Source organism: Procambarus clarkii, chromosome 57 (assembly GCF_040958095.1).
Source record: "Procambarus clarkii isolate CNS0578487 chromosome 57, FALCON_Pclarkii_2.0, whole genome shotgun sequence".
Classification (NCBI taxonomy): Eukaryota; Metazoa; Arthropoda; class Malacostraca; order Decapoda; family Cambaridae; genus Procambarus; species Procambarus clarkii.
The window spans coordinates 2,882,591-2,954,679 of record NC_091206.1 but is presented as its reverse complement, the minus strand read 5'-3'; positions in this window follow the sequence as shown (position 1 = coordinate 2,954,679).

Genomic DNA, 72,089 nt, shown 5'->3' with positions numbered 1-72,089 from the left:
GCTGAAACGTCGATATATACAATAAAAACCGAACTTCTCCCCTTTTCAATATCTTACTCAGTATTTTAACGAGAAACAAATAGATGATTGAAAATGAAGTATTTAAGGTTATTATCTAATCAATTATGTGTTTGCATCATTTTTATCGTATATTTAATGAATTAATAACAATAAACTGAAAATTCACAAAAACGTGGAAAAACGGCAAAATATTGCCTAATTCGATTATATTTTGTTTAAATCACATAAAGGAAAAGGAGATAATAAACGTCAAAATATTGCTATATTCGATGATTTTTCGTACGAAACAAAATGCAAGAAAACTTGCTTAAAATGCAATATTATGCGACATTCTGAGATTTGAAGGCCAATTCACATATTGTGATACTACATGAAATAGTATCGAAATACTGGTAAAAATGAATATATTTACGTAATATCAAACTAAATGATTAACGAGAAAATTCACTATTTTACCATATTTGAGGATTTTAACTTCAAATCATAGAGCGAGGTTTCGTATTATTTAGATATAAGAAAAGACATGACAATGTTGTTTCCAATAAAAATGATAAAAATCAATGTGTTTTCATTAGAAATAACTAAAATGTTCCTGATTTTCCGTTTATATTACCGATGGAAGATGTACACGTAAAACCGCTCTAATCCTGCTGAAACGTCGATATATGCAATAAAAACCGAACTTCTCCCCTTTTCAATATCCTACTCAGTATTTTAACGAGAAACAAATGGTTGATTGAAAATAAAGTATTTAAGGTTAATTTCTAATCAATTATGTGTTTGCATCATTTTTATCGTATATTTAATGAATTAATAACAATAAACTGAAAATTCACAAAAACGTGGAAAAACGGCAAAATATTGCCTAATTCGATGATATTTTGTTTAAATCACATAAAGGAAAAGAAGATAATAAACGTCAAAATATTGCTATATTCGATGATTTTTCGTACGAAACAAAATGCAAGAAAACTTGCTAAAAATGCAATATTATGCGACATTCTGAGATTTGAAGGCCAATTCACATATTGTGATACTACATGAAATAGTATCGAAATATTGGTAAAAATGAATATATTTACGTAATATCAAACTAAATGATTAACGTGAAAATTCACTATTTTACCATATTTGAGGATTTTAACTTCAAATCATAGAGCGAGGTTTCGTATTATTTAGATCCAAGAAAAGACATGACAATGTTGTTTCCAATAAAAATGATAAAAATCAATGTGTTTTCATTAGAAATAACTAAAATGTTCCTGATTTTCCGTTTATATTACCGATGGAAGATGTACACGTAAAACCGCTCTAATCCTGCTGAAACGTCGATATATGCAATAAAAACCGAACTTCTCCCCTTTTCAATATCCTACTCAGTATTTTAACGAGAAACAAATGGTTGATTGAAAATAAAGTATTTAAGGTTAATTTCTAATCAATTATGTGTTTGCATCATTTTTATCGTATATTTAATGAATTATCAACAATAAACTGAAAATTCACAAAAACGTGGAAAAACGGCAAAATATTGCCTAATTCGATGATATTTTGTTTAAAGTCACATAAAGGAAAAGGGGATGATAAACGTAATAATATTGCTAAATTCGATGATTTTTCGTACGAAACAAAATGCAAGAAAACTTGCTTAAAATGCAATATTATGCGAAATTCTAAGATTTGAAGGCCAAATCACATATCGTGATACTACTTGAAATAGTATCGAAATATTGGTAAAAATGAATATATTTACGTAATATCAAACTACATTTAAAACGTGAAAAAAGTCACTATTATACCATATTTGAGGATTTTAACTTCAAATCATAGAGCGAGGTTTCGTATTAGTTAGATCCAAGAAAAGACATATGACAATGTTGTTTCCAATACAAATGATAAAAACCTATGGAATTAACTAAAATGTTCCTGATTTTCCGTTTATATTAAGGATGAAAGATATACACGTAAAACCGCTCTAATCCGGCTGAAACGTCGATATATGCAATAAAAACCGAACTTCTCCCATTTTCAATATCTTACTCAGTATTTTAACGAGAAACAAATAGATGATTGAAAATGAAGTATTTAAGGTTATTATCTAATCAATTATGTGTTTCCATCATTTTTATCGTATATTTAATGAATTAATAACAATAAACTGAAAATTCACAAAAACGTGGAAAAACGGCAAAATATTGCCTAATTCGATGATATTTTGTTTAAATCACATAAAGGAAAAGGAGATAATAAATGTCAAAATATTGCTATATTCGATGATTTTTCGTACGAAACAAAATGCAAGAAAACTTGCTTAAAATGCAATATTATGCGACATTCTGAGATTGGAAGGCCAATTCACATATTGTGATACTACATGAAATAGTATCGAAATATTGGTAAAAATGAATATATTTACGTAATATCAAACTAAATGATTAACGTGAAAATTCACTATTTTACCATATTTGAGGATTTTAACTTCAAATCATAGAGCTATGTTTCGTATTATTTAGATCCAAGAAATGACATATGACAATGTTGTTTCCAATACAAATGATAAAAACCAATGGAATTAACTAAAATGTTCCTGATTTTCCGTTTAAATTACCGATGGAAGATATACACGTAAAACCGCTCTAATCCGGCTGAAACGTCGATATATGCAATAAAAACCGAACTTCTCCCCTTTTCAATATCTTACTCAGTATTTTAACGAGAAACAAATAGATGATTGAAAATGAAGTATTTAAGGTTATTATCTAATCAATTATGTGTTTGCATCATTTTTATCGTATATTTAATGAATTAATAACAATAAACTGAAAATTCACAAAAACGTGAAAAAACGGCAAAATATTGCCTAATTCGATGATATTTTGTTTAAATCACATAAAGGAAAAGGAGATAATAAACGTCAAAATATTGCTAAATTCGATGATTTTTCGTATGAAACAAAATGCAAGAAAACTTGCTTAAAATGCAATATTATGCGACATTCTGAGATTTGAAGGCCAATTCACATATTGTGATACTACATGAAATAGTATCGAAATATTGGTAAAAATGAATATATTTACGTAATATCAAACTAGATGATTAACGTGAAAATTCACTATTTTACCATATTTGAGGATTTTTACTTCAAATCATAGAGCGAGGTTTCGTATTATTTAGAACCAAGAATAGACATATGACAATGTTGTTTCCAATAAAAATGATAAAAATCAATGTGTTTTCATTAGAAATAACTAAAATGTTCCTGATTTTCCGTTTATATTACCGATGGAAGATGTACACGTAAAACCGCTCTAATCCTGCTGAAACGTCGATATATGCAATAAAAACCGAACTTCTCCCCTTTTCAATATCTTACTCAGTATTTTAACGAGAAACAAATAGATGATTGAAAATGAAGTATTTAAGGTTATTATCTAATCAATTATGTGTTTGCATCATTTTTATCGTATATTTAATGAATTAATAACAATAAACTGAAAATTCACAAAAACGTGGAAAAACGGCAAAATATTGCCTAATTCGATGATATTTTGTTTAAATCACATAAAGGAAAAGGAGATAATAAACGTCAAAATATTGCTATATTCGATGATTTTTCGTTCGAAACAAAATGCAAGAAAACTTGCTAAAAATGCAATATTATGCGACATTCTGAGATTTGAAGGCCAATTCACATATTGTGATACTACATGAAATAGTATCGAAATATTGGTAAAAATGAATATATTTACGTAATAACAAACTACATTAAAAACGTGAAAAAAGTCACTATTATACCATATTTGAGGATTTTAACTTCAAATCATAGAGCGAGGTTTCGTATTATTTAGATCCAAGAAAAGACATATGACAATGTTGTTTCCAATACAAATGATAAAAACCAATGTGTTTTCATTAGAATTAACTAAAATGTTCCTGATTTTCCGTTCATATTACCGATGGAAGATGTACACGTAAAACCGCTCTAATCCGGCTGAAACGTCGATATATGCAATAAAAACCGAACTTCTCCCTTTTCAATATCTTACTCAGTATTTTAACGAGAAACAAATAGATGATTGAAAATGAAGTATTTAAGGTTATTATCTAATCAATTATGTGTTTGCATCATTTTTATCGTATATTTAATGAATTAATAACAATAAACTGAAAATTCACAAAAACGTGAAAAAACGGCAAAATATTGCCTAATTCGATGATATTTTGTTTAAATCACATAAAGGAAAAGGAGATAATAAACGTCAAAATATTGCTAAATTCGATGATTTTTCGCATGAAACAAAATGTAAGAAAACTTGCTTAAAATGCAATATTATGCGACATTCTGAGATTTGAAGGCCAATTCACATATTGTGATACTACATGAAATAGTATCGAAATATTGGTTAAGATGAATATATTTACGTAATATCAAACTACATGAAAAACGTGAAAAAAGTCACAATTTTACCATATTTGAGGATTTTAACTTCAAATCATAGAGCGAGGTTTCGTATTATTTAGATCCAAGAAAAGACATATGACAATGTTGTTTCCAATACAAATGATAAAAACCAATGTGTTTTCATTAGAATTAACTAAAATGTTCCTGATTTTCCGTTCATATTACCGATGGAAGATGTACACGTAAAACCGCTCTAATCCGGCTGAAACGTCGATATATGCAATAAAAACCGAACTTCTCCTCTTTTCAATATCTTACTCAGTATTTTAACGAGAAACAAATAGATGATTGAAAATGAAGTATTTAAGGTTATTATCTAATCAATTATGTGTTTGCATCATTTTTATCGTATATTTAATGAATTAATAACAATAAACTGAAAATTCACAAAAACGTGAAAAAACGGCAAAATATTGCCTAATTCGATGATATTTTGTTTAAATCACATAAAGGAAAAGGAGATAATAAACGTCAAAATATTGCTAAATTCGATGAATTTTCGTATGAAACAAAATGCAAGAAAACTTGCTTAAAATGCAATATTATGCGACATTCTGAGATTTGAAGGCCAATTCACATATTGTGATACTACATGAAATAGTATCGAAATATTGGTAAATATGAATATATTTACGTAATATCAAACTAAATGATTAACGTGAAAATTCACTGTTTTACCATATTAGAGGATTTTAACTTCAAATCATAGAGCGAGGTTTCGTAATATTTAGATCCAAGAAAAGACATGACAATGTTGTTTCCAATAAAAATGATAAAAATCAATGTGTTTTCATTAGAAATAACTAAAATGTTCCTGATTTTCCGTTTATATTACCGATGGAAGATGTACACGTAAAACCGTTCTAATCCTGCTGAAACGTCGATATATGCAATAAAAACCGAACTTCTCCCCTTTTCAATATCCTACTCAGTATTTTAACGAGAAACAAATGGTTGATTGAAAATAAAGTATTTAGGGTTAATTTCTAATCAATTATGTGTTTGCATCATTTGTATCGTATATTTAATGAATTATTAACAATAAACTGAAAATTCACAAAAACGTAGAAAAACGGCAAAATATTGCCTAATTCGATGATATTTTGTTTAAATCACATAAAGGAAAAGGGGATGATAAACGTAAAAATATTGCTAAATTCGATGATTTATCGTACGAAACAAAATGCAAGAAAACTTGCTTAAAATGCAATATTATGCGAAATTCTAAGATTTGAAGGCCAAATCACATATCGTGATACTACATGAAATAGTATCGAAATATTGGTAAAAATGAATATATTTACGTAATATCAAACTACATTAAAAACGTGAAAAAAGTCACTATTATACCATATTTGAGGATTTTAACTTCAAATCATAGAGCGAGGTTTCGTATTATTTAAATCCAAGAAAAGACATATGACAATGTTGTTTCCAATACAAATGATAAAAACCAATGTGTTTTCATTAGAATTAACTAAAATGTTCCTGATTTTCCGTTCATATTACCGATGGAAGATGTACACGTAAAACCGCTCTAATCCGGCTGAAACGTCGATATATGCAATAAAAACCGAACTTCTCCCTTTTCAATATCTTACTCAGTATTTTAACGAGAAACAAATAGATGATTGAAAATGAAGTATTTAAGGTTATTATCTAATCAATTATGTGTTTGCATCATTTTTATCGTATATTTAATGAATTAATAACAATAAACTGAAAATTCACAAAAACGTGAAAAAACTGCAAAATATTGCCTAATTCGATATATATTTTGTTTAAATCACATAAAGGAAAAGGAGATAATAAACGTCAAAATATTGCTAAATTCGATTATTTTTCGTATGAAACAAAATGTAAGAAAACTTGCTTAAAATGCAATATTATGCGACATTCTGAGATTTGAAGGCCAATTCACATATTGTGATACTACATGAAATAGTATCGAAATATTGGTAAAGATGAATATATTTACGTAATATCAAACTACATGAAAAACGTGAAAAAAGTCACAATTTTACCATATTTGAGGATTTTAACTTCAAATCATAGAGCGAGGTTTCGTATTATTTAGATCCAAGAAAAGACATATGACAATGTTGTTTCCAATACAAATGATAAAAACCAATGTGTTTTCATTAGAATTAACTAAAATGTTCCTGATTTTCCGTTCATATTACCGATGGAAGATGTACACGTAAAACCGCTCTAATCCTGCTGAAACGTCGATATCTGGGAGCCGGTCGGCCGAGCGGACAGCACGCAAGACTTGTGATCCTGTGGTCCTGGGTTCGATCCCAGGCGCCGGCGAGAAACACTGGGCAAAGTTTCTTTCACCCTATGCCCCTGTTACCTAGCAGTAAAATAGGTACCTGGGTGTTAGTCAGCTGTCACGGGCTGCTTCCTGGGGGTGGAGGCCTGGTCGAGGACCGGGCCGCGGGGACACTAAAGCCCCGAAATCATCTCAAGATAACCTCAAGATATGCAATAAAAACCGAACTTCTCCCCTTTTCAATATCCTACTCAGTATTTTAACGAGAAACAAACGGTTGATTGAAAATAAAGTATTTAAGGTTAATTTCTAATCAATTATGTGTTTGCATCATTTTTATCGTATATTTAATGAATTATTAACAATAAACTGAAAATTCACAAAAACGTGGAAAAACGGCAAAATATTGCCTAATTCGATGATATTTTGTTTAAAATCACATAAAGAAAAAGGGGATGATAAACGTAAAAATATTGCTAAATTCGATGATTTTTCGTACGAAACAAAATGCAAGAAAACTTGCTTAAAATGCAATATTATGCGAAATTCTAAGATTTGAAACCCAAATCACATATCGTGATACTACATGAAATAGTATCGAAATATTGGTAAAAGTGAATATATTTACGTAATATCAAACTACATTTAAAACGTGAAAAAAGTCACTATTATAACATATTTGAGGATTTTAACTTCAAATCATAGAGCGAGGTTTCGTATTATTTAGATCCAAGAAAAGACATATGAAAATGTTGTTTCCAATACAAATGATAAAAACCAATGGAATTAACTAAAATGTTCCTGATTTTCCGTTTATATTACCGATGGAAGATATACACGTAAAACCGTTCTAATCCGGCTGAAACGTCGATATATGCAATAAAAACCGAACTTCTCCCCTTTTCAATATCTTACTCAGTATTTTAACGAGAAACAAATAGATGATTGAAAATTAAGTATTTAAGGTTATTATCTAATCAATTATGTGTTTGCATCATTTTTATCGTATATTTAATGAATTAATAACAATAAACTGAAAATTCACAAAAACGTGGAAAAACGGCAAAATATTGCCAAATTCGATGATATTTTGTTTAAATCACATAAAGGAAAAGGAGATAATAAACGTCAAAATATTGCTATATTCGATGATTTTTCGTACGAAACAAAATGCAAGAAAACTTGCTTAAAATGCAATATTATGCGACATTCTGAAATTTGAAGGCCAATTCACATATTGTGATACTACATGAAATAGTATCGAAATATTGGTAAAAATGAATATATTTACGTAATATCAAACTAAATGATTAACGTGAAAATTCACTATTTTACCATATTTGAGGATTTTAACTTCAAATCATAGAGCGAGGTTTCGTATTATTTAGATCCAAGAAATGACATATGACAATGTTGTTTCCAATACAAATGATAAAAACCAATGGAATTAACTAAAATGTTCCTGATTTTCCGTTTAAATTACCGATGGAAGATATACACGTAAAACCGCTCTAATCCGGCTGAAACGTCGATATATGCAATAAAAACCGAACTTCTCCCCTTTTCAATATCTTACTCAGTATTTTAACGAGAAACAAATAGATGATTGAAAATGAAGTATTTAGGGTTATTATCTAATCAATTATGTGTTTGCATCATTTTTATCGTATATTTAATGAATTAATAACAATAAACTGAAAATTCACAAAAACGTGGAAAAACGGCAAAATATTGCCAAATTCGATGATATTTTGTTTAAATCACATAAAGGAAAAGGAGATAATAAACGTCAAAATATTGCTATATTCGATGATTTTTCGTACGAAACAAAATGCAAGAAAACTTGCTTAAAATGCAATATTATGCGACATTCTGAGATTTGAAGGCCAATTCACATATTGTGATACTACATGAAATAGTATCGAAATATTGGTAAAAATGAATATATTTACGTAATATCAAACTAAATGATTAACGTGAAAATTCACTATTTTACCATATTTGAGGATTTTAACTTCAAATCATAGAGCGAGGTTTCGTATTATTTAGATCCAAGAAAAGACATGACAATGTTGTTTCCAATAAAAATCAATGTGTTTTCATTAGAAATAACTAAAATGTTCCTGATTTTCCGTTTATATTACCCATGGAAGATGTACACGTAAAACCGCTCTAATCCGGCTGAAACGTCGATATATGCAATAAAAACCGAACTTCTCCCCTTTTCAATATCTTACTCAGTATTTTAACGAGAAACAAATAGATGATTGAAAATGAAGTATTTAAGGTTATTATCTAATCAATTATGTGTTTGCATCATTTTTATCGTATATTTAATGAATTAAATACAATAAACTGAAAATTCACAAAAACGTGAAAAAACGGCAAAATATTGCCTAATTCGATGATATTTTGTTTAAATCACATAAAGGAAAAGGAGATAATAAACGTCAAAATATTGCTAAATTCGATGATTTTTCGTATGAAACAAAATGCAAGAAAACTTGCTTAAAATGCAATATTATGCGACATTCTGAGATTTGAAGGCCAATTCACATATTGTGATACTACATGAAATAGTATCGAAATATTGGTAAAAATGAATATATTTACGTAATATCAAACTAGATGATTAACGTGAAAATTCACTATTTTACCATATTTGAGGATTTTTACTTCAAATCATAGAGCGAGGTTTCGTATTATTTAGATCCAAGAATAGACATATGACAATGTTGTTTCCAATAAAAATGATAAAAATCAATGTGTTTTCATTAGAAATAACTAAAATGTTCCTGATTTTCCGTTTATATTACCGATGGAAGATGTACACGTAAAACCGCTCTAATCCTGCTGAAACGTCGATATATGCAATAAAAACCGAACTTCTCCCCTTTTCAATATCCTACTCAGTATTTTAACGAGAAACAAATGGTTGATTGAAAATAAAGTATTTAAGGTTAATTTCTAATCAATTATGTGTTTGCATCATTTTTATCGTATATTTAATGAATTATTAACAATAAACTGAAAATTCACAAAAACGTGGAAAAACGGCAAAATATTGCCTAATTCGATGATATTTTGTTTAAAATCACATAAAGGAAAAGGGGATGATAAACGTAAAAATATTGCTAAATTCGATGATTTTTCGTACGAAACAAAATGCAAGAAAACTTGCTTAAAATGCAATATTATGCGAAATTCTAAGATTTGAAGGCCAAATCACATATCGTGATACTACATGAAATAGTATCGAAATATTGGTAAACATGAATATATTTACGTAATATCATACTACTTTTAAACGTGAAAAAAGTCACTATTATACAATATTTGAGGATTTTAACTTCAAATCATAGAGCGAGGTTTCGTATTATTTAGATCCAAGAAAAGACATATGACAATGTTGTTTCCAATACAAATGATAAAAACCAATGGAATTAACTAAAATGTTCCTGATTTTCCGTTTACATTACCGATGGAAGATATACACGTAAAACCGCTCTAATCCGGCTGAAACGTCGATATATGCAATAAAAACCGAACTTCTCCCCTTTTCAATATCTTACTCAGTATTTTAACGAGAAACAAATAGATGATTGAAAATGAAGTATTTAAGGTCTAATCAATTATGTGTTTGCATCATTTTTATCGTATATTTAATGAATTAATAACAATAAACTGAAAATTCACAAAAACGTGGAAAAACGGCAAAATATTGCCTAATTCGATGATATTTTGTTTAAATCACATAAAGGAAAAGGAGATAATAAACGTCAAAATATTGCTATATACGATGATTTTTCGTACGAAACAAAATGCAAAAAAACTTGCTTAAAATGCAATATTATGCGAAATTCTGAGATTTGAAGGCCAACTCACATATCGTGATACTACATGAAATATTATCGAAATATTGGTAAAAATGAATATATTTACGTAATATCAAACAACATGAAAAACGTGAAAAAAGTCACAATTTAACCATATTTGAGGATTTTAACTTCAAATCATAGAGCGAGGTTTCGTATTATTTAGATCCAAGAAAAGACATATGACAATGTTGTTTCCAATACAAATGATAAAAACCAATGTGTTTTCATTAGAATTAACTAAAATGTTCCTGATTTTCTGTTTATATTACCGATGGAAGATGTACACGTAAAACCGCTCTAATCCGGCTGAAACGTCGATATATGCAATAAAAACCGAACTTCTCCCCTTTTCAATATCTTACTCAGTATTTTAACGAGAAACAAGTAGATGATTGAAAATGAAGTATTTAAGGTTATTATCTAATCAATTATGTGTTTGCATCATTTTTATCGTATATTTAATGAATTAATAACAATAAACTGAAAATTCACAAAAACGTGAAAAATCGGCAAAATATTGCCTAATTCGATGATATTTTGTTTAAATCACATAAAGGAAAAGGAGATAATAAACGTCAAAATATTGCTATATTCGATGATTTTTCGTACGAAACAAAATGCAAGAAAACTTGCTTAAAATGCAATATTATGCGACATTCTGAGATTTGAAGGCCAATTCACATATTGTGATACTACATGAAATAGTATCGAAATATTGGTAAAAATGAATATATTTACGAAATATCAAACTAAATGATTAACGTGAAAATTCACTATTTTACCATATTTGAGGATTTTAACTTCAAATCATAGAGCGAGGTTTCGTATTATTTAGATCCAAGAAAAGACATGACAATGTTGTTTCCAATAAAAATCAATGTGTTTTCATTAGAAATAACTAAAATGTTCCTGATTTTCCGTTTATATTACCCATGGAAGATGTACACGTAAAACCGCTCTAATCCGGCTGAAACGTCGATATATGCAATAAAAACCGAACTTCTCCCCTTTTCAATATCTTACTCAGTATTTTAACGAGAAACAAATAGATGATTGAAAATGAAGTATTTAAGGTTATTATCTAATCAATTATGTGTTTGCATCATTTTTATCGTATATTTAATGAATTAATAACAATAAACTGAAAATTCACAAAAACGTGAAAAAACGGCAAAATATTGCCTAATTCGATGATATTTTGTTTAAATCACATAAAGGAAAAGGAGATAATAAACGTCAAAATATTGCTAAATTCGATGATTTTTCGTATGAAACAAAATGCAAGAAAACTTGCTTAAAATGCAATATTATGCGACATTCTGAGATTTGAAGGCCAATTCACATATTGTGATACTACATGAAATAGTATCGAAATATTGGTAAAAATGAATATATTTACGTAATATCAAACTAGATGATTAACGTGAAAATTCACTATTTTACCATATTTGAGGATTTTTACTTCAAATCATAGAGCGAGGTTTCGTATTATTTAGATCCAAGAATAGACATATGACAATGTTGTTTCCAATAAAAATGATAAAAATCAATGTGTTTTCATTAGAAATAACTAAAATGTTCCTGATTTTCCGTTTATATTACCGATGGAAGATGTACACGTAAAACCGCTCTAATCCTGCTGAAACGTCGATATATGCAATAAAAACCGAACTTCTCCCCTTTTCAATATCCTACTCAGTATTTTAACGAGAAACAAATGGTTGATTGAAAATAAAGTATTTAAGGTTAATTTCTAATCAATTATGTGTTTGCATCATTTTTATCGTATATTTAATGAATTATTAACAATAAACTGAAAATTCACAAAAACGTGGAAAAACGGCAAAATATTGCCTAATTCGATGATATTTTGTTTAAAATCACATAAAGGAAAAGGGGATGATAAACGTAAAAATATTGCTAAATTCGATGATTTTTCGTACGAAACAAAATGCAAGAAAACTTGCTTAAAATGCAATATTATGCGAAATTCTAAGATTTGAAGGCCAAATCACATATCGTGATACTACATGAAATAGTATCGAAATATTGGTAAACATGAATATATTTACGTAATATCAAACTACTTTTAAAACGTGAAAAAAGTCACTATTATACAATATTTGAGGATTTTAACTTCAAATCATAGAGCGAGGTTTCGTATTATTTAGATCCAAGAAAAGACATATGACAATGTTGTTTCCAATACAAATGATAAAAACCAATGGAATTAACTAAAATGTTCCTGATTTTCCGTTTATATTACCGATGGAAGATATACACGTAAAACCGCTCTAATCCGGCTGAAACGTCGATATATGCAATAAAAACCGAACTTCTCCCCTTTTCAATATCTTACTCAGTATTTTAACGAGAAACAAATAGATGATTGAAAATGAAGTATTTAAGGTCTAATCAATTATGTGTTTGCATCATTTTTATCGTATATTTAATGAATTAATAACAATAAACTGAAAATTCACAAAAACGTGGAAAAACGGCAAAATATTGCCTAATTCGATGATATTTTGTTTAAATCACATAAAGGAAAAGGAGATAATAAACGTCAAAATATTGCTATATACGATGATTTTTCGTACGAAACAAAATGCAAAAAAACTTGCTTAAAATGCAATATTATGCGAAATTCTGAGATTTGAAGGCCAACTCACATATCGTGATACTACATGAAATATTATCGAAATATTGGTAAAAATGAATATATTTACGTAATATCAAACTACATGAAAAACGTGAAAAAAGTCACAATTTAACCATATTTGAGGATTTTAACTTCAAATCATAGAGCGAGGTTTCGTATTATTTAGATCCAAGAAAAGACATATGACAATGTTGTTTCCAATACAAATGATAAAAACCAATGTGTTTTCATTAGAATTAACTAAAATGTTCCTGATTTTCCGTTTATATTACCGATGGAAGATGTACACGTAAAACCGCTCTAATCCGGCTGAAACGTCGATATATGCAATAAAAACCGAACTTCTCCCCTTTTCAATATCTTACTCAGTATTTTAACGAGAAACAAGTAGATGATTGAAAATGAAGTATTTAAGGTTATTATCTAATCAATTATGTGTTTGCATCATTTTTATCGTATATTTAATGAATTAATAACAATAAACTGAAAATTCACAAAAACGTGAAAAATCGGCAAAATATTGCCTAATTCGATGATATTTTGTTTAAATCACATAAAGGAAAAGGAGATAATAAACGTCAAAATATTGCTATATTCGATGATTTTTCGTACGAAACAAAATGCAAGAAAACTTGCTTAAAATGCAATATTATGCGACATTCTGAGATTTGAAGGCCAATTCACATATTGTGATACTACATGAAATAGTATCGAAATATTGGTAAAAATGAATATATTTACGAAATATCAAACTAAATGATTAACGTGAAAATTCACTATTTTACCATATTTGAGGATTTTAACTTCAAATCATAGAGCGAGGTTTCGTATTATTTAGATCCAAGAAAAGACATGACAATGTTGTTTCCAATAAAAATCAATGTGTTTTCATTAGAAATAACTAAAATGTTCCTGATTTTCCGTTTATATTACCCATGGAAGATGTACACGTAAAACCGCTCTAATCCGGCTGAAACGTCGATATATGCAATAAAAACCGAACTTCTCCCCTTTTCAATATCTTACTCAGTATTTTAACGAGAAACAAATAGATGATTGAAAATGAAGTATTTAAGGTTATTATCTAATCAATTATGTGTTTGCATCATTTTTATCGTATATTTAATGAATTAATAACAATAAACTGAAAATTCACAAAAACGTGAAAAAACGGCAAAATATTGCCTAATTCGATGATATTTTGTTTAAATCACATAAAGGAAAAGGAGATAATAAACGTCAAAATATTGCTAAATTCGATGATTTTTCGTATGAAACAAAATGCAAGAAAACTTGCTTAAAATGCAATATTATGCGACATTCTGAGATTTGAAGGCCAATTCACATATTGTGATACTACATGAAATAGTATCGAAATATTGGTAAAAATGAATATATTTACGTAATATCAAACTAGATGATTAACGTGAAAATTCACTATTTTACCATATTTGAGGATTTTTACTTCAAATCATAGAGCGAGGTTTCGTATTATTTAGATCCAAGAATAGACATATGACAATGTTGTTTCCAATAAAAATGATAAAAATCAATGTGTTTTCATTAGAAATAACTAAAATGTTCCTGATTTTCCGTTTATATTACCGATGGAAGATGTACACGTAAAACCGCTCTAATCCTGCTGAAACGTCGATATATGCAATAAAAACCGAACTTCTCCCCTTTTCAATATCCTACTCAGTATTTTAACGAGAAACAAATGGTTGATTGAAAATAAAGTATTTAAGGTTAATTTCTAATCAATTATGTGTTTGCATCATTTTTATCGTATATTTAATGAATTATTAACAATAAACTGAAAATTCACAAAAACGTGGAAAAACGGCAAAATATTGCCTAATTCGATGATATTTTGTTTAAAATCACATAAAGGAAAAGGGGATGATAAACGTAAAAATATTGCTAAATTCGATGATTTTTCGTACGAAACAAAATGCAAGAAAACTTGCTTAAAATGCAATATTATGCGAAATTCTAAGATTTGAAGGCCAAATCACATATCGTGATACTACATGAAATAGTATCGAAATATTGGTAAACATGAATATATTTACGTAATATCAAACTACTTTTAAAACGTGAAAAAAGTCACTATTATACAATATTTGAGGATTTTAACTTCAAATCATAGAGCGAGGTTTCGTATTATTTAGATCCAAGAAAAGACATATGACAATGTTGTTTCCAATACAAATGATAAAAACCAATGGAATTAACTAAAATGTTCCTGATTTTCCGTTTATATTACCGATGGAAGATATACACGTAAAACCGCTCTAATCCGGCTGAAACGTCGATATATGCAATAAAAACCGAACTTCTCCCCTTTTCAATATCTTACTCAGTATTTTAACGAGAAACAAATAGATGATTGAAAATGAAGTATTTAAGGTCTAATCAATTATGTGTTTGCATCATTTTTATCGTATATTTAATGAATTAATAACAATAAACTGAAAATTCACAAAAACGTGGAAAAACGGCAAAATATTGCCTAATTCGATGATATTTTGTTTAAATCACATAAAGGAAAAGGAGATAATAAACGTCAAAATATTGCTATATACGATGATTTTTCGTACGAAACAAAATGCAAAAAATCTTGCTTAAAATGCAATATTATGCGAAATTCTGAGATTTGAAGGCCAACTCACATATCGTGATACTACATGAAATATTATCGAAATATTGGTAAAAATGAATATATTTACGTAATATCAAACTACTTGAAAAACGTGAAAAAAGTCACAATTTAACCATATTTGAGGATTTTAACTTCAAATCATAGAGCGAGGTTTCGTATTATTTAGATCCAAGAAAAGACATATGACAATGTTGTTTCCAATACAAATGATAAAAACCAATGTGTTTTCATTAGAATTAACTAAAATGTTCCTGATTTTCCGTTTATATTACCGATGGAAGATGTACACGTAAAACCGCTCTAATCCGGCTGAAACGTCGATATATGCAATAAAAACCGAACTTCTCCCCTTTTCAATATCTTACTCAGTATTTTAACGAGAAACAAGTAGATGATTGAAAATGAAGTATTTAAGGTTATTATCTAATCAATTATGTGTTTGCATCATTTTTATCGTATATTTAATGAATTAATAACAATAAACTGAAAATTCACAAAAACGTGAAAAATCGGCAAAATATTGCCTAATTCGATGATATTTTGTTTAAATCACATAAAGGAAAAGGAGATAATAAACGTCAAAATATTGCTATATTCGATGATTTTTCGTACGAAACAAAATGCAAGAAAACTTGCTTAAAATGCAATATTATGCGACATTCTGAGATTTGAAGGCCAATTCACATATTGTGATACTACATGAAATAGTATCGAAATATTGGTAAAAATGAATATATTTACGAAATATCAAACTAAATGATTAACGTGAAAATTCACTATTTTACCATATTTGAGGATTTTAACTTCAAATCATAGAGCGAGGTTTCGTATTATTTAGATCCAAGAAAAGACATGACGATGTTCTTTCCAATAAAAATGATAAAAATCAATGTCTTTTCAGTAGAAATAACTAAAATGTTCCTGATTTTCCGTTTATATTACCGATGGAAGATGTACACGTAAAACCGCTCTAATCCTGCTGAAACGTCGATATATGCAATAAAAACCGAACTTCTCCCCTTTTCAATATCCTACTCAGTATTTTAACGAGAAACAAATAGATGATTGAAAATGAAGTATTTAAGGTTATTATCTAATGAATTATGTGTTTGCATCATTTTTATCGTATATTTAATGAATTATTAACAATAAACTGAAAATTCACAAAAACGTGGAAAAACGGCAAAATATTGCATAATTTGATGATATTTTGTTTAAAATCACATAAAGGAAAAGGGGATGATAAACGTAAAAATATTGCTAAATTCGATGATTTTTCGTACGAAACAAAATGCAATAAAACTTGCTTAAAATGCAATATTATGCGAAATTCTAAGATTTGAAGGCCAAATCACATATCGTGATACTACATGAAATAGTATCGAAATATTGGTAAAAATGAATATATTTGCGTAATATCAAACTACATTTAAAACGTGAAAAAAGTCACTATTATACCATATTTGAGGATTTTAACTTCAAATCATAGAGCGAGGTTTCGTATTATTTAGATCCAAGAAAAGACATATGACAATGTTGTTTTCAATACAAATGATAAAAACCAATGGAATTAACTAAAATGTTCCTGATTTTCCGTTTATATTACCGATGGAAGATATACACTTAAAACCGCTCTAATCCGGCTGAAACGTCGATATATGCAATAAAAACCGAACTTCTCCCCTTTTCAATATCTTACTCAGTATTTTAACGAGAAACAAATAGATGATTGAAAATGAAGTATTTAAGGTTATTATGTAATCAATTATGTGTTTGCATAATTTTTATCGTATATTTAATGAATTAATAACAATAAACTGAAAATTCACAAAAACGTGGAAAAACGGCAAAATATTGCCTAATTCGATGATATTTTGTTTAAATCACATAAAGGAAAAGGAGATAATAAACGTCAAAATATTGCTATATACGATGATTTTTCGTACGAAACAAAATGCAAAAAAACTTGCTTAAAATGCAATATTATGCGAAATTCTGAGATTTGAAGGCCAACTCACATATCGTGATACTACATGAAATATTATCGAAATATTGGTAAAAATGAATATTTTACGTAATATCAAACTACATGAAAAACGTGAAAAAAGTCACAATTTTACCATATTTGAGGATTTTAACTTCAAATCATAGAGCGAGGTTTCGTATTATTTAGATCCAAGAAAAGACATATGACAATGTTGTTTCCAATACAAATGATAAAAACCAATGGAATTAACTAAAATGTTCCTGATTTTCCGTTTATATTACCCATGGAAGATGTACACGTAAAACCGCTCTAATCCGGCTGAAACGTCGATATATGCAATAAAAACCGAACTTCTCCCCTTTTCAATATCTTACTCAGTATTTTAACGAGAAACAAATAGATGATTGAAAATGAAGTATTTAAGGTTATTATCTAATCAATTATGTGTTTGCATCATTTTTATCGTATATTTAATTAATTAATAACAATAAACTGAAAATTCACAAAAACGTGGAAAAACGGCAAAATATTGCCTAATTCGATGATATTTTGTTTAAATCACATAAAGGAAAAGGAGATAATAAACGTCAAAATATTGCTATATTCGATGATTTTTCGTACGAAACAAAATGCAAGAAAACTTGCTTAAAATACAATATTATGCGACATTCTGAGATTTGAAGGCCAATTCACATATTGTGATACTACATTAAATAGTATCGAAATATTGGTAAAAATGAATATATTTACGTAATATCAAACTAAATGATTAACGTGAAAATTCACTATTTTACCATATTTGAGGATTTTAACTTCAAATCATAGAGCGAGGTTTCGTATTATTTAGATCCAAGAAATGACATATGACAATGTTGTTTCCAATACAAATGATAAAAACCAATGGAATTAACTAAAATGTTCCTGATTTTCCGTTTAATTTACCGATGGAAGATATACACGTAAAACCGCTCTAATCCGGCTGAAACGTCGATATATGCAATAAAAACCGAACTTCTCCCCTTTTCAATATCTTACTCAGTATTTTAACGAGAAACAAATAGATGATTGAAAATGAAGTATTTAAGGTTATTATCTAATCAATTATGTGTTTGCATCATTTTTATCGTATATTTAATGAATTAATAACAATAAACTGAAAATTCACAAAAACGTGGAAAAACGGCAAAATATTGCCTAATTCGATGATATTTTGTTTAAATCACATAAAGGAAAAGGAGATAATAAACGTCAAAATATTGCTATATACGATGATTTTTCGTACGAAACAAAATGCAAAAAAACTTGCTTAAAATGCAATATTATGCGAAATTCTGAGATTTGAAGGCCAACTCACATATCGTGATACTACATGAAATATTATCGAAATATTGGTAAAAATGAATATTTTACGTAATATCAAACTACATGAAAAACGTGAAAAAAGTCACAATTTTACCATATTTGAGGATTTTAACTTCAAATCATAGAGCGAGGTTTCGTATTATTTAGATCCAAGAAAAGACATATGACAATGTTGTTTCCAATACAAATGATAAAAACCAATGGAATTAACTAAAATGTTCCTGATTTTCCGTTTATATTACCCATGGAAGATGTACACGTAAAACCGCTCTAATCCGGCTGAAACGTCGATATATGCAATAAAAACCGAACTTCTCCCCTTTTCAATATCTTACTCAGTATTTTAACGAGAAACAAATAGATGATTGAAAATGAAGTATTTAAGGTTATTATCTAATCAATTATGTGTTTGCATCATTTTTATCGTATATTTAATTAATTAATAACAATAAACTGAAAATTCACAAAAACGTGGAAAAACGGCAAAATATTGCCTAATTCGATGATATTTTGTTTAAATCACATAAAGGAAAAGGAGATAATAAACGTCAAAATATTGCTATATTCGATGATTTTTCGTACGAAACAAAATGCAAGAAAACTTGCTTAAAATACAATATTATGCGACATTCTGAGATTTGAAGGCCAATTCACATATTGTGATACTACATTAAATAGTATCGAAATATTGGTAAAAATGAATATATTTACGTAATATCAAACTAAATGATTAACGTGAAAATTCACTATTTTACCATATTTGAGGATTTTAACTTCAAATCATAGAGCGAGGTTTCGTATTATTTAGATCCAAGAAATGACATATGACAATGTTGTTTCCAATACAAATGATAAAAACCAATGGAATTAACTAAAATGTTCCTGATTTTCCGTTTAATTTACCGATGGAAGATATACACGTAAAACCGCTCTAATCCGGCTGAAACGTCGATATATGCAATAAAAACCGAACTTCTCCCCTTTTCAATATCTTACTCAGTATTTTAACGAGAAACAAATAGATGATTGAAAATGAAGTATTTAAGGTTATTATCTAATCAATTATGTGTTTGCATCATTTTTATCGTATATTTAATGAATTAATAACAATAAACTGAAAATTCACAAAAACGTGGAAAAACGGCAAAATATTGCCTAATTCGATGATATTTTGTTTAAATCACATAAAAGAAAAGGAGATAATAAACGTCAAAATATTGCTATATACGATGATTTTTCGTACGAAACAAAATGCAAAAAAACTTGCTTAAAATGCAATATTATGCGAAATTCTGAGATTTGAAGGCCAACTCACATATCGTGATACTACATGAAATATTATCGAAATATTGGTAAAAATGAATATATTTACGTAATATCAAACTACATGAAAAACGTGAAAAAAGTCACAATTTTACCATATTTGAGGATTTTAACTTCAAATCATAGAGCGAGGTTTCGTATTATTTAGATCCAAGAAAAGACATATGACAATGTTGTTTCCAATGCAAATGATAAAAACCAATGGAATTAACTAAAATGTTCCTGATTTTCCGTTTATATTACCCATGGAAGATGTACACGTAAAACCGCTCTAATCCGGCTGAAACGTCGATATATGCAATAAAAACCGAACTTCTCCCATTTTCAATATCTTACTCAGTATTTTACGAGAAACAAATAGATGATTGAAAATGAAGTATTTAAGGTTATTATCTAATCAATTATGTGTTTGCATAATTTTTATCGTATATTTAATGAATTAATAACAATAAACTGAAAATTCACAAAAATGTGGAAAAACGGCAAAATATTGCCTAATTCGATGATATTTTGTTTAAATCACATAAAGGAAAAGGAGATAATAAACGTCAAAATATTGCTATATTCGATGATTTTTCGTACGAAACAAAATGCAAGAAAACTTGCTTAAAATGCAATATTATGCGATATTCTGCGATTTGAAGGCCAATTCACATATTGTGATACTACATGAAATAGTATCGAAATATTGGTAAAAATGAATATATTTACGTAATATCAAACTAAATGATTAACGTGATAATTCACTATTTTACCATATTTGAGGATTTTAACTTCAAATCATAGAGCGAGGTTTCGTATTATTTAGATCCAAGAAAAGACATGACAATGTTGTTTCCAATAAAAATGATAAAAATCAATGTGTTTTCATTAGAAATAACTAAAATGTTAGTGATTTTCAGTTTATATTACCGATGGAAGATGTACACGTAAAACCGCTCTAATCCTGCTGAAACGTCGATATATGCAATAAAAACCGAACTTCTCCCCTTTTCAATATCCTACTCAGTATTTTAACGAGAAACAAATGGTTGATTGAAAATAAAGTATTTAAGGTTAATTTCTAATCAATTATGTGTTTGCATCATTTTTATCGTATATTAATGAATTATTAACAATAAACTGAAAATTCACAAAAACGTGGAAAAACGGCAAAATATTGCCTAATTCGATGATATTTTGTTTAAAATCACATAAAGGAAAAGGGGATGATAAACGTAAAAATATTGCTAAATTCGATGATTTTTCGTACGAAACAAAATGCAAGAAAACTTGCTTAAAATGCAATATTATGCGAAATTCTAAGATTTGAAGGCCAAATCACATATCGTGATACTACATGAAATAGTATCGAAATATTGGTAAAAATGAATATATTTACGTAATTTCAAACTACATTTAAAACGTGAAAAAAGTCACTATTATACCATATTTGAGGATTTTAACTTCAAATCATAGAGCGAGGTTTCGTATTATTTAGATCCAAGAAAAGACATATGACAATGTTGTTTCCAATACAAATGATAAAAACCAATGGAATTAACTAAAATGTTCCTGATTTTCCGTTTATATTACCGATGGAAGATATACACGTAAAACCGCTGTAATCCGGCTGAAACATCGATATATGCAATAAAAACCGAACTTCTCCCCTTTTCAATATCTTACTCAGTATTTTAACGAGAAACAAATAGATGATTGAAAATGAAGTATTTAAGGTTATTATCTAATCAATTATGTGTTTGCATCATTTTTATCGTATATTTAATGAATTAATAACAATAAACTGAAAATTCACAAAAACGTGGAAAAACGGCAAAATATTGCCTAATTCGATGATATTTAGTTAAAATCACATAAAGGAAAAGGAGATAATAAACGTCAAAATATTGCTAAATTCGATGATTTTTCGTACGAAACAAAATGCAAAAAAACTTGCTTAAAATGCATTATTATGCGAAATTCTGAGATTTGAAGGCCAACTGACATATCGTGATACTACATGAAATAGTATCGAAATATTGGTAAAAATGAATATATTTATGTAATATCAAACTACATGAAAAACGTGAAAAAAGTCACAATTTTACCATATTTGAGGATTTTAACTTCAAATCATAGAGCGAGGTTTCGTATTATTTAGATCCAAGAAAAGACATATGACAATGTTGTTTCCAATACAAATGATAAAAACCAATGTGTTTTCATAAGAATTAACTAAAATGTTCCTGATTTTCCGTTTATATTACCGATAGAAGATGTACACGTAAAACCGCTCTAATCCTGCTGAAACGTCGATATATGCAATAAAAAACGAACTTCTCCCCTTTTAAATATCCTACTCAGTATTTTAACGAGAAACAAATGGTTGATTGAAAATAAAGTATTTAAGGTTAATTTCTAATCAATTATGTGTTTGCATCATTTTTATCGTATATTTAATGAATTATTAACAATAAACTGAAAATTCACAAAAACGTGGAAAAACGGCAAAATATTGCCTAATTCGATGATATTTTGTTTAAAATCACATAAAGGAAAAGGGGATGATAAACGTAAAAATATTGCTAAATTCGATGATTTTTCGTACGAAACAAAATGCAAGAAAACTTGCTTAAAATGCAATATTATGCGAAATTCTAAGATTTGAAGGCCAAATCACATATCGTGATACTACATGAAATAGTATCGAAATATTGGTAAAAATGAATATATTTACGTAATTTCAAACTACATTTAAAACGTGAAAAAAGTCACTATTATACCATATTTGAGGATTTTAACTTCAAATCATAGAGCGAGGTTTCGTATTATTTAGATCCAAGAAAAGACATATGACAATGTTGTTTCCAATACAAATGATAAAAACCAATGGAATTAACTAAAATGTTCCTGATTTTCCGTTTATATTACCGATGGAAGATATACACGTAAAACCGCTGTAATCCGGCTGAAACATCGATATATGCAATAAAAACCGAACTTCTCCCCTTTTCAATATCTTACTCAGTATTTTAACGAGAAACAAATAGATGATTGAAAATGAAGTATTTAAGGTTATTATCTAATCAATTATGTGTTTGCATCATTTTTATCGTATATTTAATGAATTAATAACAATAAACTGAAAATTCACAAAAACGTGGAAAAACGGCAAAATATTGCCTAATTCGATGATATTTAGTTAAAATCACATAAAGGAAAAGGAGATAATAAACGTCAAAATATTGCTAAATTCGATGATTTTTCGTACGAAACAAAATGCAAAAAAACTTGCTTAAAATGCATTATTATGCGAAATTCTGAGATTTGAAGGCCAACTGACATATCGTGATACTACATGAAATAGTATCGAAATATTGGTAAAAATGAATATATTTATGTAATATCAAACTACATGAAAAACGTGAAAAAAGTCACAATTTTACCATATTTGAGGATTTTAACTTCAAATCATAGAGCGAGGTTTCGTATTATTTAGATCCAAGAAAAGACATATGACAATGTTGTTTCCAATACAAATGATAAAAACCAATGTGTTTTCATAAGAATTAACTAAAATGTTCCTGATTTTCCGTTTATATTACCGATAGAAGATGTACACGTAAAACCGCTCTAATCCTGCTGAAACGTCGATATATGCAATAAAAAACGAACTTCTCCCCTTTTAAATATCCTACTCAGTATTTTAACGAGAAACAAATGGTTGATTGAAAATAAAGTATTTAAGGTTAATTTCTAATCAATTATGTGTTTGCATCATTTTTATCGTATATTTAATGAATTATTAACAATAAACTGAAAATTCACAAAAACGTGGAAAAACGGCAAAATATTGCCTAATTCGATGATATTTTGTTTAAAATCACATAAAGGAAAAGGGGATGATAAACGTAAAAATATTGCTAAATTCGATGATTTTTCGTACGAAACAAAATGCAAGAAAACTTGCTTAAAATGCAATATTATGCGACATTCTGAAATTTGAAGGCCAATTCACATATTGTGATACTGCATGAAATAGTATCGAAATATTGGTAAAAATGAATATATTTACGTAATATCAAACTAAATGATTAACGTGAAAATTCACTATTATACCATATTTGAGGATTTTAACTTCAAATCATAGAGCGAGGTTTCGTATTATTTAGATCCAAGAAAAGACATATGACAATGTTGTTTCCAATACAAATGATAAAAACCAATGTGTTTTCATTAGAATTAACTAAAATGTTCCTGATTTTCCGTTTATATTACCGATGGAAGATGTACACGTAAAACCGCTCTAATCCGGCTGAAACGTCGATATATGCAATAAAAACCGAACTTCTCCCCTTTTCAATATCTTACTCAGTATTTTAACGAGAAACAAATAGATGATTGAAAATGAAGTATTTAAGGTTATTATCTAATCAATTATGTGTTTGCATCATTTTTATCGTATATTTAATGAATTAATAACAATAAACTGAAAATTCACAAAAACGTGAAAAAACGGCAAAATATTGCCTAATTCGATGATATTTTGTTTAAATCACATAAAGGAAAAGGAGATAATAAACGTCAAAATATTGCAAAATTCGATGATTTTTCGTATGAAACAAAATGCAAGAAAACTTGCTTAAAAAGCAATATTATGCGACATTCTGAGATTTGAAGGCCAATTCACATATTGTGATACTTCATGAAATAGTATCGAAATATTGGTAAAAATGAATATATTTATGTAATATCAAACTACATGAAAAACGTGAAAAAAGTCACAATTTTACCATATTTGAGGATTTTAACTTCAAATCATAGAGCGAGGTTTCGTATTATTTAGATCCAAGAAAAGACATATGACAATGTTGTTTCCAATACAAATGATAAAAACCAATGTGTTTTCATAAGAATTAACTAAAATGTTCCTGATTTTCCGTTTATATTACCGATGGAAGATGTACACGTAAAACCACTCTAATCCTGCTGAAACGTCGATATATGCAATAAAAACCGAACTTCTCCCCTTTTCAATATCCTACTCAGTATTTTAACGAGGAACAAATGGTTGATTGAAAATAAAGTATTTAAGGTTAATTTCTAATCAATTATGTGTTTGCATCATTTTTATCGTATATTTAATGAATTATTAACAATAAACTGAAAATTCACAAAAACGTGGAAAAACGGCAAAATATTGCCTAATTCGATGATATTTTGTTTAAAATCACATAAAGGAAAAGGGGATGATAAACGTAAAAATATTGCTAAATTCGATGATTTTTCGTACGAAACAAAATGCAAGAAAACTTGCTTAAAATGCAATATTATGCGAAATTCTAAGATTTGAAGGCCAAATAACATATCGTGATACTACATGAAATAGTATCGAAATATTGGTAAAAATGAATATATTTACGTAGTTTCAAACTACATTTAAAACGTGAAAAAGTCACTATTATACCATATTTGAGGATTTTAACTTCAAATCATAGAGCGAGGTTTCGTATTATTTAGATCCAAGAAAAGACATATGACAATGTTGTTTCCAATACAAATGATAAAAACCAATGGAATTAACTAAAATGTTCCTGATTTTCCGTTTATATTACCGATGGAAGATATACACGTAAAACCGCTCTAATCCGGCTGAAACGTCGATATATGCAATAAAAACCGAACTTCTCCCCTTTTCAATATCTTACTCAGTATTTTAACGAGAAACAAATAGATGATTGAAAATGAAGTATTTAAGGTTATTATCTAATCAATTATGTGTTTGCATCATTTTTATCGTATATTTAATGAATTAATAACAATAAACTGAAAATTCACAAAAACGTGGAAAAACGGCAAAATATTGCCTAATTCGATGATATTTTGTTTAAATCACATAAAGGAAAAGGAGATAATAAACGTCAAAATATTGCTATATTCGATGATTTTTCGTACGAAACAAAATGCAAAAAAACTTGCTTAAAATGCAATATTATGCGAAATCCTGAGATTTGAAGGCCAACTCACATATCGTGATACTACATGAAATAGTATCGAAATATTGGTAAAAATGAATATATTTACGTAATATCAAACTACATGAAAAACGTGAAAAAAGTCACAATTTTACCATATTTGAGGATTTTAACTTCAAATCATAGAGGTAGGTTTCGTATTATTTAGATCCAAGAAAAGACATATGACAATGTTGTTTCCAATACAAATGATAAAAACCAATGGAATTAACTAAAATGTTCCTGATTTTCCGTTTATATTACCCATGGAAGATGTACACGTAAAACCGCTCTAATCCGGCTGAAACGTCGATATATGCAATAAAAACCGAACTTCTCCCCTTTTCAATATCTTACTCAGTATTTTAACGAGAAACAAATAGATGATTGAAAATGAAGTATTTAAGGTTATTATCTAATCAATTACGTGTTTGCATCATTTTTATCGTATATTTAATGAATTAATAACAATAAACTGAAAATTCACAAAAACGTGAAAAAACGGCAAAATATTGCCTAATTCGATGATATTTTGTTTAAATCACATAAAGGAAAAGGAGATAATAAACGTCAAAATATTGCTAAATTCGATGATTTTTCGTACGAAACAAAATGCAAGAAAACTTGCTTAAAATGCAATATTATGCGACATTCTGAGATTTGATGGCCAATTCACATATTGTGATACTACATGAAATAGTATCGAAATATTGGTAAAAATGAATATATTTACGTAATATCAAACTACATGAAAAACGTAAAAAAAATCACTATTTTACCATATTTGTGGATTTGAACTTCAAATCATAGAGCGAGGTTTCGTATTATTTAGATCCAAGAAAAGACATATGACAATGTTGTTTCCAATACAAATGATAAAAACCAATGTGTTTTCATTAGAATTAACTAAAATGTTCCTGATTTTCCGTTTATATTACCGATGGAAGATGTACACGTAAAACCGCTCTAATCCGGCTGAAACGTCGATATATGCAATAGAAACCGAACTTCTCCCCTTTTCAATATCTTACTCAGTATTTTAACGAGAAACAAATAGATGATTGAAAATGAAGTATTTAAGGTTATTATCTAATCAATTATGTGTTTGCATTATTTTTATCGTATATTTAATGAATTAATAACAATAAACTAAAAATTCACAAAAACGTGAAAAAAACGGCAAAATATTGCCTAATTCGATGATATTTTGTTTAAATCACATAAAGGAAAAGGAGATAATAAACGTCAAAATATTGCTAAATTCGATGATTTTTCGTATGAAACAAATTGCAAGAAAACTTGCTTAAAATGCAATATTATGCGACATTCTGAGATTTGAAGGCCAATTCACATATTGTGATACTACATGAAATAGTATCGAAATATTGGTAAAAATGAATATATTTACGTAATATCAAACTAAATGATTAACGTGAAAATTCACTATTTTACCATATTTGAGGATTTTTACTTCAAATCATAGAGCGAGGTTTCGTATTATTTAGATCCAAGAAAAGACATATGACAATGTTGTTTCCAATAAAAATGATAAAAATCAATGTGTTTTCATTAGAAATAACTAAAATGTTCCTGATTTTCCGTTTATATTACCGATGGAAGATGTACACGTAAAACCGCTCTAATCCTGCTGAAACGTCGATATATGCAATAAAAACCGAACTTCTCCCCTTTTCAATATCCTACTCAGTATTTTAACGAGAAACAAATGGTTGATTGAAAATAAAGTATTTAAGGTTAATTTCTAATCAATTATGTGTTTGCATCATTTTTATCGTATATTTAATGAATTATTAACAATAAACTGAAAATTCACAAAAACGTGCAAAAACGGCAAAATATTGCCTAATTCGATGATATTTTGTTTAAAATCACATAAAGGAAAAGGGGATGATAAACGTAAAAATATTGCTAAATTCGATGATTTTTCGTACGAAACAAAATGCAAGAAAACTTGCTTAAAATGCAATATTATGCGAAATTCTAAGATTTGAAGGTCAAATCACATATCGTGATACTACATGAAATAGTATCGAAATATTGGTAAAAATGAATATATTTACGTAATATCAAATTACATTTAAAACGTGAAAAAAGTCACTATTATACCATATTTGAGGATTTTAACTTCAAATCATAGAGCGAGGTTTCGTATTATTTAGATCCAAGGAAAGACATATGACAATGTTGTTTCCAATACAAATGATAAAAACCAATGTGTTTTCATTAGAATTAACTAAAATGTTCCTGATTTTCCGTTTATATTACCGATGGAAGATGTACACGTAAAACCGCTCTAATCCTGCTGAAACGTCGATATATACAATAAAAACCGAACTTCTCCCCTTTTAAATATCCTACTCAGTATTTTAACGAGAAACAAATGGTTGATTGAAAATAAAGTATTTAAGGTTAATTTCTAATCAATTATGTGTTTGCATCATTTTTATCGTATATTTAATGAATTATTAACAATAAACTGAAAATTCACAAAAACGTGGAAAAACGGCAAAATATTGCCTAATTCGATGATATTTTGTTTAAAATCACATAAAGGAAAAGGGGATGATAAACGTAAAAATATTGCTAAATTCGATGATTTTTCGTACAAAACAAAATGCAAGAAATCTTGCTTAAAATGCATTATGCGACATTCTGAGATTTTAAGGCCAATTCACATATTGTGATACTGCATGAAATAGTATCGAAATATTGGTAAAAATGAATATATTTACGTAATATCAAACTAAATGATTAACGTGAAAATTCACTATTATACCATATTTGAGGATTTTAACTTCAAATCATAGAGCGAGGTTTCGTATTATTTAGATCCAAGAAAAGACATATGACAATGTTGTTTCCAATACAAATGATAAAAACCAATGTGTTTTCATAAGAATTAACTAAAATGTTCCTGATTTTCCGTTTATATTACAGATGGAAGATGTACACGTAAAACCGCTCTAATCCTGCTGAAACGTCGATATATGCAATAAAAACCGAACTTCTCCCCTTTTCAATATCCTACTCAGTATTTTAACGAGAAACAAATGGTTGATTGAAAATAAAGTATTTAAGGTTAATTTCTAATCAATTATGTGTTTGCATCATTTTTATCGTATATTTAATGAATTATTAACAATAAACTGAAAATTCACAAAAACGTGGAAAAACGGCAAAATATTGCCTAATTCGATGATATTTTGTTTAAAATCACATAAAGGAAAAGGGGATGATAAACGTAAAAATATTGCTAAATTCGATGATTTTTCGTACGAAACAAAATGCAAGAAAACTTGCTTAAAATGCAATATTATGCGACATTCTGAGATTTGAAGGCCAATTCACATATTGTGATACTTCATGAAATAGTATCGAAATATTGGTAAAAATGAATATATTTACGTAATATCAAACTAAATGATTAACGTGAAAATTCACTATTATACCATATTTGAGGATTTTAACTTCAAATCATAGAGCGAGGTTTCGTATTATTTAGATCCAAGAAAAGACATATGACAATGTTGTTCCAATACAAATGATAAAAACCAATGTGTTTTCATTAGAATTAACTAAAATGTTCCTGATTTTCCGTTTATATTACCGATGGAAGATGTACACGTAAAACCGATCTAATCCGGCTGAAACGTCGATATATGCAATAAAAACCGAACTTCTCCCCTTTTCAATATCTTACTCAGTATTTTAACGAGAAACAAATAGATGATTGAAAATGAAGTATTTAAGGTTATTATCTAATCAATTATGTGTTTGCATCATTTTTATCGTATATTTAATGAATTAATAACAATAAACTGAAAATTCACAAAAACGTGAAAAAACGGCAAAATATTGCCTAATTCGATGATATTTTGTTTAAATCACATAAAGGAAAAGGAGATAATAAACGTCAAAATATTGCTAAATTCGATGATTTTTCGTATGAAACAAAATGCAAGAAAACTTGCTTAAAAAGCAATATTATGCGACATTCTGAGATTTGAAGGCCAATTCACATATTGTGATACTTCATGAAATAGTATCGAAATATTGGTAAAAATGAATATATTTATGTAATATCAAACTACATGAAAAACGTGAAAAAAGTCACAATTTTACCATATTTGAGGATTTTAACTTCAAATCATAGAGCGAGGTTTCGTATTATTTAGATCCAAGAAAAGACATATGACAATGTTGTTTCCAATACAAATGATAAAAACCAATGGAATTAACTAAAATGTTCCTGATTTTCCGTTTATATTACCCATGGAAGATGTACACGTAAAACCGCTCTAATCCGGCTGAAACGTCGATATATGCAATAAAAACCGAACTTCTCCCCTTTTCAATATCTTACTCAGTATTTTAACGAGAAACAAATAGATGATTGAAAATGAAGTATTTAAGGTTATTATCTAATCAATTACGTGTTTGCATCATTTTTATCGTATATTTAATGAATTAATAACAATAAACTGAAAATTCACAAAAACGTGAAAAAACGGCAAAATATTGCCTAATTCGATGATATTTTGTTTAAATCACATAAAGGAAAAGGAGATAATAAACGTCAAAATATTGCTAAATTCGATGATTTTTCGTACGAAACAAAATGCAAGAAAACTTGCTTAAAATGCAATATTATGCGACATTCTGAGATTTGATGGCCAATTCACATATTGTGATACTACATGAAATAGTATCGAAATATTGGTAAAAATGAATATATTTACGTAATATCAAACTACATGAAAAACGTAAAAAAGTCACTATTTTACCATATTTGTTGATTTGAACTTCAAATCATAGAGCGAGGTTTCGTATTATTTAGATCCAAGAAAAGACATATGACAATGTTGTTTCAAATACAAATGATAAAAACCAATGTGTTTTCATTAGAATTAACTAAAATGTTCCTGATTTTCCGTTTATATTACCGATGGAAGACGTACACGTAAAACCGCTCTAATCCGGCTGAAACGTCGATATATGCAATAAAAACCGAACTTCTCCCCTTTTCAATATCTTACTCAGTATTTTAACGAGAAACAAATAGATGATTGAAAATTAAGTATTTAAGGTTATTATCTAATCAATTATGTGTTTGCATTATTTTTATCGTATATTTAATGAATTAATAACAATAAACTAAAAATTCACAAAAACGTGAAAAAACGGCAAAATATTGCCTAATTCGATGATATTTTGTTTAAATCACATAAAGGAAAAGGAGATAATAAACGTCAAAATATTGCTAAATTCGATGATTTTTCGTATGAAACAAAATGCAAGAAAACTTGCTTAAAAAGCAATATTATGCGACATTCTGAGATTTGAAGGCCAATTCACATATTGTGATACTTCATGAAATAGTATCGAAATATTGGTAAAAATGAATATATTTATGTAATATCAAACTACATGAAAAACGTGAAAAAAGTCACAATTTTACCATATTTGAGGATTTTAACTTCAAATCATAGAGCGAGGTTTCGTATTATTTAGATCCAAGAAAAGACATATGACAATGTTGTTTCCAATACAAATGATAAAAACCAATGGAATTAACTAAAATGTTCCTGATTTTCCGTTTATATTACCCATGGAAGATGTACACGTAAAACCGCTCTAATCCGGCTGAAACGTCGATATATGCAATAAAAACCGAACTTCTCCCCTTTTCAATATCTTACTCAGTATTTTAACGAGAAACAAATAGATGATTGAAAATGAAGTATTTAAGGTTATTATCTAATCAATTACGTGTTTGCATCATTTTTATCGTATGTTTAATGAATTAATAACAATAAACTGAAAATTCACAAAAACGTGAAAAAACGGCAAAATATTGCCTAATTCGATGATATTTTGTTTAAATCACATAAAGGAAAAGGAGATAATAAACGTCAAAATATTGCTAAATTCGATGATTTTTCGTACGAAACAAAATGCAAGAAAACTTGCTTAAAATGCAATATTATGCGACATTCTGAGATTTGATGGCCAATTCACATATTGTGATACTACATGAAATAGTATCGAAATATTGGTAAAAATGAATATATTTACGTAATATCAAACTACATGAAAAACGTAAAAAAAGTCACTATTTTACCATATTTGTGGATTTGAACTTCAAATCATAGAGCGAGGTTTCGTATTATTTAGATCCAAGAAAAGACATATGACAATGTTGTTTCCAATACAAATGATAAAAACCAATGTGTTTTCATTAGAATTAACTAAAATGTTCCTGATTTTCCGTTTATATTACCGATGGAAGATGTACACGTAAAACCGCTCTAATCCGGCTGAAACGTCGATATATGCAATAAAAACCGAACTTCTCTCCTTTTCAATATCTTACTCAGTATTTTAACGAGAAACAAATAGATGATTGAAAATTAAGTATTTAAGGTTATTATCTAATCAATTATGTGTTTGCATTATTTTTATCGTATATTTAATGAATTAATAACAATAAACTAAAAATTCACAAAAACGTGAAAAAACGGCAAAATATTGCCTAATTCGATGATATTTTGTTTAAATCACATAAAGGAAAAGGAGATAATAAACGTCAAAATATTGCTAAATTCGATGATTTTTCGTATGAAACAAATTGCAAGAAAACTTGCTTAAAATGCAATATTATGCGACATTCTGAGATTTGAGGGCCAATTCACATATTGTGATACTACATGAAATAGTATCGAAATATTGGTAAAAATGAATATATTTACGTAATATCAAACTAAATGATTAACGTGAAAATTCACTATTTTACCATATTTGAGGATTTTTACTTCAAATCATAGAGCGAGGTTTCGTATTATTTAGATCCAAGAAAAGACATATGACAATGTTGTTTCCAATAAAAATGATAAAAATCAATGTGTTTTCATTAGAAATAACTAAAATGTTCCTGATTTTCCGTTTATATTACCGATGGAAGATGTACACGTAAAACCGCTCTAATCCTGCTGAAACGTCGATATATGCAATAAAAACCGAACTTCTCCCCTTTTCAATATCCTACTCAGTATTTTAACGAGAAACAAATGGTTGATTGAAAATAAAGTATTTAAGGTTAATTTCTAATCAATTATGTGTTTGCATCATTTTTATCGTATATTTAATGAATTATTAACAATAAACTATAAAATTCACAAAAACGTGCAAAAACGGCAAAATATTGCCTAATTCGATGATATTTTGTTTAAAATCACATAAAGGAAAAGGGGATGATAAACGTAAAAATATTGCTAAATTCGATGATTTTTCGTACGAAACAAAATGCAAGAAAACTTGCTTAAAATGCAATATTATGCGAAATTCTAAGATTTGAAGGTCAAATCACATATCGTGATACTACATGAAATAGTATCGAAATATTGGTAAAAATGAATATATTTACGTAATATCAAATTACATTTAAAACGTGAAAAAAGTCACTATTATACCATATTTGAGGATTTTAACTTCAAATCATAGAGCGAGGTTTCGTATTATTTAGATCCAAGAAAAGACATATGACAATGTTGTTTCCAATACAAATGATAAAAACCAATGTGTTTTCATTAGAATTAACTGAAATGTTCCTTATTTTCCATTTATATTACCGATGGAAGATGTACACGTAAAACCGCTCTAATCCGGCTGAAACGTCGATATATGCAATAAAAACCGAACTTCTCCCGTTTTAAATATCTTACTCAGTATTTTAACGAGAAACAAATAGATGATTGAAAATGAAGTATTTAAGGTTATTATCTAATCAATTATGTGTTTGCATCATTTTTATCGTATATTTAATGAATTAATAACAATAAACTGAAAATTCACAAAAACGTGGAAAAACGGCAAAATATTGCCTAATTCGATGATATTTTGTTAAAATCACATAAAGGAAAAGGAGATAATAAATGTCAAAATATTGCTAAATTCGATGATTTTTCGTACGAAACAAAATACAAAAAAACTTGCTTAAAATGCAATATTATGCGAAATTCTGAGATTTGAAGGCCAACTGACATATCGTGATACTACATGAAATAGTATCGAAATATTGGTAAAAATGAATATATTTACGTAATATCAAACTACATGAAAAACGTAAAAAAAAGTCACTATTTTACCATATTTGTGGATTTTAACTTCAAATCATAGAGCGAGGTTTCGTATTATTTAGATCCAAGAAAAGACATATGACAATGTTGTTTCCAATACAAATGATAAAAACCAATGTGTTTTCATTAGAATTAACTAAAATGTTCCTGATTTTCCGTTTATATTACCGATGGAAGATGTACACGTAAAACCGCTCTAATCCTGCTGAAACGTCGATATATGCAATAAAAACCGAACTTCTCCCCTTTTCAATATCCTACTCAGTATTATAACGAGAAACAAATGGTTGATTGAAAATAAAGTATTTAAGGTTAATTTCTAATCAATTATGTGTTTCCATCATTTTTATCGTATATTTAATGAATTATTAACAATAAACTGAAAATTCACAAAAACGTGCAAAAACGGCAAAATATTGCCTAATTCGATGATATTTTGTTTAAAATCACATAAAGGAAAGGGGGATGATAAACGTAAAAATATTGCTAAATTCGATGATTTTTCGTACGAAACAAAATGCAAGAAAACTTGCTTAAAATGCAATATTATGCGAAATTCTAAGATTTGAAGGCCAAATCACATATCGTGATACTACATGAAATAGTATCGAAATATTGGTAAAAATGAATATATTTACGTAATATCAAACTACATTTAAAACGTGAAAAAGTCACTATTATACCATATTTGAGGATTTTAACTTCAAATCATAGAGCAAGGTTTCGTATTATTTAGATCCAAGAAAAGACATATGACAATGTTGTTTCCAATACAAATGATAAAAACCAATGGAATTAACTAAAATGTTCCTGATTTTCCGTTTATATTACCGATGGAAGATATACACGTAAAACCGCTCTAATCCGGCTGAAACGTCGATCTATGCAATAAAAACCGAACTTCTCCCCTTTTCAATATCTTACTCAGTATTTTAACGACAAACAAATAGATGATTGAAAATGAAATATTTAAGGTTATTATCTAATCAATTATGTGTTTGCATCATTTTTATCGTATATTTAATGAATAAATAACAACAAACTGAAAATTCACAAAAACGTGGAAAAACGGCAAAATATTGCCTAATTCGATGATATTTTGTTTAAATCACATAAAGGAAAAGGGGATGATAAACGTAAAAATATTGCTAAATTCGATGATTTTTCGTACGAAACAAAATGCAAGAAAACTTGCTTAAAATGCAATATTATGCGAAATTCTAAGATTTGAAGGCCAAATCACATATCGTGATACTACATGAAATAGTATCGAAATATTGGTAAAAATGAATATATTTACGTAATATCAAACTACATTAAAAACGTGAAAAAAGTCACTATTTTACCATATTTGAGGATTTTAACTTCAAATCATAGAGCGAGGTTTTGTATTATTTAGATCCAAGAAAAGACATATGACAATGTTGTTTCCAAAACAAATGATAAAAACCAATGTGTTTTCATTAGAATTAACTAAAATGTTCCTGATTTTCCGTTTATATTACCGATGGAAGATGTACACGTAAAACCGCTCTAATCCGGCTGAAACGTCGATATATGCAATAAAAACCGAACTTCTCCCCTTTTCAATATCTTACTCAGTATTTTAACGAGAAACAAATAGATGATTGAAAATGAAGTATTTAAGGTTATTATCTAATCAATTATGTGTTTGCATCATTTTTATCGTATATTTAATGAATTAATAACAATAAACTGAAAATTCACAAAAACGTGAAAAAACGGCAAAATATTGCCTAATTCGATGATATTTTGTTTAAAATCACATAAAGGAAAAGGGGATGATAAACGTAAAAATATTGCTAAATTCGATGATTTTTCGTACGAAACAAAATGCAAGAAAACTTGCTTAAAATGCAATATTATGCGAAATTCTAAGATTTGAAGGCCAAATCATATATCGTGATACTACATGAAATAGTATCGAAATATTGGTAAAAATGAATATATTTACGTAATTTCAAACTACATTTAAAACGTGAAAAAAGTCACTATTATACCATATTTGAGGATTTTAACTTCAAATCATAGAGCGAGGTTTCGTATTATTTAGATCCAAGAAAAGACATATGACAATGTTGTTTCCAATACAAATGATAAAAACCAATGGAATTAACTAAAATGTTCCTGATTTTCCGTTTATATTACCGATGGAAGATATACACGTAAAACCGCTCTAATCCGGCAGAAACGTCGATATATGCAATAAAAACCGAACTTCTCCCCTTTTCAATATCTTACTCAGTATTTTAACGAGAAACAAATAGATGATTGAAAATGAAGTATTTAAGGTTATTATCTAATCAATTATGTGTTTGCATCATTTTTATCGTATATTTAATGAATTAATAACAATAAACTGAAAATTCACAAAAACGTGGAAAAACGGCAAAATATTGCCTAATTCGATGATATTTTGTTAAAATCACTAAAAGGAAAAGGAGATAATAAACGCCAAAATATTGCTAAATTCGATGATTTTTCGTACGAAACAAAATGCAAAAAAACTTGCTTAAAATGCATTATTATGCGAAATTCTGAGATTTGAAGGCCAACTGACATATCGTGATACTACATTAAACAGTATCGAAATATTGGTAAAAATGAATATATTTATGTAATATCAAACTACATGAAAAACGTGAAAAAAGTCACAATTTTACCATATTTGAGGATTTTAACTTCAAATCATAGAGCGAGGTTTCGTATTATTTAGATCCAAGAAAAGACATATGACAATGTTGTTTCCAATACAAATGATAAAAACAAATGTGTTTTCATAAGAATTAACTAAAATGTTCCTGATTTTCCGTTTATATTACCGATGGAAGATGTACACGTAAAACCGCTCTAATCCTGCTGAAACGTCGATATATGCAATAAAAACCGAACTTCTCCCCTTTTCAATATCCTACTCAGTATTTTAACGAGAAACAAATGGTTGATTGAAAATAAAGTATTTAAGGTTAATTTCTAATCAATTATGTGTTTGCATCATTTTTATCGTATGTTTAATGAATTATTAACAATAAACTGAAAATTCACAAAAACGTGGAAAAACGGCAAAATATTGCATAATTCGATGATATTTTGTTTAAAATCACATAAAGGAAAAGGGGATGATAAACGTAAAAATATAGCTAAATTCGATGATTTTTCGTACGAAACAAAATGCAAGAAAACTTGCTTAAAATGCAATATTATGCGACATTCTGAGATTTGAAGGCCAATTCACATATTGTGATACTACATGAAATAGTATCGAAATATTGGTAAAAATGAATATATTTACATAATATCAAACTAAATGATTAACGTGAAAATTCACTATTTTACCATATTTGAGGATTTTTACTTCAAATCATAGAGCGAGGTTTCGTATTATTTAGATCCAAGAAAAGACATATGACAATGTTGTTTCCAATAAAAATGATAAAAATCAATGTGTTTTCATTAGAAATAACTAAAATGTTCCTGATTTTCCGTTTATATTACCGATGGAAGATGTACACGTAAAACCGCTCTAATCCTGCTGAAACGTCGATATATGCAATAAAAACCGAACTTCTCCCCTTTTCAATATCCTACTCAGTATTTTAACGAGAAACAAATGGTTGATTGAAAATAAAGTATTTAAGGTTAATTTCTAATCAATTATGTGTTTGCATCATTTTTATCGTATATATAATGAATTATTAACAATAAACTGAAAATTCACAAAAACGTGGAAAAACGGCAAAATATTGCATAATTCGATGATATTTTGTTTAAAATCACATAAAGGAAAAGGGGATGATAAACGTAAAAATATTGCTAAATTCGATGATTTTTCGTACGAAACAAAATGCAAGAAAACTTGCTTAAAATGCAATATTATGCGAAATTCTAAGATTTGAAGGCCAAATCATATATCGTGATACTACATGAAATAGTATCGAAATATTGGTAAAAATGAATATATTTACGTAATTTCAAACTACATTTAAAACGTGAAAAAAGTCACTATTATACCATATTTGAGGATTTTAACTTCAAATCATAGAGCGAGGTTTCGTATTATTTAGATCCAAGAAAAGACATATGACAATGTTGTTTCCAATACAAATGATAAAAACCAATGGAATTAACTAAAATGTTCCGGATTTTCCGTTTATATTACCGATGGAAGATATACACGTAAAACCGCTCTAATCCGGCAGAAACGTCGATATATGCAATAAAAACCGAACTTCTCCCCTTTTCAATATCTTACTCAGTATTTTAACGAGAAACAAATAGATGATTGAAAATGAAGTATTTAAGGTTATTATCTAATCAATTATGTGTTTGCATCATTTTTATCGTATATTTAATGAATTAATAACAATAAACTGAAAATTCACAAAAACGTGGAAAAACGGCAAAATATTGCCTAATTCGATGATATTTTGTTAAAATCACTAAAAGGAAAAGGAGATAATAAACGCCAAAATATTGCTAAATTCGATGATTTTTCGTACGAAACAAAATGCAAAAAAACTTGCTTAAAATGCATTATTATGCGTTATTCTGGGATTTGAAGGCCAACTGACATATCGTGATACTACATTAAACAGTATCGAAATATTGGTAAAAATGAATATATTTATGTAATATCAAACTACATGAAAAACGTGAAAAAAGTCACAATTTTACCATATTTGAGGATTTTAACTTCAAATCATAGAGCGAGGTTTCGTATTATTTAGATCCAAGAAAAGACATATGACAATGTTGTTTCCAATACAAATGATAAAAACAAATGTGTTTTCATAAGAATTAACTAAAATGTTCCTGATTTTCCGTTTATATTACCGATGGAAGATGTACACGTAAAACCGCTCTAATCCTGCTGAAACGTCGATATATGCAATAAAAACCGAACTTCTCCCCTTTTCAATATCCTACTCAGTATTTTAACGAGAAACAAATGGTTGATTGAAAATAAAGTATTTAAGGTTAATTTCTAATCAATTATGTGTTTGCATCATTTTTATCGTATATTTAATGAATTATTAACAATAAACTGAAAATTCACAAAAACGTGGAAAAACGGCAAAATATTGCATAATTCGATGATATTTTGTTTAAAATCACATAAAGGAAAAGGGGATGATAAACGTAAAAATATTGCTAAATTCGATGATTTTTCGTACGAAACAAAATGCAAGAAAACTTGCTTAAAATGCAATATTATGCGACATTCTGAGATTTGAAGGCCAATTCACATATTGTGATACTACATGAAATAGTATCGAAATATTGGTAAAAATGAATATATTTACGTAATATCAAACTAAATGATTAACGTGAAAATTCACTATTTTACCATATTTGAGGATTTTTACTTCAAATCATAGAGCGAGGTTTCGTATTATTTAGATCCAAGAAAAGACATATGACAATGTTGTTTCCAATAAAAATGATAAAAATCAATGTGTTTTCATTAGAAATAACTAAAATGTTCCTGATTTTCCGTTTATATTACCGATGGAAGATGTACACGTAAAACCGCTCTAATCCTGCTGAAACGTCGATATATGCAATAAAAACCGAACTTCTCCCCTTTTCAATATCCTACTCAGTATTTTAACGAGAAACAAATGGTTGATTGAAAATAAAGTATTTAAGGTTAATTTCTAATCAATTATGTGTTTGCATCATTTTTATCGTATATATAATGAATTATTAACAATAAACTGAAAATTCACATAAACGTGGAAAAACGGCAAAATATTGCATAATTCGATGATATTTTGTTTAAAATCACAATAAGGAAAAGGGGATGATAAACGTAAAAATATTGCTAAATTCGATGATTTTTCGTACGAAACAAAATGCAAGAAAACTTGCTTAAAATGCAATATTATGCAAAATTCTAAGATTTGAAGGCCAAATCATATATCGTGATACTACATGAAATAGTATCGAAATATTGGTAAAAATGAATATATTTACGTAATTTCAAACTACATTTAAAACGTGAAAAAAGTCACTATTATACCATATTTGAGGATTTTAACTTCAAATCATAGAGCGAGGTTTCGTATTATTTAGATCCAAGAAAAGACATATGACAATGTTGTTTCCAATACAAATGATAAAAACCAATGGAATTAACTAAAATGTTCCTGATTTTCCGTTTATATTACCGATGGAAGATATACACGTAAAACCGCTCTAATCCGGCAGAAACGTCGATATATGCAATAAAAACCGAACTTCTCCCCTTTTTATTTTCTTACTCAGTATTTTAACGAGAAACAAATAGATGATTGAAAATGAAGTATTTAAGGTTATTATCTAATCAATTATGTGTTTGCATCATTTTTATCGTATATTTAATGAATTAATAACAATAAACTGAAAATTCACAAAAACGTGGAAAAACGGCAATATATTGCCTAATTCGATGATATTTTGTTAAAATCACTAAAAGGAAAAGGAGATAATAAACGTCAAAATATTGCTAAATTCGATGATTTTTCGTACGAAACAAAATGCAAAAAAACTTGCTTAAAATGCATTATTATGCGAAATTCTGAGATTTGAAGGCCAACTGACATATCGTGATACTACATTAAACAGTATCGAAATATTGGTAAAAATGAATATATTTATGTAATATCAAACTACATGAAAAACGTGAAAAAAGTCACAATTTTACCATATTTGAGGATTTTAACTTCAAATCATAGAGCGAGGTTTCGTATTATTTAGATCCAAGAAAAGACATATGACAATGTTGTTTCCAATACAAATGATAAAAACAAATGTGTTTTCATAAGAATTAACTAAAATGTTCCTGATTTTCCGTTTATATTACCGATGGAAGATGTACACGTAAAACCGCTCTAATCCTGCTGAAACGTCGATATATGCAATAAAAACCGAACTTCTCCCCTTTTCAATATCCTACTCAGTATTTTAACGAGAAACAAATGGTTGATTGAAAATAAAGTATTTAAGGTTAATTTCTAATCAATTATGTGTTTGCATCATTTTTATCGTATATATCATGAATTATTAACAATAAACTGAAAATTCACAAAAACGTGGAAAAACGGCAAAATATTGCATAATTCGATGATATTTTGTTTAAAATCACATAAAGGAAAAGGGGATGATAAACGTAAAAATATTGCTAAATTCGATGATTTTTCGTACGAAACAAAATGCAAGAAAACTTGCTTAAAATGCAATATTATGCGAAATTCTAAGATTTGAAGGCCAAATCATATATCGTGATACTACATGAAATAGTATCGAAATATTGGTAAAAATGAATATATTTACGTAATTTCAAACTACATTTAAAACGTGAAAAAAGTCACTATTATACCATATTTGAGGATTTTAACTTCAAATCATAGAGCGAGGTTTCGTATTATTTAGATCCAAGAAAAGACATATGACAATGTTGTTTCCAATACAAATGATAAAAACCAATGGAATTAACTAAAATGTTCCTGATTTTCCGTTTATATTACCGATGGAAGATATACACGTAAAACCGCTCTAATCCGGCAGAAACGTCGATATATGCAATAAAAACCGAACTTCTCCCCTTTTCAATATCTTACTCAGTATTTTAACGAGAAACAAATAGATGATTGAAAATGAAGTATTTAAGGTTATTATCTAATCAATTATGTGTTTGCATCATTTTTATCGTATATTTAATGAATTAATAACAATAAACTGAAAATTCACAAAAACGTGGAAAAACGGCAAAATATTGCCTAATTCGATGATATTTTGTTAAAATCACTAAAAGGAAAAGGAGATAATAAACGCCAAAATATTGCTAAATTCGATGATTTTTCGTACGAAACAAAATGCAAAAAAACTTGCTTAAAATGCATTATTATGCGAAATTCTGAGATTTGAAGGCCAACTGACATATCGTGATACTACATTAAACAGTATCGAAATATTGGTAAAAATGAATATATTTATGTAATATCAAACTACATGAAAAACGTGAAAAAAGTCACAATTTTACCATATTTGAGGATTTTAACTTCAAATCATAGAGCGAGGTTTCGTATTATTTAGATCCAAGAAAAGACATATGACAATGTTGTTTCCAATACAAATGATAAAAACAAATGTGTTTTCATAAGAATTAACTAAAATGTTCCTGATTTTCCGTTTATATTACCGATGGAAGATGTACACGTAAAACCGCTCTAATCCTGCTGAAACGTCGATATATGCAATAAAAACCGAACTTCTCCCCTTTTCAATATCCTACTCAGTATTTTAACGAGAAACAAATGGTTGATTGAAAATAAAGTATTTAAGGTTAATTTCTAATCAATTATGTGTTTGCATCATTTTTATCGTATATTTAATGAATTATTAACAATAAACTGAAAATTCACAAAAACGTGGAAAAACGGCAAAATATTGCCTAATTCGATGATATTTTGTTTAAAATCACATAAAGGAAAAGGGGATGATAAACGTAAAAATATTGCTAAATTCGATGATTTTTCGTACGAAACAAAATGCAAGAAAACTTGCTTAAAATGCAATATTATGCGAAATTCTAAGATTTGAAGGCCAAATCACATATCGTGATACTACATGAAATAGTATCGAAATATTGGTAAAAATGAATATATTTACGTAATTTCAAACTACATTTAAAACGTGAAAAAAGTCACTATTATACCATATTTGAGGATTTTAACTTCAAATCATGGAGCGAGGTTTCGTATTATTTAGATCCAAGAAAAGACATATGACAATGTTGTTTCCAATACAAATGATAAAAACCAATGGAATTAACTAAAATGTTCCTGATTTTCCGTTTATATTACCGATGGAAGATATACACGTAAAACCGCTCTAATCCGGCTGAAACGTCGATATATGCAATAAAAACCGAACTTCTCCCCTTTCAATATCTTACTCAGTATTTTAACGAGAAACAAATAGATGATTGAAAATGAAGTATTTAAGGTTATTATCTAATCAATTATGTGTTTGCATCATTTTTATCGTATATTTAATGAATTATTAACAATAAACTGAAAATTCACAAAAACGTGGAAAAACGGCAAAATATTGCCTAATTCGATGATATTTTGTTTAAATCACATAAAGGAAAAGGAGTTAATAAACGTCAAAATATTGCTATATACGATGATTTTTCGTACGAAACAAAATGCAAAAAAACTTGCTTAAAATGCAATATTATGCGAAATTCTGAGATTTGAAGGCCAACTGACATATCGTGATACTACATTAAACAGTATCGAAATATTGGTAAAAATGAATATATTTATGTAATATCAAACTACATGAAAAACGTGAAAAAAGTCGCAATTTTACCATATTTGAGGATTTTAACTACAAATCATAGAGCGAGGTTTCGTATTATTTAGATCCAAGAAAAGACATATGACAATGTTGTTTCCAATACAAATGATAAAAACAAATGCGTTTTCATAAGAATTAACTAAAATGTTCCTGATTTTCCGTTTATATTACCGATGGAAGATGTACACATAAAACCGCTCTAATCCTGCTGAAACGTCGATATATGCAATAAAAACCGAACTTCTCCCCTTTTCAATATCCTACTCAGTATTTTAACGAGAAACAAATGGTTGATTGAAAATAAAGTATTTAAGGTTAATTTCTAATCAATTATGTGTTTGCATCATTTTTATCGTATATATAATGAATTATTAACAATAAACTGAAAATTCACAAAAACGTGGAAAAACGGCAAAATATTGCATAATTCGATGATATTTTGTTTAAAATCACATAAAGGAAAAGGGGATGATAAACGTAAAAATATTGCTAAATTCGATGATTTTTCGTACGAAACAAAATGCAAGAAAACTTGCTTAAAATGCAATATTATGCGACATTCTGAGATTTGAAGGCCAATTCACATATTGTGATACTACATGAAATAGTATCGAAATATTGGTAAAAATGAATATATTTACGTAATATCAAACTAAATGATTAACGTGAAAATTCACTATTTTACCATATTTGAGGATTTTTACTTCAAATCATAGAGCGAGGTTTCGTATTATTTAGATCCAAGAAAAGACATATGACAATGTTGTTTCCAATAAAAATGATAAAAATCAATGTGTTTTCATTAGAAATAACTAAAATGTTCCTGATTTTCCGTTTATATTACCGATGGAAGATGTACACGTAAAACCGCTCTAATCCTGCTGAAACGTCGATATATGCAATAACAACCGAACTTCTCCCCTTTTCAATATCCTACTCAGTATTTTAACGAGAAACAAATGGTTGATTGAAAATAAAGTATTTAAGGTTAATTTCTAATCAATTATGTGTTTGCATCATTTTTATCGTATATATAATGAATTATTACCAATAAACTGAAAATTCACAAAAACGTGGAAAAACGGCAAAATATTGCATAATTCGATGATATTTTGTTTAAAATCACATAAAGGAAAAGGGGATGATAAACGTAAAAATATTGCTAAATTCGATGATTTTTCGTACGAAACAAAATGCAAGAAAACTTGCTTAAAATGCAATATTATGCGAAATTCTAAGATTTGAAGGCCAAATCATATATCGTGATACAACATGAAATAGTATCGAAATATTGGTAAAAATGAATATATTTACGTAATTTCAAACTACATTTAAAACGTGAAAAAAGTCACTGTTATACCATATTTGAGGATTTTAACTTCAAATCATAGAGCGAGGTTTCGTATTATTTAGATCCAAGAAAAGACATATGACAATGTTGTTTCCAATACAAATGTTAAAAACCAATGGAATTAACTAAAATGTTCCTGATTTTCCGTTTATATTACCGATGGAAGATATACACGTAAAACCGCTCTAATCCGGCTGAAACGTCGATATATGCAATAAAAACCAAACTTCTCCCCTTTTCAATATCTTACTCAGTATTTTAACGAGAAACAAATAGATGATTGAAAATTAAGTATTTAAGGTTATTATCTAATCAATTATGTGTTTGCATCATTTTTATCGTATATTTAATGAATTAATAACAATAAACTGAAAATTCACAAAAACGTGGAAAAACGGCAAAATATTGCCTAATTCGATGATATTTTGTTAAAATCACATAAAGGAAAAGGAGATAATAAACGTCAAAATATTGCTAAATTCGATGATTTTTCGTACGAAACAAAATGCAATAAAACTTGCTTAAAATGCATTATTATGCGAAATTCTGAGATTTGAAGGCCATTGACATATCGTGATACTACATGAAATAGTATCGAAATATTGGTAAAAATGAATATATTTATGTAATATCAAACTACATGAAAAACGTGAAAAAAGTCACAATTTTACCATATTTGATGATTTTAACTTCAAATCATAGAGCGAGGTTTCGTATTATTTAGATCCAAGAAAAGACATATGACAATGTTGTTTCCAATACAAATGATAAAAACCAATGTGTTTTCATAAGAATTAACTAAAATGTTCCTGATTTTCCGTTTATATTACCGATGGAAGATGTACACGTAAAACCGCTCTAATCCGGCTGAAACGTCGATATATGCAATAAAAACCGAACTTCTCCCCTTTTCAATATCTTACTCAGTATTTTAACGAGAAACAAATAGATGATTGAAAATGAAGTATTTAAGGTTATTATCTAATCAATTATGTGTTTGCATCATTTTTATCGTATATTTAATGAATTAATAACAATAAACTGAAAATTCACAAAAACGTGGAAAAACGGCAAAATATTGCCTAATTCGATGATATTTTGTTTAAATCACATAAAGGAAAAGGAGATAATAAACGTCAAAATATTGCTATATACGATGATTTTTCGTACGAAACAAAATGCAAAAAAACTTGCTTAAAATGCAATATTTTGCGAAATTCTGAGATTTGAAGGCCAACTCACATATCGTGATACTACATGAAATAGTATCGAAATATTGGTAAAAATGAATATATTTACGTAATATCAAACTACATGAAAAACGTGAAAAAAGTCACAATTTTACCATATTTGAGGATTTTAACTTCAAATCATAGAGGGAGGTTTCGTATTATTTAGATCCAAGAAAAGACATATGACAATGTTGTTTCCAATACAAATGATAAAAACCCATGGAATTAACTAAAATGTTCCTGATTTTCCGTTTATATTACCCATGGAAGATGTACACGTAAAACCGCTCTAATCCGGCTGAAACGTCGATATATGCAATAAAAACCGAACTTCTCCCCTTTTCAATATCTTACTCAGTATTTTAACGAGAAACAAATAGATGATTGAAAATGAAGTATTTAAGGTTATTATCTAATCAATTATGTGTTTGCATCATTTTTATCGTATATTTAATGAATTAATAACAATAAACTGAAAATTCACAAAAACGTGGAAAAACGGCAAAATATTGCCTAATTCGATGATATTTTGTTTAAATCACATAAACGAAAAGGAGATAATAAACGTCAAAATATTGCTATATACGATGATTTTTCGTACGAAACAAAATGCAAAAAAACTTGCTTAAAATGCAATATTATGCGAATTCTGAGATTTGAAGGCCAACTCACATATCGTGATACTACATGAAATAGTATCGAAATATTGGTAAAAATGAATATATTTACGTAATATCAAACTACATGAAAAACGTGAAAAAAGTCACAATTTTACCATATTTGAGGATTTTAACTTCAAATCATAGAGGGAGGTTTCGTATTATTTAGATCCAAGAAAAGACATATGACAATGTTGTTTCCAATACAAATGATAAAAATCAATGGAATTAACTAAAATGTTCCTGATTTTCCGTTTATATTACCCATGGAAGATGTACACGTAAAACCGCTCTAATCCGGCTGAAACGTCGATATATGCAATAAAATCCAAACTTCTCCCCTGTTCAATATCTTACTCAGTATTTTAACGAGAAACAAATAGATGATTGAAAATTAAGTATTTAAGGTTATTATCTAATCAATTATGTGTTTGCATCATTTTTATCGTATATTTAATGAATTAATAACAATAAACTGAAAATTCACAAAAATGTGGAAAAACGGCAAAATATTGCCTAATTCGATGATATTTTGTTAAAATCACATAAAGGAAAAGGAGATAATAAACGTCAAAATATTGCTAAATTCGATGATTTTTCGTACGAAACAAAATGCAAAAAAACTTGCTTAAAACGCATTATTATGCGAAATTCTGAGATTTGAAGGCCATTGACATATCGTGATACTAAATGAAATAGTATCGAAATATTGGTAAAAATGAATATATTTATGTAATATCAAACTACATGAAAAACGTGAAAAAAGTCACAATTTTACCTTATTTGAGGATTTTAACTTCAAATCATAGAGCGAGGTTTCGTATTATTTAGATCCAAGAAAAGACATATGACAATGTTGTTTCCAATACAAATGATAAAAACCAATGTGTTTTCATAAGAATTAACTAAAATGTTCTTGATTTTCCGTTTATATTACCGATGGAAGATGTACACGTAAAACCGCTCTAATCCGGCTGAAACGTCGATATATGCAATAAAAACCGAACTTCTCCCCTTTTCAATATCTTACTCAGTATTTTAACGAGAAACAAATAGATGATTGAAAATGAAGTATTTAAGGTTATTATCTAATCAATTATGTGTTTGCATCATTTTTATCGTATATTTAATGAATTAATAACAATAAACTGAAAATTCACAAAAACGTGAAAAAACGGCAAAATATTGCCTAATTCGATGATATTTTGTTTAAATCACATAAAGGAAAAGGAGATAATAAACATCAAAATATTGCTAAATTCGATGATTTTTCGTACGAAACAAAATGCAAGAAAACTTGCTTAAAATGCAATATTATGCGACATTCTGAGATTTGAAGGCCAATTCACATATTGTGATACTACATGAAATAGTATCGAAATATTGGTAAAAATGAAAATATTTACGTTATATCAAACTACATGAAAAACGTGAAAAAAGTCACAATTTTACCATATTTGAGGATTTTAACTTCAAATCATAGAACGAGGTTTCGTATTATTTAGATCCAAGAAAAGACATATGACAATGTTGTTTCCAATACAAATGATAAAAACCAATGGAATTAACTAAAATGTTCCTGATTTTCCGTTTATATTACCGATGGAAGATGTACACGTAAAACCGCTCTAATCCGGCTGAAACGTCGAAATATGCAATAAAAACCGAACTTCTCCCCTTTTCAATATCTTACTCAGTATTTTAACGAGAAACAAATGGATGATTGAAAATGAAGTATTTAAGGTTATTATCTAATCAATTATGTGTTTGCATCATTTTTATCGTATATTTAATGAATTAATAACAATAAACTGAAAATTCACAAAAACGTGGAAAAACGGCAAAATATTGCCTAATTCGATGATATTTTGTTAAAATCACATAAAGGAAAAGGAGATAATAAATGTCAAAATATTGCTAAATTCGATGATTTTTCGTACGAAACAAAATGCAAAAAAATTTGCTTAAAATGCAATATTATGCGAAATTCTGAGATTTGAAGGCCAACTGACATATCGTGATACTACATGAAATAGTATCGAAATATTGGTAAAAATGAATATATTTACGTAATATCAAACTACATGAAAAACGAAAAAAAATTCACTATTTTACCATATATGAGGATTTTAAATTCAAATCATAGAACGAGGTTTCGTATTATTTAGATCCAAGAAAAGACATATGACAATGTTGTTTCAAATACAAATGATAAAAACCAATGTGTTTTCATTCGAATTTACTGAAATGTTCCTTATTTTCAGTTTATATTATCGATGGAAGATGTACACGTAAAACCGCTCTAATCCGGCTGAAACGTCGATATATGCAATAAAAACCGAACTTCTCCCCTTTTCAATATCTTACTCAGTATTTTAACGAGAAACAAATAGATGATTGAAAATGAAGTATTTAAGGTTATTATCTAATCAATTATGTGTTTGCATCATTTTTATCGTATATTTAATGAATTAATAACAATAAACTAAAAATTCACAAAAACGTGAAAAAACGGCAAAATATTGCCTAATTCGATGATATTTTGTTTAAATCACATAAAGGAAAAGGAGATAATAAACGTCAAAATATTGCTAAATTCGATGATTTTTCGTATGAAACAAATTGCAAGAAAACTTGCTTAAAATGCAATATTATGCGACATTCTGACATTTGAAGGCCAATTCACATATTGTGATACTACATGAAATAGTATCGAAATATTGGTAAAAATGAATATATTTACGTAATATCAAACTAAATGATTAACGTGAAAATTCACTATTTTACCATATTTGAGGATTTTTACTTCAAATCATAGAGCGAGGTTTCGTATTATTTAGATCCAAGAAAAGACATATGACAATGTTGTTTCCAATACAAATGATAAAAACCAATGGAATTAACTACAATGTTCCTGATTTTCCGTTTATATTACCCATGGAAGATGTACACGTAAAACCGCTCTAATCCGGCAGAAACGTCGATATATGCAATAAAAACCGAACTTCTCCCCTTTTCAATATCTTACTCAGTATTTTAACGAGAAACAAATAGATGATTGAAAATGAAATATTTAAGGTTATTATCTAATCAATTATGTGTTTGTATCTTTTTCATCGTATATATAATGAATTAATAACAATAAACTGAAAATTCAAACAAACGTTGAAAAACGGCTAAATATTGCCTAATTCGATGATATTTTGTTTAAATCACATAAAGGAAAAGGGGATGATGAACGTGAAAATATTGCTAAATTCGATGATTTTTCGTACGAAACGAAATGCAAGAAAACTTGCTTAAAATGCAATATTATGCGAAATTCTGAGAATTGAAGGCAAAATCACAAATCGTGATAATACATGAAATAGTATCGAAATATTGGTAAAAACGAATATATTTACGTAAAATCACATTACATGAAAAACGTGAAAAAAGTCACTATTTTACCATATATGAGGATTTAAACTTCAAATCATAGAGCGAGGTTTCGTATTATTAGGTCCAAGAAAAGACATATGACAATGTTGTTTACAATAAAATTATAAAAATCAATGTGTTTTCATTAGAATTAACTAAAATGTTCCTGACTTTCCGATTATTACCGAGGGAAGATGTACACGAAAACCGCTCAATTCCGGCTGAAACGTCGATATATGCAATAAAAACCGAACTTCTCCCCTTTTCAATATCTTACTCAGTATTTTAACGAGAAAGAAATAGATGACTGAAAATGAAGTATTTAAGGTTATTATCTAATTAATTATGTGTTTGCATCATTTTTATCGCATATTTAATGAATTATTAACAATAAACTGAAAATTCACAAAAACGTGGAAAAACGGCAAAATATTCGATGATATTTTGTTTAAATCACATAAAGGAAAAGGGAAAATTACATAAACGTAAAAAAATTGCTAAATTCGATGATTTTTCGTACGAAACAAAATGCAAAAAAACTTGCTTAAAATGCAATATTTTGCGAAATTCTGAGATTTGAAGGCCAACTCACATATCGTGATACTACATGAAATAGTATCGAAATATTGGTAAAAATGAATATATTTACGTAATATCAAACTACATGAAAAACGTGAAAAAAGTCACTATTTTACCATATATGAGGATTTTAACTTCAAATCACAGAGCGAGGTTTCGCATTATTTAGATCCAAGAAAAGATATATGACAATGGTGTTTCCAATACAAATGATAAAAAGCAATGTGTTTTCATTAGAATTAACTAAAATGTTCCTGATTTTCCGTTTATATTACCGATGGAAGATGTATACGTAAAACCGCTCTAATCCGGCTGAAACGTCGATATATGCAATAACAACCGAACTTCTCCCCTTTTCAATATCTTACTCGGTATTTTAACGAGAAACAAATGGTTGATTGAAAATGAAGTATTTAAGGTTATTATCTAATTATTATTTATTATTATTATTATTATTATTTATTATCTATATTATTATTATCTTTATTATTATTATTATTATGTTATTATTATTATCTATATGTGAGTTGGCCTTCAAATCTCAGAATGTCGTATAATAATGCTCTTTAAGCAAGTTTTCTTGCATTTTGTTTCTTTCGAAAAATCATCGAATATAGCAATATTTTGACGTTTATTATCTCCTTTTCCTTTATGTGATTTAAACAAAATATCATCGAATTAGGCAATATTTTGCCGTTTTTCCATGTTTTTGTGAATTTTCAGTTTATTGATATTAATTCATTAAATATACGATAAAAATGATGCAAACACATAATTGATTAGAAATTAACCTTAAATACTTTATTTTCAATCAACCATTTGTTTCTCGTTAAAATACTGAGTAGGATATTGAAAAGGGTAGAAGTTCGGTTTTTATTGCATATATCGACGTTTCAGCCGGATTAGAGCGGTTTTACGTGTACATCTTCCATCGGTAATATAAACGGAAAATCAAGAACATTTTAGTTAATTCTAATGAAAACACATTGGTTTTTATCATTTGTATTGGAAACAACATTGTCATATGTCTTTTCTGGGATCTAAATAATACGAAACCTCGCTCTATGATTTGAAGTTAAAATCCTCAAATATGGTAAAATAGTGACTTTTTTCACTTTTTCATGCAGTTTGATATTATGTAAATATATTCATTTTTACCAATATTTCGATACTATTTCTTGTAGTATCATGATATGTGATTTTGCCTTTAATTCTCAAAATTTCGCATAATATTGCATTTTAAGCAAGTTTTCTTGCATTTTGTTTCGTACGAAAAATCATCGAATTTAGCAATATTTTGACGTTTATTATCTCCTTTTCCTTTATGTGATTAAAACAAAATATCATCGAATTAGGCAATATTTTGCCGTTTTTCCACGTTTTTGTGAATTTTCAGTTTATTGTTATTAATTCATTATATATAAAATAAAAATGATGCAAACACATAATTGATTAGAAATTAACCTTAAATACTTTATTTTCAATCAACCATTTGTTTCTCGTAAAAATACTGAGTAGGATATTGAAAAGGGGAGAAGTTCGGTTTTTATTGCATATATCGACGTTTCAGCCGGATTAGAGCGGTTTTACGTGTACATCTTCCATCGGTAATATAAACGGAAAATCAAGAACATTTTAGTTAATTCTAATGAAAACACATTGGTTTTTATCATTTGTATTGGAAACAACATTGTCATATGTCTTTTCTTGGATCTAAATAATACGAAACCTCGCTCTATGATTTGAAGTTAAAATCCTCAAATATGGTAAAATAATGACTTTTTCACGTTTTTCATGTAGTTTGATATTACGTAAATATATTCATTTTTACCAATATTTCGATACTATTTCATGTAGTATCACGATATGTCAGTTGGCCTTCAAATCTCAGAATTTCGCTTAATATTGCATTTTAAGCAAGTTTTTTTGCATTTTGTTTCGTACGAAAAATCATCGAATTTAGCAATATTTTGACGTTTATTATCTCCTTTTCCTTTATGTGATTTAAACAAAATATCATCGAATTAGGCAATATTTTGCCGTTTTTCCACGTTTTTGTGAATTTTCAGTTTATTGTTATTAATTCATTAAATATACGATAAAAATGATGCAAACACATAATTGATTAGATAATAACCTTAAATACTTCATTTTCAATCATCTATTTGTTTCTCGTTAAAATACTGAGTAAGATATTGAAAAGGGGAGAAGTTCGGTTTTTATTGCATATATCGACGTTTCAGCCGGATTAGAGCGGTTTTACGTGTATATCTTCCATCGGTAATATAAACGGAAAATCAGGAACATTTTAGTTAATTCCATTGGTTTTTACCATTTGTATTGGAAACAACATTGTCATATGTCTTTTCTTGAATCTAAATAATACGAAACCTCGCACTATGATTTGTAGTTAAAATCCTGAAATATGGTAAAATAGTGACTTTTTTCACGTTTTTAATGTAGTTTGATATTACGTAAATATATTCATTTTTACCAATACTTCGATACTATTTCATGTAGTATCACGATATGTGATTTGGCCTTCAAATCTTAGAATTTGGCATAATATTGTATTTTAAGCAAGTTTTCTTGCATTTTGTTTCGTACGAAAAATCATCGAATTTAGCAATATTTTTACGTTTATCATCCCCTTTTTTTTATGTGATTTAAACAAAATATCGTCGAATTAGGCAATATTTTGCCGTTTTTCCACGTTTTTGTGAATTTTCAGTTTATTGTTTATTGAAAATTTCATTAAATATACGATAAAAATGATGCAAACACATAATTGATTAGAAATTAACCTTAAATACTTTATTTTCAATCAACCATTTGTTTCTCGTTAAAATACTGAGTAGGATATTGAAAAGGGGAGAAGTTCGGTTTTTATTGCATATATCGACGTTTCAGCAGGATTAGAGCGGTTTTACGTGTACATCTTCCATCGGTAATATAAACGGAAAATCAGGAACATTTTAGTTATTACTAATGAATACACATTGATTTTTATCATTTTTATTGGAAACAACATTGTCATATGTCTTTTCTTGGATCTAAATAATACGAAACCTCGCTCTATGATTTGAAGTTAATATCCTCATATATGGTAAAATAGTGACTTTTTCACGTTAATCATTTAGTTTGATATTACGTAAATATATTCATTTTTACAATATTTCGATACTATTTCATGTAGTATCACAATATGCGATTTGGCCTTCAAATCTCAGAATGTCGCATAATATTGCATATTAAGCAAGTTTTCTTGCATTTTGTTTCGTACGAAAAATCATCGAATTTAGCAATATTTTGTCGTTTATTATCTCCTTTTCCTTTATGTGATTTAAACAAAATATCATCGAATTAGGCAATATTTTGCCGTTTTTTCACGTTTTTGTGAATTTTCATTTTATTGTTATTAATTCATTATATATACGATAAAAATGATGCAAACACATAATTCATTAGATAATAACCTTAAATACTTCATTTTTAATCATCTATTTGTTTCTCGTTAAAATACTGAGAAGGATATTGAAAAGGGGAGAAGTTCGGTTTTTATTGCATATATCGACGTTTCAGCAGGATTAGAGCGGTTTTACGTGTACATCTTCCATCGGTAATATAAACGGAAAATCAGGAACATTTTAGTTATTACTAATGAAAACACATTGATTTTTATCATTTTTATTGGAAACAACATTGTCATATGTCTTTTCTTGGATCTAAATAATACGAAACCTCGCTCTATGATTTGAAGTTAAAATCCTCAAATATGGTAAAATAGTGAATTTTTCACGTTTTTCATGTAGTTTGATATTACGTAAATATATTCATTTTTACCAATATTTCGATACTATTTCATGTAGTATCACGATATGTGATTTGGCCTTCAAATCTTAGAATTTGGCATAATATTGCATTTTAAGCAAGTTTTCTTGCATTTTGTTTCGTACGAAAAATCATCGAATTTAGCAATATTTTTACGTTTATCATCCCCTTTTTTTTATGTGATTTAAACAAAATATCGTCGAATTAGGCAATATTTTGCCGTTTTTCCACGTTTTTGTGAATTTTCAGTTTATTGTTTATTGAAAATTTCATTAAATATACGATAAAAATGATGCAAACACATAATTGATTAGATAATAACCTTAAATACTTCATTTTCAATCATCTATTTGTTTCTCGTTAAAATACTGAGTAAGATATTGAAAAGGGGAGAAGTTCTGTTTTTATTGCATATATCGACGTTTCAGCCGGATTAGAGCGGTTTTACGTGTATATCTTCCATCGGTAAGATAAACGGAAAATCAAGAACATTTTATTTAATTCTTATGAAAACCCATTGGTTTTTATCATTTGTATTGGAAACAACATTGTCATATGTCTTTTCTTGGATCTAAATAATACGAAACCTCGCTCTATGATTTGAAGTTAAAATCCTCAAATATGGTAAAATAGTGACTTTTTTCACGTTTTTCATGTAGTTTGATATTACGTAAATATATTCATTTTTACCAATATTTCGATACTATTGCATGTAGTATCACGATATGTCAGTTGGCCTTCAAATCTCAGAATTTCGCTTAATATTGCATTTTAAGCAAGTTTTTTGGCATTTTGTTTCGTACGAAAAATCATCGAATTTAGCAATATTTTGACGTTTATTATCTCCTTTTCCTTTATGTGATTTAAACAAAATATCATCGAATTAAGCAATATTTTGCCGTTTTTTCACGTTTTTGTGAATTATCAGTTTATTGTTATTAATTCATTAAATATACGATAAAAATGATGCAAACACATAATTGATTAGATAATAACCTTAAATACTTCATTTTCAATCATCTATTTGTTTCTCGTTAAAATACTGAATAAGATATTGAAAAGGGGAGAAGTTCGGTTTTTATTGCATATATCGACGTTTCAGCCGGATTAGAACGTTTTTACGTGTACATCTTTCATCGGTAATATAAAAGGAAAATCAGGAACATTTTAGTTAATTCCATTGGTTTTTATCATTTGTATTGGAAACAACATTGTCATATGTCTTTTCTTGGATCTAAATAATACGAAACCTCGCTCTATGATTTGAAGTTAAAATCCTCAAATATGGTAAAATAGTGAATTTTTCACGTTTTTCATGTAGTTTGATATTACGTAAATATATTCATTTTTACCAATATTTCGATACTATTTCATGTAGTATCACGATATGTGAGTTGGCCTTCAAATCTCAGAATTTCGCATAATATTGCATTTTAAGCAAGTTTTTTTGCATTTTGTTTCGTACGAAAAATCATCGTATATAGCAATATTTTGACGTTTATTATTTCCTTTTCCTTTATGTGATTTAAACCAAATATCATCGAATTAGGCAATATTTTGCCGTTTTTCCACGTTTTTGTGAATTTTCAGTTTATTTTTATTAATTCATTAAATATACGATAAAAATGATGCAAACACATAATTGATTAGATAATAACCTTAAAAATTTAATTTCAATCATCTATTTGTTTCTCGTTAAAATACTGAGTAAGATATTGAAAAGGGGAGAAGTTCGGTTTTTATTGCATATATCGACGTTTCAGCCGGATTAGAGCGATTTTACGTGTATATCTTCCATCGGTAATATAAACGGAAAATCAGGAACATTTTAGTTCATTCCATTGGTTTTTATCATTTGTATTGGAAACAACATTGTCATATGTCTTTTCTTGGATCTAAATAATACGAAACCTCGCTCTATGATTTGAAGTTAAAATCCTCAAATATGGTAAAATAGTGACTTTTTTCACGTTTTTCATGTAGTTTGATATTACGTAAATATATTCATTTTTACCAATATTTCTATACTATTTCATGTAGTATCACAATATGTGATTTGGCCTTCAAATCTCAGAATGTCGCATAATATTGCATTTTAAGCAAGTTTTTTTGCATTTTGTTTCGTACGAAAAATCATCGTATATAGCAATATTTTGACGTTTATTATCTCCTTTTCCTTTATGTGATTTAAACAAAATATCATCGAATTAGGCAATATTTTGCCGTTTTTCCACGTTTTTGTGAATTTTCAGTTTATTGTTATTAATTCATTAAATATACGATAAAAATGATGCAAACACATAATTGATTAGATAATAACCTTAAATACTTCAATTTCAATCATCTATTTGTTTCTCGTTAAAATACTGAGTAAGATATTGAAAAGGGGAGAAGTTCGGTTTTTATTGCATATATCGACGTTTCAGCCGGATTAGAGCGGTTTTACGTGTATATCTTCCATCGGTAATATAAACGGAAAATCAGGAACATTTTAGTTCATTCCATTGGTTTTTATCATTTGTATTGGAAACAACATTGTCATATGTCTTTTCTTGGATCTAAATAATACGAAACCTCGCTCTATGATTTGAAGTTAAAATCCTCAAATATGGTAAAATAGTGACTTTTTTCACGTTTTTCATGTAGTTTGATATTACGTAAATATATTCATTTTTACCAATATTTCTATACTATTTCATGTCGTATCACAATATGTGATTTGGCCTTCAAATCTCAGAATGTCGCATAATATTGCATTTTAAGCAAGTTTTTTTGTATTTTGTTTCGTACGAAAAATCATCGAATATAGCAATATTTTGACGTTTATTATCTCCTTTTTTTTATGTGATTTAAACAAAATAACATCGAATTAGGCAATATTTTGCCGTTTTTCCACGTTTTTGTGAATTTTCAGTTTATTGTTATTAATTCATTAAATATACGATAAAAAGTGATGCAAATACATAATTGATTAGATAATAACCTTAAATACTTCATTTTCAATCATCTATTTGTTTCTCGTTAAAATACTGAGCAAGATATTGAAAAGGGGAGAAGTTCGGTTTTTATTGCATATATCGACGTTTCAGCCGGATTAGAGCGGTTTTACGTATATATCTTCCATCGGTAATATAAACGGAAAATCAGGAACATTTTAGTTAATTCCATTGGTTTTTATCATTTGTATTGGAAACAACATTGTCATATGTCTTTTCTTGAATCTAAATAATACGAAACCTCGCTCTATGATTTGAAGTTAAAATCCTCAAATATGGTAAAATAGTGACTTTTTTCACGTTTTTCATGTAGTTTGATATTACGTAAATATATTCATTTTTACCAATATTTCTATACTATTTCATGTAGTATCACAATATGTGATTTGGCCTTCAAATCTCAGAATGTCGCATAATATTGCATTTTAAGCAAGTTTTTTTGCATTTTGTTTCGTACGAAAAATCATCGAATATAGCAATATTTTGACGTTTATTATCTCCTTTTTTTTATGTGATTTAAACAAAATAACATCGAATTAGGCAATATTTTGCCGTTTTTCCACGTTTTTGTGAATTTTCAGTTTATTGTTATTAAATCATTAAATATACGATAAAAAATGATGCAAATACATAATTGATTAGATAATAACCTTAAATACTTCATTTTCAATCATCTATTTGTTTCTCGTTAAAATACTGAGCAAGATATTGAAAAGGGGAGAAGTTCGGTTTTTATTGCATATATCGACGTTTCAGCCGGATTAGAGCGGTTTTACGTATATATCTTCCATCGGTAATATAAACGGAAAATCAGGAACATTTTAGTTAATTCCATTGGTTTTTATCATTTGTATTGGAAACAACATTGTCATATGTCTTTTCTTGAATCTAAATAATACAAAACCTCGCTCTATGATTTGAAGTTAAAATCCTCAAATATGGTAAAATAGTGACTTTTTTCACGTTTTTAATGTAGTTTGATATTACGTAAATATATTCATTTTTACCAATATTTCGATACTATTTCATGTAGTATCACGATATGTGATTTGGCCTTCAAATCTTAGAATTTCGCATAATATTGCATTTTAAGCAAGTTTTCTTGCATTTTGTTTCGTACGAAAAATCATCGAATTTAGCAATATTTTTACGTTTATCATCCCCTTTTCCTTTATGCGATTTAAACAAAATATCATCGAATTAGGCAATATTTTGCCGTTTTTGCACGTTTTTGTGAATTTTCAGTTTATTGTTAATATTTCATTAAATATACGATAAAAATGATGCAAACACATAATTGATTAGAAATTAACCTTAAATACTTCATTTTCAATCAACCATTTGTTTCTCGTTAAAATACTGAGTAGGATATTGAAAAGGGGAGAAGTTCGGTTTTTATTGCATATATCGACGTTTCAGCAGGATTAGAGCGGTTTTACGTGTACATCTTCCATCGGTAATATAAACGGAAAATCAGGAACATTTTTGTTATTACTAATGAAAACACATTGATTTTATCATTTTTATTGGAAACAACATTGTCATATGTCTATTCTTGGATCTAAATAATACGAAACCTCGCTCTATGATTTGAAGTTAATATCCTCATATATGGTAAAATAGTGACTTTTTCACGTTAATCATTTAGTTTGATATTACGTAAATATATTCATTTTTACCAATATTTCGATACTATTTCATGTAGTATCACAATATGCGATTTGGCCCTCAAATCTCAGAATGTCGCATAATATTGCATATTAAGCAAGTTTTCTTGCATTTTGTTTCGTATGAAAAATCATCGAATTTAGCAATATTTTTACGTTTATCATCCCCTTTTCCTTTATGTGATTTAAACAAAATATCATCGAATTAGGCAATATTTTGCCGTTTTTCCACGTTTTTGTGAATTTTCAGTTTATTGTTAATAATTCATTAAATATACGATAAAAATGATGCAAACACATAATTGATTAGATAATAACCTTAAATACTTCATTTTCAATCATCTATTTGTTTCTCGTTAAAATACTGAGTAAGATATTGAAAAGGGGAGAAGTTCGATTTTTATTGCATATATCGACGTTTCAGCCGGATTAGAGCGGTTTTACGTGTATATCTTCCATCGGTAATATAAACTTAAAATCAGGAACATTTTAGTTCATTCCATTGGTTTTTATCATTTGTATTGGAAACAACATTGTCATATGTCTTTTCTTGGATCTAAATAATACGAAACCTCGCTCTATGATTTGAAGTTAAAATCCTCAAATATGGTAAAATAGTGACTTTTTTCACGTTTTTCATGTAGTTTGATATTACGTAAATATATTCATTTTTACCAATATTTCTATACTATTTCATGTAGTATCACAATATGTGATTTGGCCTTCAAATCTCAGAATGTCGCATAATATTGCATTTTAAGCAAGTTTTTTTGCATTTTGTTTCGTACGAAAAATCATCGTATATAGCAATATTTTGACGTTTATTATCTTCTTTTCCTTTATGTGATTTAAACAAAATATCATCGAATTAGGCAATATTTTGCCGTTTTTCCACGTTTTTGTGAATTTTCAGTTTATTATTATTAATTCATTAAATATGCGATTAAAATGATGCAAACACATAATTGATTAGATATTAACCTTAAATACTTTATTTTCAATCATCTATTTGTTTCTCGTTAAAATACTGAGTAAGATATTGAAAAGGGGAGAAGTTCGGTTTTTATTGCATATATCGACGTTTCAGCCGGATTAGAGCGGTTTTACGTGTATATCTTCCATCGGTAATATAAACGGAAAATCAGGAACATTTTAGTTCATTCCCTTGGTTTTTATCATTTGTATTGGAAACAACATTGATATATGTCTTTTCTTGGATCTAAATAATACGAAACCTCGCTCTATGATTTGAAGTTAAAATCCTCAAATATGGTAAAATAGTGACTTTTTTCACGTTTTTCATGTAGTTTGATATTACGTAAATATATTCATTTTTACCAATATTTCTATACTATTTCATGTAGTATCACAATATGTGATTTGGCCTTCAAATCTCAGAATGTCGCATAATATTGCATTTTAAGCAAGTTTTTTTGCATTTTGTTTCGTACGAAAAATCATCGTATATAGCAATATTTTGACGTTTATTATCTCCTTTTCCTTTATGTGATTTAAACAAAATATCATCGAATTAGGCAATATTTTGCCGTTTTTCCACGTTTTTGTGAATTTTCAGTTTATTGTTAATAATTCATTAATATACGATAAAAATGATGCAAACACATAATTGATTAGATAATAACCTTAAATACTTCATTTTCAATCATCTATTTGTTTCTCGTTAAAATACTGAGCAAGATATTGAAAAGGGGAGAAGTTCGGTTTTTATTGCATATATCGACGTTTCAGCCGGATTAGAGCGGTTTTACGTATATATCTTCCATCGGTAATATAAACGGAAAATCAGGAACATTTTAGTTAATTCCATTGGTTTTTATCATTTGTATTGGAAACAACATTGTCATATGTCTTTTCTTGAATCTAAATAATACAAAACCTCGCTCTATGATTTGAAGTTAAAATCCTCAAATATGGTAAAATAGTGACTTTTTTCACGTTTTTAATGTAGTTTGATATTACGTAAATATATTCATTTTTACCAATATTTCGATACTATTCCATGTAGTATCAGGATATGTGATTTGGCCTTCAAATCTTAGAATTTCGCATAATATTGCATTTTAAGCAAGTTTTCTTGCATTTTGTTTCGTACGAAAAATCATCGAATTTAGCAATATTTTTACGTTTATCATCCCCTTTTCCTTTATGCGATTTAAACAAAATATCATCGAATTAGGCAATATTTTGCCGTTTTTGCACGTTTTTGTGAATTTTCAGTTTATTGTTAATATTTCATTAAATATACGATAAAAATGATGCAAACACATAATTGATTAGAAATTAACCTTAAATACTTCATTTTCAATCAACCATTTGTTTCTCGTTAAAATACTGAGTAGGATATTGAAAAGGGGAGAAGTTCGGTTTTTATTGCATATATCGACGTTTCAGCAGGATTAGAGCGGTTTTACGTGTACATCTTCCATCGGTAATATAAACGGAAAATCAGGAACATTTTTGTTATTACTAATGAAAACACATTGATTTTATCATTTTTATTGGAAACAACATTGTCATATGTCTATTCTTGGATCTAAATAATACGAAACCTCGCTCTTTGATTTGAAGTTAATATCCTCATATATGGTAAAATAGTGACTTTTTCACGTTAATCATTTAGTTTGATATTACGTAAATATATTCATTTTTACCAATATTTCGATACTATTTCATGTAGTATCACAATATGCGATTTGGCCCTCAAATCTCAGAATGTCGCATAATATTGCATATTAAGCAAGTTTTCTTGCATTTTGTTTCGTATGAAAAATCATCGAATTTAGCAATATTTTTACGTTTATCATCCCCTTTTCCTTTATGTGATTTAAACAAAATATCATCGAATTAGGCAATATTTTGCCGTTTTTCCACGTTTTTGTGAATTTTCAGTTTATTGTTAATAATTCATTAAATATACGATAAAAATGATGCAAACACATAATTGATTAGATAATAACCTTAAATACTTCATTTTCAATCATCTATTTGTTTCTCGTTAAAATACTGAGTAAGATATTGAAAAGGGGAGAAGTTCGATTTTTATTGCATATATCGACGTTTCAGCCGGATTAGAGCGGTTTTACGTGTATATCTTCCATCGGTAATATAAACTTAAAATCAGGAACATTTTAGTTCATTCCATTGGTTTTTATCATTTGTATTGGAAACAACATTGTCATATGTCTTTTCTTGGATCTAAATAATACGAAACCTCGCTCTATGATTTGATGTTAAAATCCTCAAATATGGTAAAATAGTGACTTTTTTCACGTTTTTCATGTAGTTTGATATTACGTAAATATATTCATTTTTACCAATATTTCTATACTATTTCATGTAGTATCACAATATGTGATTTGGCCTTCAAATCTCAGAATGTCGCATAATATTGCATTTTAAGCAAGTTTTTTTGCATTTTGTTTCGTACGAAAAATCATCGTATATAGCAATATTTTGACGTTTATTATCTCCTTTTCCTTTATGTGATTTAAACAAAATATCATCGAATTAGGCAATATTTTGCCGTTTTTCCACGTTTTTGTGAATTTTCAGTTTATTGTTATTAATTCATTAAATATGCGATTAAAATGATGCAAACACATAATTGATTAGATAATAACCTTAAATACTTTATTTTCAATCATCTATTTGTTTCTCGTTAAAATACTGAGTAAGATATTGAAAAGGGGAGAAGTTCGGTTTTTATTGCATATATCGACGTTTCAGCCGGATTAGAGCGGTTTTACGTGTATATCTTCCATCGGTAATATAAACGGAAAATCAGGAACATTTTAGTTCATTCCATTGGTTTTTATCATTTGTATTGGAAACAACATTGTCATATGTCTTTTCTTGGATCTAAATAATACGAAACCTCGCTCTATGATTTGAAGTTAAAATCCTCAAATATGGTAAAATAGTGACTTTTTTCACGTTTTTCATGTAGTTTGATATTACGTAAATATATTCATTTTTACCAATATTTCTATACTATTTCATGTAGTATCACAATATGTGATTTGGCCTTCAAATCTCAGAATGTCGCATAATATTGCATTTTAAGCAAGTTTTTTTGCATTTTGTTTCGTACGAAAAATCATCGTATATAGCAATATTTTGACGTTTATTATCTCCTTTTCCTTTATGTGATTTAAACAAAATATCATCGAATTAGGCAATACTTTGCGGTTTTTTCACGTTTTTGTGAATTTTCAGTTTATTGTTATGAATTCATTATATATACGATAAAAATAATGCACACATAATTGATTAGAAATTAACCTTAAATATTTCATTTTCAATCAACCATTTGTTTCTCGTTAAAATACTGAGTAGGATATTGAAAAGGGGAGAAGTTCGGTTTTTATTGCATATATCGACGTTTCAGCAGGATTAGAGCGGTTTTACGTGTACATCTTCCATCGGTAATATAAACGGAAAATCAGGAACATTTTTGTTATTACTAATGAAAACACATTGATTTTTATCATTTTTATTGGAAACAACATTTTCATATGTCTATTCTTGGATCTAAATAATACGAAACCTCGCTCTATGATTTGAAGTTAAAATCCTCAAATATGGTAAAATAGTGACTTTTTCACGTTAATCATTTAGTTTGATATTACATAAATATATTCATTTTTACCAATATTTCGATACTATTTCATGTAGTATCACAATATGCGATTTGGCCTTCAAATCTCAGAATGTCGCATATTATTGCATATTAAGCAAGTTTTCTTGCATTTTGTTTCGTACGAAAAATCATCGATTTTAGCAATATTTTGACGTTTATTATCTCCTTTTCCTTTATGTGATTTAAACAAAATATCATCGAATTAGGCAATATTTTGCCGTTTTTTCACGTTTTTGTGAATTTTCAGTTTATTGTTATGAATTCATTATATATACGATAAAAATGATGCAAACACATAATTCATTAGATAATAACCATAAATACTTCATTTTTAATCATCTATTTGTTTCTCGTTAAAATACTGAGTAAGATATTGAAAAGGGGAGAAGTTCGGTTTTTATTGCATATATCGACGTTTCAGCCGGATTAGAGCGGTTTTACGTGTACATCTTTCATCAGTAATATAAACGGAAAATCAAGAAAATTTTAGTTAATTCTTATGAAAACACATTGATTTTTATCATTTGTATTGGAAACAACATTGTCATATGTCTTTTCTTGGATCTAAATGATACGAAACCTCGCTTGATGATTTGAAGTTAAAATCCTCAAATATGGTAAAATAGTGACTTTTTTCACGTTTTTCATGTAGTTTGATATTACGTAAATATATTCATTTTTACCAATATTTCGATACTATTTCATGTAGTATCACGATATGTCAGTTGGCCTTCAAATCTCAGAATTTCGCTTAATATTGCATTTTAAGCAAGTTTTTTTGCATTTTGTTTCGTACGAAAAATCATCGAATTTAGCAATATTTTGACGTTTATTATCTCCTTTTCCTTTATGTGATTTAAACAAAATATCATCGAATTAGGCAATATTTTGCCGTTTTTCCACGTTTTTGTGAATTTTCAGTTTATTGTTATTAATTCATTAAATATACGATAAAAATGATGCAAACACATAATTGATTAGATAATAACCTTAAATACTTCATTTTCAATCATCTATTTGTTTCTCGTTAAAATACTGAGTAAGATATTGAAAAGGGGAGAAGTTCGGTTTTTATTGCATATATCGACGTTTCAGCCGGATTAGAGCGGTTTTACGTGTATATCTTCCATCGGTAATATAAACGGAAAATCAGGAACATTTTAGTTAATTCCATTGGTTTTCATCATTTGTATTGGAAACAACATTGTCATATGTCTTTTCTTGAATCTAAATAATACGAAACCTAGCACTATGATTTGAAGTTAAAATCCTCAAATATGGTAAAATAGTGACTTTTTTCACGTTTTTAATGTAGTTTGATATTACGTAAATATCTTCATTTTTACCAATACTTCGATACTATTTCATGTAGTATCACGATATGTGATTTGGCCTTCAAATCTTAGAATTTGGCATAATATTGCATTTTAAGCAAGTTTTCTTGCATTTTGTTTCGTACGAAAAATCATCGAATTTAGCAATATTTTTACGTTAATCATCCCTTTTTTTTTTATGTGATTTAAAAAAATATCATCGAATTAGGCAATATTTTGCCGTTTTTCCACGTTTTTTTGAATTTTCAGTTTATTGTTTATTGAAAAATTCAGTAAATATACGATAAAAATGATGCAAACACATAATTGATTAGAAATTAACCTTAAATACTTTATTTTCAATCAACCATTTGTTTCTCGTTAATATACTGAGTAGGATATTGAAAAGGGGAGAAGTTCGGATTTTTTTTGCATATATCGACGTTTCAGCAGGATTAGAGCGGTTTTACGTGTACATCTTCCATCGGTAATATAAACGGAAAATCAGGAACATTTTAGTTATTACTAATGAAAACACATTGATTTTTATCATTTTTATTGGAAACAACATTGTCATATGTCTATTCTTGGATCTAAATAATACGAAACCTCGCTCTATGATTTGAAGTTAATATCCTCATATATGGTAAAATAGTGATTTTTTCACGTTAATCACTTAGTTTGATATTACGTAAATATATTCATTTTTACCAATATTTCGATACTATTTCATGTAGTATCACAATATGCGATTTGGCCCTCAAATCTCAGAATGTCGCATAATATTGCATATTAAGCAAGTTTTCTTGCATTTTGTTTCGTATGAAAAATCATCGAATTTAGCAATATTTTTACGTTTATCATCCCCTTTTCCTTTATGTGATTTAAACAAAATATCATCGAATTAGGCAATATTTTGCCGTTTTTCCACGTTTTTGTGAATTTTCAGTTTATTGTTAATAATTCATTAAATATACGATAAAAATGATGCAAACACATAATTGATTAGATAATAACCTTAAATACTTCATTTTCAATCATCTATTTGTTTCTCGTTAAAATACTGAGTAAGATATTTAAAAGGGGAGAAGTTCGGTTTTTATTGCATATATCGACGTTTCAGCCGGATTAGAGCGGTTTTACGTGTATATCTTCCATCGGTAATATAAACGGAAAATCAGGAACATTTTAGTTCATTCCATTGGTTTTTATCATTTGTATTGGAAACAACATTGTCATATGTCTTTTCTTGGATCTAAATAATACGAAACCTCGCTCTATGATTTGAAGTTAAAATCCTCAAATATGGTAAAATAGTGACTTTTTTCACGTTTTTCATGTAGTTTGATATTACGTAAATATATTAATTTTTACCAATATTTCTATACTATTTCATGTAGTATCACAATATGTGATTTGGCCTTCAAATCTCAGAATGTCGCATAATATTGCATTTTAAGCAAGTTTTTTTGCATTTTGTTTCGTACGAAAAATCATCGAATTTAGCAATATTTTTACGTTTATCATCCCCTTTTCCTTTATGCGATTTAAACAAAATATCATCGAATTAGGCAATATTTTGCCGTTTTTGCACGTTTTTGTGAATTTTCAGTTTATTGTTAATATTTCATTAAATATACGATAAAAATGATGCAAACACATAATTGATTAGAAATTAACCTTAAATACTTCATTTTCAATCAACCATTTGTTTCTCGTTAAAATACTGAGTAGGATATTGAAAAGGGGAGAAGTTCGGTTTTTATTGCATATATCGACGTTTCAGCAGGATTAGAGCGGTTTTACGTGTACATCTTCCATCGGTAATATAAACGGAAAATCAGGAACATTTTTGTTATTACTAATGAAAACACATTGATTTTTATCATTTTTATTGGAAACAACATTTTCATATGTCTATTCTTGGATCTAAATAATACGAAACCTCGCTCTATGATTTGAAGTTAAAATCCTCAAATATGGTAAAATAGTGACTTTTTCACGTTAATCATTTAGTTTGATATTACGTAAATATATTCATTTTTACCAATATTTCGATACTATTTCATGTAGTATCACAATATGCGATTTGGCCTTCAAATCTCAGAATGTCGCATATTATTGCATATTAAGCAAGTTTTCTTGCATTTTGTTTCGTACGAAAAATCATCGATTTTAGCAATATTTTGACGTTTATTATCTCCTTTTCCTTTATGTGATTTAAACAAAATATCATCGAATTAGGCAATACTTTGCGGTTTTTTCACGTTTTTGTGAATTTTCAGTTTATTGTTATGAATTCATTATATATACGATAAAAATAATGCAAACACATAATTGATTAGAAATTAACCTTAAATACTTTATTTTCAATCAACCATTTGTTTCTCGTTAATATACTGAGTAGGATATTGAAAAGGGGAGAAGTTCGGTTTTTTTTGCATATATCGACGTTTCAGCCGGATTAGAGCGGTTTTACGTGTATATCTTCCATCGGTAATATAAACGGAAAATCAGGAACATTTTAGTTAATTCTTATGAAAACCCATTGGTTTTTATCATTTGTATTGGAAACAACATTTCATATGTCTTTTCTTGGATCTAAATAGTACGAAACCTCGCTCTATGATTTGAAGTTAATATCCTCATATATGGTAAAATAGTGATTTTTTCACGTTAATCACTTAGTTTGATATTACGTAAATATATTCATTTTTACCAATATTTCGATACTATTTCATGTAGTATCACAATATGCGATTTGGCCCTCAAATCTCAGAATGTCGCATAATATTGCATATTAAGCAAGTTTTCTTGCATTTTGTTTCGTATGAAAAATCATCGAATTTAGCAATATTTTTACGTTTATCATCCCCTTTTCCTTTATGTGATTTAAACAAAATATCATCGAATTAGGCAATATTTTGCCGTTTTTCCACGTTTTTGTGAATTTTCAGTTTATTGTTAATAATTCATTAAATATACGATAAAAATGATGCAAACACATAATTGATTAGATAATAACCTTAAATACTTCATTTTCAATCATCTATTTGTTTCTCGTTAAAATACTGAGTAAGATATTTAAAAGGGGAGAAGTTCGGTTTTTATTGCATATATCGACGTTTCAGCCGGATTAGAGCGGTTTTACGTGTATATCTTCCATCGGTAATATAAACGGAAAATCAGGAACATTTTAGTTCATTCCATTGGTTTTTATCATTTGTATTGGAAACAACATTGTCATATGTCTTTTCTTGGATCTAAATAATACGAAACCCCGCTCTATGATTTGAAGTTAAAATCCTCAAATATGGTAAAATAGTGACTTTTTTCACGTTTTTCATGTAGTTTGATATTACGTAAATATATTAATTTTTACCAATATTTCTATACTATTTCATGTAGTATCACAATATGTGATTTGGCCTTCAAATCTCAGAATGTCGCATAATATTGCATTTTAAGCAAGTTTTTTTGCATTTTGTTTCGTACGAAAAATCATCGAATTTAGCAATATTTTTACGTTTATCATCCCCTTTTCCTTTATGCGATTTAAACAAAATATCATCGAATTAGGCAATATTTTGCCGTTTTTGCACGTTTTTGTGAATTTTCAGTTTATTGTTAATATTTCATTAAATATACGATAAAAATGATGCAAACACATAATTGATTAGAAATTAACCTTAAATACTTCATTTTCAATCAACCATATGTTTCTCGTTAAAATACTGAGTAGGATATTGAAAAGGGGAGAATTTCGGTTTTTATTGCATATATCGACGTTTCAGCAGGATTAGAGCGGTTTTACGTGTACATCTTCCATCGGTAATATAAACGGAAAATCAGGAACATTTTTGTTATTACTAATGAAAACACATTGATTTTTATCATTTTTATTGGAAACAACATTTTCATATGTCTATTCTTGGATCTAAATAATACGAAACCTCGCTCTATGATTTGAAGTTAAAATCCTCAAATATGGTAAAATAGTGACTTTTTCACGTTAATCATTTAGTTTGATATTACGTAAATATATTCATTTTTACCAATATTTCGATACTATTTCATGTAGTATCACAATATGCGATTTGGCCTTCAAATCTCAGAATGTCGCATATTATTGCATATTAAGCAAGTTTTCTTGCATTTTGTTTCGTACGAAAAATCATCGATTTTAGCAATATTTTGACGTTTATTATCTCCTTTTCCTTTATGTGATTTAAACAAAATATCATCGAATTAGGCAATACTTTGCGGTTTTTTCACGTTTTTGTGAATTTTCAGTTTATTGTTATGAATTCATTATATATACGATAAAAATAATGCAAACACATAATTGATTAGAAATTAACCTTAAATACTTTATTTTCAATCAATCATTTGTTTCTCGTTAATATACTGAGTAGGATATTGAAAAGGGGAGAAGTTCGGTTTTTTTTGCATATATCGACGTTTCAGCCGGATTAGAGCGGTTTTACGTGTATATCTTCCATCGGTAATATAAACGGAAAATCAGGAACATTTTAGTTAATTCTTATGAAAACCCATTGGTTTTTATCATTTGTATTGGAAACAACATTTCATATGTCTTTTCTTGGATCTAAATAGTACGAAACCTCGCTCTATGATTTGAAGTTAAAATCCTCAAATATGGTAAAATAGTGACTATTTTCACGTTTTTCATGTAGTTTGATATTACGTAAATATATTCATTATTACCAATATTTCGATACTATTTCATGTTTTATCACGATATGTCAGTTGGCCTTCAAATCTCAGAATTTCGCATAATATTGCATTTTAAGCAAGTTTTTTTGCATTTTGTTTCGTACGAAAAATCATCGAATTTAGCAATATTTTGACGTTTATTATCTCCTTTTCCTTTATGTGATTTAAACAAAATATCATCGAATTAGGCAATATTTTGCCGTTTTTTCACGTTTTTGTGAATTATCAGTTTATTGTTATTAATTCATTAAATATACGATAAAAATGATGCAAACACATAATTGATTAGATAATAACCTTAAATACTTCATTTTCAATCATCTATTTGTTTCTCGTTAAAATACTGAATAAGATATTGAAAAGGGGAGAAGTTCGGTTTTTATTGCATATATCGACGTTTCAGCCGGATTAGAACGTTTTTACGTGTACATCTTCCATCGGTGATATAAACGGAAAATCAGGAACATTTTAGTTAATTCCATTGGCTTTTATCATTTGTATTGGAAACAACATTGTCATATGTCTTTTCTTGGATCTAAATAATACGAAACCTCGCTCTATGATTTGAAGTTAAAATCCTCAAATATGGTAAAATAGTGAATTTTTCACGTTCTTCATGTAGTTTGATATTACGTAAATATATTCATTTTTACCAATATTTCGATACTATTTCATGTAGTATCACGATATGTGAGTTGGCCTTCAAATCTCAGAATTTCGCATAATATTGCATTTTAAGCAAGTTTTTTTGCATTTTGTTTCGTACGAAAAATCATCGTATATAGCAATATTTTGACGTTTATTATCTCCTTTTCCTTTATGTGATTTAAACAAAATATCATCGAATTAGGCAATATTTTGCCGTTTTTCCACGTTTTTGTGAATTTTCAGTTTATTGTTATTAATTCATTAAATATACGATAAAAATGATGCAAACACATAATTGATTAGATAATAACCTTAAATACTTAATTTTCAATCATCTATTTGTTTCTCGTTAAAATACTGAGTAAGATATTGAAAAGGGGAGAAGTTCGGTTTTGAAAAGGGGAGAAGTTCGGTTTTTATTGCATATATCGACGTTTCAGCCGGATTAGAGCGGTTTTACGTGTATATCTTCCATCGGTAATATAAACGGAAAATCAGGAACATTTTAGTTCATTCCATTGGTTTTTATCATTTGTATTGGAAACAACATTGTCATATGTCTTTTCTTGAATCTAAATAATACGAAACCTCGCACTATGATTTGAAGTTAAAATCCTCAAATATGGTAAAATAGTGACTTTTTTCACGTTTTTAATGTAGTTTGATATTACATAAATATATTCATTTTTACCAATACTTCGATACTATTTCATGTAGTATCACGATATGTGATTTGGCCTTCAAATCTTAGAATTTGGCATAATATTGCATTTTAAGCAAGTTTTCTTGCATTTTGTTTCGTACGAAAAATCATCGAATTTAGCAATTTTTTTACGTTTA